Source organism: Papaver somniferum, unplaced genomic scaffold, assembly GCF_003573695.1.
Source record: "Papaver somniferum cultivar HN1 unplaced genomic scaffold, ASM357369v1 unplaced-scaffold_15, whole genome shotgun sequence".
Lineage (NCBI taxonomy): Eukaryota > Viridiplantae > Streptophyta > Magnoliopsida > Ranunculales > Papaveraceae > Papaver > Papaver somniferum.
The window spans coordinates 1,169,284-1,241,372 of NW_020624376.1; the positions used below are offsets into that span (position 1 = coordinate 1,169,284).

The 72,089-nt window shown below is 37.6% G+C and overlaps 1 protein-coding gene, 1 long non-coding RNA gene and 1 pseudogene across 2 annotated transcripts; all 3 read right to left on the minus strand.

Moving 5' to 3' along the window:
* Positions 1 to 11,812: 11,812 nt before the first annotated feature.
* Positions 11,813 to 16,902, minus strand: LOC113335675. Its single transcript, XR_003353446.1, has 3 exons — positions 16,892 to 16,902; positions 14,648 to 14,649; positions 11,813 to 11,873 (listed from the first exon to the last, which is right to left on the minus strand). It is a non-coding gene; the product is annotated as an uncharacterized LOC113335675 (long non-coding RNA).
* A 15,732-nt stretch (positions 16,903 to 32,634) lies between these two features.
* LOC113335746 (cytokinin dehydrogenase 7-like) lies at positions 32,635 to 36,104 on the minus strand. The gene is made up of 5 exons (XM_026581760.1): positions 35,412 to 36,104; positions 35,054 to 35,303; positions 34,670 to 34,945; positions 33,952 to 34,214; positions 32,635 to 33,175 (listed from the first exon to the last, which is right to left on the minus strand). The coding sequence occupies exons 1-5, from the start codon at positions 35,972 to 35,974 to the stop codon at positions 32,860 to 32,862; spliced, it is 1,668 nt and encodes a 555-aa protein (XP_026437545.1). The 5' UTR covers positions 35,975 to 36,104; the 3' UTR covers positions 32,635 to 32,859.
* Positions 36,105 to 53,612: 17,508 nt separating this feature from the next.
* Positions 53,613 to 53,712, minus strand: LOC113335831 (annotated as a pseudogene).
* Between the last annotated feature and the right edge of the window lie 18,377 nt (positions 53,713 to 72,089).

Below are 72,089 nucleotides of genomic sequence, written 5' to 3' on the forward strand. Positions count from 1 at the left end.
TTCGCCAGATTATGTTTATATGCAAAAAAACGATTATAACATGTTTGTTCCTTGGTATAACATGGTGTAGGATTTACACTTGTGTTGCGCTTTCTTCCTCTTGCCACCATTGTTCCTTTCGGAGGCTTTGGTGTTGCTTTTTGTCTTCTTTCAGAGCGCTAGGTTTATGTTTTGTTTTTTTCTTTTTTGTTATGTATGGTTGTTTTTTCTTTTCTTTTTAAAAAACTAGTGACAAAACCCCTAGGTGAACAAACTAGTGATAAGAAAAAACCGGTCATATTATTTCTATCAAATAAAAACCGTTTGAAATAAATCTGGGACAAAAACCCCAAGCCAAATAATAATGTGTAAATTTAGTTTTTGTTACTTTAAAAAAGACAAACATCCCCTTGGCCTTTTCTTCTTCTTCTTCTCTGATTTCTTTTTTATTCTTTCTTCCGTCTCCTTCTCCCACCACCATCATCACCAGCAGCAACAATGGATCTCCACGAAGACCAAAAATAATTTTATTCTCCCCCGACACACCACTACACGTCCGTATCTCACCACTACCACCACCCTCCTCCGCCTCCTTCAATTCTTTCACCACCAACATCATTTCCACCACCGTAAATATCACCTCCCCCAACTCCTCGCCAAGAATAGAATAGAAAAATTCCATCATCGAACCCACGAACACCAGTATATCACCACTACTTAACCCACGATAGGGTTTTTCATACCTTTTATTCTGTATATATATACTGATGTGAATCTTCATCGTTTCTACATGAAATCTGTACAAGGTATACTTCTTTTCTAATCTATTGTAACACATAATAATTTCTATGATTCAATTTGTTATCAAGCAAATCTGATTTGGGTTTTTTACAATTTCTATGAATATATTTGTTATCAAGCAAATCTGATTTGGGTTTTTTTACAATTTCTATGATTCAATTTGTTATCAAGCAAATCTGATTGGGATTTTTTTTTTTTTTACAGAGGGTTTGATACGAATCAATTGCAAGTTGCTGGTACCATCTTCATCCTCTTTCTTTTCCTTATCATCTTTGTTTATGCATGAACATTTATCATTCTTCTTATTATTGTGTATGTTGTCTTTTGATTTTTTTCAATTGCATGTTACTGATATCATCTTCATAGTTTGATGATTTAGGTTGTCTTTTGATAGTGATTGTTAAATTTGTAATGAACATCTGTTGATAGTGGTTGTTAATTCTATAACGAACATCTAATAGATCCAAGTTAGAATAATATACCCAATTTGGGAAAGAAACTTTTATATTTGATTGAATAAGTAAGTGAGCAAGACTAGCTTGTGTTTTTGTTTTCATTAATTCATTATTCTCATGAAAAGCTTTGTTTGAGTAATTATTAGCTCTCTGCCCAAGTTTTCAAGGTTATAGAATCCAGTAATGAGACCATATTGTGTTGCGTGGCCATTATTAACTTTCATGAAGAGTTTGTTTAGCAATAGCTTACATAGTCGGTTAATTATAGAGTATGGGGAGTGATCAATCATCCAACCCCCAAACTGGAAGGACAACTTGGACTCCTCCCATGGATCGAATGTTCATGGGTCTAATGGCAGACCAAGTACATGAAGGACAACTACTTGATGGTCAGTTCAGCAAACATGCTTGGACGCACATTGTCGATAATTTCATGCAGAGTTTTGGTTCTTCTTTTACCAAGGATTTGTTGAAAAACCGTATGAAAACTTTGAAGAAAAACTATGTTGTTGTAAGTACTCTTAGAGGTCAAATTGGATTTGGATGGGACCAGTCGCGAGAAGTTGTGGTTGCTGATGATGTTGTATGGGATGAATATATCAAGGTGTGTTATGTTATTCTGTAACAATTGAATGAATTTGGATTTTTCGTTTTGTATTGATGAGATGTGGTGTATTTCTTTCAACTGAGGAGTCTAGTATGCTAATAAGACAATTCAATAATTTCAATTGCAGAAGCATCCTGATGTCAAATGCTGGAGGACAAAGTCGCTTCCACACTTTGATGATTTAGCTGATATATTTGGGGATAATCGGGCCAATGGAAGGTATAGGCGCTGTTGGAATGACAACACTGTGCACGATGATGATGACCAGCATGACAGGGATCATGAAAATTTAGAAAACACGCAATCTCCAGACCGTTTTACAAACGGTACTCAAGAACAAAGTGAGAATTCATATGCATATAAAGATAAGGTTGAGGACTTGCATACATCTGATACTCAAAAAAGGGCTCGAGCTTCAATAGGTCCAAATTCACGTTCTTTTTGAAAGACCAAAAAGAGTACTGGATAATGGTAGATGCAATTCATGTAACGGCAGCGGCTGTGAACAATGTTGCAACCAAGAAATAAGAAAACAAAAATTCATCATCTTTAGAGGGAAGTTTAGTGTCTGCACTCGAGGATGTACCAAATTTGGATGATGATACTTCCGTGCAGGCGCTAGATTTATTGGAAGATGAAAATAAAGATTATATATGTCCTGTCATATAATTTTGAGGTGGTTCTTATTCAGTAATCATCAATTTACCGCTATTCTCATGGAAACTTGGTGTTTATTTCTTCAATTTCTGCAGATATGTCGGCAAAATTCTCACAAACTTTACAAATCAGTGATCTCAATGATTATATCGCACCATCACAAGCTTGCATAGTCTCTCTAAATGGGACTACGACTGCTAAGAAGCAGGAGACATCCAAGGTGGTGGTGACTTTAGTTTCAATAAGAATTTTATTGATTTCTAATTGTTATATCAAATGATTTTTTTGACTAATTCTTGTTTTTTTTTTACAGAACCAAGTGGTGATTGCACCTTCTGTCAAACAATTGGACATGAAACCAGTTAAAATTTCATTGAAGGACTGCTTGGAGTGCAAGTACGATGTCTATTTTATCCGTATAGCTTGTTTTTTTTTTGTTTTAGTCATTTGTGTATAGTCAGTAACATATGAATTGGTATGAAGTAAAGCAAATAGGCTAAGCATCATGGGCATGGGTACACAATTTACACTCACGATGGAGTGATGGGAAATAGCTAGTTACTTACTTAGAGTAATCCCGAAATAAAGAAAAATATAGAAAGATAATCTTATTATGTTAACCTAGGAGAGAGTGGTTCCACGAAGAAAGAGTTGTGTTTATGTCTCCTTTAGTTATAATTAGCTCGTTAATTGCTAGACTTTGGTCGTAAAGAAGGAACATTTTTATTTTTGAAAGACATGGTGGAAGGTTGGTTGTTCTTGTTGGTGAATGAGTATGTTGCACCAGTCTAAGGAACAAAGTCATGTTCATGTTTAATATTTAATTATGATGATTTAGGAGCTAAATATGTAACATATTGATTTTTGATGTAGCATAGAGCATGGATCTGTGTTGCTGTGTTGTTGCTGTCTTGGCTAGGGCTACAAGGATGTGAAGAAGATGGTCAATGAAGCAGATGGTGCTGCTGTGGATAGACGGAGGATGAAAGTAGAGCTGAGTTATAGCAGATGATGCTGTAAACTAGAGAAGAAATGAAGCTTAAATGAAGTGCAGCTACTGATGAATTCTGATGAAACCAATTATGGTTTCATCTTATTTACGATGAAACCATAATCGGTTTCATCGTATTTATGCTGGAACCAAAATAGGTTTCATCATTTTTTGTTGGAACCCTTTTTGGTTTCATCATTTTTTACTGTTGTTTATTTGGTTTCGTTTGCCATATGAACATTATACTTGTACCTTACTTTCTTACATACAGTTATTGGTAGTTGCACTTACCATCAAGATGTTTCTTTTATGGATGAACTAGCACAGACTTACAGTTGAAACTTCATTTAAACATGGTTCCTATATCACACATGAGTTTAAATCTCTTTTAAGTTTGGTTTGAAATCGAACACACAACTAAATCAATTCGACAAGAAAAAATGAATTCAATGGTTGAAACCATTCATAAGCAATTGAAATCTCTTAGAAAATATTATAAGCATTTTGACAGGAAATATATAATGTTGCAAAATGCTATCACAACTTTCTAACAAGTATTACAACTAGTTGATAGTTACACCAATGTTTTCATTGATCAGCTTTTTCCATCAGGATTTTGAATGCCAACTTTGCTCTCATGTTTCCCATCTTTTATGATATCCCCTCTTCAGAAACTTCATTTTCCATTGAACAGGCTCTTCATGCAATAGCTGAAATGAACTCCAAAATTTCACCTGAAATTACAAACAAATATTTCAAGCACTCGAAAAAGAAATTGATTCACAAATTACAAACACACATAGTTGATTTTAGCATTTCAAAATCAACATAATTGGATTTTAACTTATCTTTTTTGCTCACAACATGTATAGATTTTAGAATTTGTATGTTTCTGGTTGATTAATTGTGTCATCGATCTCTTAAACGTGGTACTCAAACCGAATCTGGAAATGGTGAAACCAAATCTGGTTACATCACATAAACTTTAAGTAAAAAAATCAACATAAATTGATTCCAAGCATATATAAACCATAATTAAAAATGATGAAACCAAATTTGATGCATCAAAGAAACCAATTAGTAAAAACATCAACAAATTTGGTTCCAACTATAAGTAAACCATAAATGAAAATGATGAAACCATAATTGGTTCCATCAAAGACACTGAAATAAATAAATAAATAACGCCAACAGATTTAGTTCCAACCATAAGTGAAAATGATGAAACCAAATTTATTTACATCAAACAACCATTAAGTAAACACACCATCATAATTGGTTTCAAGCATATGTAAACCATAAACAGAAACGGTGAAACCAAATCCGGTTACATCAAACAAGCATTAAGTAAACACACCAATAAAAAATTGGTTTCAAGCATATGTAAACCATAAACAGAAATGGTAAAACCAAATCTGGTTACATTAAACAAAAGTTAAGTAAACACACCAACAAAAAATTGGTTTCAAGTATATGTAAACCAAGGTAGAAATGGTGAAACAAAATATGGTTTCATCATACAAACATCAAATAAACACACCAATAGAAATTTTAAAATTGAACCGTGAATAATAAAATGAAAACAAATGAAACCTAAACCTAATTAATAGCTACAAACACATGAAAACATATAAAAATTCACTGATGAAACCAAACCTAAACCTAATTGCAAAAATTATTGATGAAACCAAACCTAAACCTAATTATCAAAATCACTGATGAAACCAAACCAAAAATCATTGATTCATGTTGATTTCACCAAAAAAAAGAATAACACCATCAACACAGTTTTGAATTGACAAATGACAAATACGACGAAATTTACTTCACAAAAAAATAGTGCATACAAAATTAGTTGATATGGTTCTTACCTTTTGGAATATTTTCTTCGATTTACTGTTTGGATTTGTTCCACTGCTTTGTTTAATTTTTCATCTTTCTTTTTCTTTTGTTGAGTTTGTTTCTTCACCATCTTGTGTTTTGAGACGATTTAGGTCAGAAATTAGGTTTAGAAATGATTCGATTCATAATTATGTTTCACTAGTTGAAGTAAACAAGAATTGAAAAAGAGAAAATCAAAAATCGGTGATGATTTTCACAGATCTGAGAGTTTTTGTATTTTTAGGGAAGGGAGTTTAATGGGGTTTTTTTTGTTGGTCGTTTTCGGGTTTACGAATGAAGATACAGTGGGTGGTTTATTCTTTAGTTATTTTGGGCTGAATTAGGGGAAGGGCAGTTTAGACTGTTTAGATTATGTCGGGTTTTTGTATTACTTTTATTTGGATGGGTTTTATGTGGATGGAGAGTGACACCTTTGGGGTTATAACTCGCGGACCGTTCTTTTTATGTATGGAAGGAAAACTTATTACGTATGGAAGGAGAACATGTTTAGTATAGAAATATTTGAAGACAGGAGGCATCGATGTATTATTGGTCCCTAATATTTGTAGCATTTTTTCATTGGCGGAAACTTAGTCTTTTGGGGACAAAACTTTTTCATATATCTTTGTATTTTGTCCGGCGACTTGTGATTGGTCGAAATAGGCTTAAAGTGGGGCAAGAAGCTACGAGAATCGAGAGAATTCTACACTTTTAACCACAGCCAGGGAAAAACTGTTGAAATTATAGAGATAATATGAAAATTTCGGTGGACTAAATGTTGAAATTTGGTGGGCTAAACATAAAAAACAGAATGACAAAAAGAAAGGTGTTACATGGCCTACGGCCCATAGATGTGAGGCCCATCTAGAAAGCTAGGGTTTTCCCTATGGTTGTATATAAAGCCTCACTATGCTATGTAATATTGATGTATTTATCAATAAGATCTCTCTTCCTTTTTCTTCTATTCATTGTCTTCTCCTGATTTCCCCTTAAACACGATATCAGCAGGACTCGATCGACTGTGCAAATTATTTTTAATCGTTCGAGAAATGTGATGGATTACCTCTTGAAGATTAGCGTGGTTCTTATCTTATTGTTATAATATTATGGATGCGTTACCAGGTATTTCTTTTTAAACATAGAGATTTCACGAATATATGATTGTCAAGCATAGTGATTTCACCGTTAGATTTTCACGAAATTTGAATATGTTCAACCCAATTAGGTATTACATACTTGGTACAAATTTCAATTAAATCGGAATATGATGCAATCTCCAACCTTTTAATGAAACTGTCTATGTTTAGAAAAACCTTAGTTATAACAACATAATAAAAGTTAATTATTAAGAATTCCAACCATTGGATTATGCTGTATTTTTGGTACATGTTATATATGTTTCTTTATGATAGACTGTATAAATTTCATAAACATCCAACCATGGGAAGTACTCAAAAGTACGTGATATGTCCATATGTGTCCACATAAATGTGAATTGGAACAGTCATACATCGTCATGTATATATTTTTGTCTAGTCGTTGGATTACCTTGAAATTTTGTTATGGTTAGCGAAACATTTTGATGAATCCTCTGTAGAAATTTCATCATCGTCGGATATGTTTGAAATTGGTTTTTGATCACCAAAGTTGGGTCATGAAATTTTCAATTTTAGGGTTAAGAATATATGTGGGCCTCTATTATCAATGGGCCTGAGTACTTCATATATAATGGACCATATATGTGCACTTTTGTTAACCATGAGTCCATGACCTAGTAAACCCTATGGACCGCGCCTTGACCAAACCATTTACCGTATTTTGACGAAACCAACTCTACTAAAATTTGACCTTTTGGACTCATAAGTACTTGAGCGCCATTTAGGAGCCTCTGATACAGAAGTCATTTGTGTCTACATCGGCTTTACAAAAGGTGATATGAGTCATAATTTTTTTTCCATTATTATCTTTTCAACTTCATTCATTATGCTAAAGTAACAGTAGATGCTAAAGTATGTTAACAAGAGATTCACGGTTTCCGATGTAAGTGGTTGAGAGGCATGTGCTCTTAAACAACAATGTTTACATTGGGATAAAGAAATTTTCTCAACATGAGGTTACTGTGCCAAGGATAAATATGGAAAGAACCTCGAAGAACAGAGGGTTAGACGTGTTAAATCTTACCAATATTGGTATACTAGAAGATGTGAAATAGTTGGAGGAAGGTCATACTGTAGACATCAAATTTAATGGAAAGAACAACTTTTCTGTACCAATAGACTTACTCAAATTTGATTATCCCATTCAATTGAACTAGATCCACTGTCTTTACTTATGGAATGAAAAGTATATCATTACCACGAGACAAAAATACTCTAAAACACTTGAGGTATAAGGATCATCATGTGCATTTCATCCACATGAATCGTAACACTCTAGAATAATTGAGATAAATACCCTTTTGTTACGTAATATCGTAACACTCTAATGTAATGGAGATAAATACCCTTTTGTTACGTAATATCGTAACACTCTAAAGAAATTGAGATAAATACCCTTTTGTTACGTAATAAGGCCACAACGCTTATTAAATCTCTCTGGAAAATATTTGGTGGCTAACTGATAGTGGTTTTTCCTTCCAATAACTTAAGGAATATACACTAGTTATTTAATTAATTCATTATAATTTAGTGTGACTACGATGATTGGATCATCGAGCGAAGCACTTCTCAAACTTTGTTTCCAAGAGGAAATAAAGATTAAAAGTCACAAAAGCTCTATATATACCGAGAGCTAATCACACCTTGTTAAATTCCAAAGAAACCCATGCAAGTGGATATCATATGGAAACTTACATTGATTAGATTGTAATTGATTGCATCTTTTGTTGTCTTTAATGAATATGGAAGGAAGCATATTCCTAGAGAAATTTATGAGTCAATTTGGTGAAATGTAAATCACTAATATTTAAATTATTGAATCCATATTGACCCCGACAATGAGATATTGTGTATTAACTCATACAGGCTTTGGCATAACCATAAAGCCATTTTGGTTGTGACATGATGATCGTTTTGAAATGACTCATACGTACATCACTTTATTGGAGTGAATAAGACAACGTGAAAAAGATTGGCAGAACGCAAAGTGACGGCATATCTCTCAATAAGTGTTTTCTAAATAACTAGATGCAAAACCCCCCTTCCCGTTATGCTTTTAAGTAAGAAAGCAATTCACTAATTTTACAAAGTCTTCAGTAAAACAGGATCGATACCAACCTAAGATGCAAATGTTAAACAATCCATATTACAAAGAAAACAAGGTGATATATTTAGAAAAATATCCATGCAGAATGCGGACCATTAAAGTGACTTATGGCTCTCGTGGATGTTTTGATATTTTGAACTAGTTATAGTTCCCAAGAAGTTTTGCATTTGAAAAACTACTAGCACATATTATACATGAAAGAGATCACCACCCCTTGTAAATGCTAGCTAATGCGCATAAAAAGGACTTGATGGTTATTCCATATTTAATAAGATATATGGAGAGTATCCTATACTTCATGGTCTCGCAAAGGATATCATCAAAGGTTACATATGATGTCTAAGGCATGGTTATGCGTACAAAACTACCTTTAACTGATTGGGGGATATGCAATATTAAACGCACCTTTACTTAAATTCGTTTTATAACCCAATATTAGTCAATATTTTTGCGTACCAGTTGGTAACTGGATATAAGCCTGACATTCGTGTTCTTTCGCATTTTTGGTTGCACTATATATGTGACATTACGAGTCTACATCGTACTATGATAGGTCACGAAAATGATTAAGTAGTTATGTTAGATATTTACTCCCAACAATTATCCGCGTGTCAAAACCTTTGGCGGGAGATCTCTTACCACTAGATTTATGGGTTGTTATTTTAATGAGATAGTCTTCCCGTCGTTAGCGGAGATAAGAAAAAAGTATTTTCTAAGGGAACAACAGGAATTGTCGTGGTTTGTTCCCACCGTGTCTCATATTGATTCTTGTACTCCACGAATGTAAATGTGAAGTGACATAGAATAATCGATTTCAGAAAGTGCACTGATATCGACAACGTGACAAGATCACACATACAAGCTGCAAATTGTTCTTGCAAGGTTAGAAATCCCCAGTATGGGGTAGACCATAGACTAAGGTGTTGCAACTACAGTTGGTGGAAGTGTAGTTAAGGTCGTGGCTCCACAAAGGAAGATGGAGAGACCACCAGGTTCGATCAATACTCAACTAGAAAGGAAGTAGATGAGTAAGGCACAACCTAATTTGTATCATTAATGAAATCATCTCCTTTTATTGACTCTGACTATGTCCATGAATCAATATTGGAGGATTCTCCGAAGTTTAATGGTTCCATAGAACAATTAAATCCTAAAGGATTATGAGAACACACACGAGTCGATGGAAAGATCGTGCGAGCATATTGATGATTATTTTTATATATATTTTCTGAAGGAAATAGAGCACGATGAGATAGAACCATGCTTATTATTGCTTAATGTCAACAAGAGTATACTTGGCCTACACAATCCAGGTAGAACTTGGTTCTTTGACAAATATACATGTATTTGGTGCGGTAATGCTAACCAACCAAGTGTAAAGCCTATGGGACATACATGATTATTTGTCATAAAACGCAGTGGGAAGAATGAAGTATCAAAGTATCAAGACTCGCCTTGTGGCGTGAGGTTTCTCACAAAACCCTGAAATTGTCCTCTTGTAATGAATGTTATCGCGTTCCGCTACTTAGTTAGCTTAGTAATTTCAAACGGACATGAAATGCACCATATGTATGTGGTTGTTAGGTATCTCTGAAAGAATCAAGAGATAAAAGACATTTACAAAAAGGCTTGATAACCTTTTGTTACCCAAATCAAGTGACTTTAGACCACAAAGTGTGTTTACAATTAGACTGGACGTTCACTTACGGATTGAAACAATCATGTGAATGTGGTATAACCGTTTAAGTCGTTATTTTATTTGGAGGGGATAGACAAGTAAGGTATTTTTCCTTGCGTATTCACAAGCAAGTTCCTGATTTGGAATTATAGATATCCATGTCGATGGTACATACATGATGGGAGCTCTTAATGTAATAAGAGATCCTAGAAGCTACTCTAAATCCAAATTTGATTTGAGAAACCTGGGGAAAACTCGATCGAAAATTGAGCTTGTGGTATATTATTCCACCAGTTTGGATAGGTCTAAAGTTGTCAGGAAATTTAACAAGGACATGCATCCTGCTAGCACTCCCATGGTTAGTCAAGGTTCAAAAGTAAGTAAATGACCAATTCGTATAAAGGAAGATGACGAAGATGTGTCGGGAGATTAATTTCCCTTATCTAAGTACAATAGACGCATTATTTTACTTATCATAGTGTACTCGACCAAATGTTACATTGTCAGTGAACTTGTTAGCTAGACATAGCTCAGCGCCAACACAACGTTATTGGAATGGTATAATGAATGTAATCATATACTTAAAAGTAACCATTGATATTAGTTTGCTTTATCCTTGTAAATACATAAGAAAAAAGGGAATGCTAAAAGAACTGCAATCTAAAGGTTGTTGATTATGAAGGAAAAATAATCTCTTCTCCAACGAAAGTAATCAGGGGGATTTATGGAAGACTATTTTCTAAGTCATTACCGATATTCAGTTTCGAAAAGTACATGACTAAAGGAATTGTCTTGAACAACTCTGAAAGTAATCATGGGGAGATGCCGAAATCATAGGGAGGATCCAGCACTACGGGAAAAATCATCATTGACGACACTGTATTAGCGTTGTAGTACCCCTACGACAACGCTATTTTATGCATTGTGCAGGTGGGGTATTGTAGAAAGTCCAAGCTTTTCTAAAATACTTGACTAAGAGTTGTAAAGGGTGATATGATTCATGATTCGACAATATTTTGGCTAAGTTGTGATTCTCTTTCGATTTTTTTTTGAAAGCCTAACACAACTCTTGATTGCGTTGTAGGACTATTTTACACAACAAAGGATGCGTATCGTAAAAATATGTAACACAACACTTGAATAAGTTGAAGGTCTATCTTAGACAACCTAGGATGTGTATAGTAGAAATATTTAACACAACACTTGTATAAGTTGAAGGAATATCTTAGACAACCTAGGATGTGTATTGTAGAAATATATAACAACTCTTATTACTATTATGAATAAGATTTGCACGGCGCTTGTTAGAGTTGTAGAACTATGTTGGACAACACCTAATTATGTCGTACAGACATTCTTTCACAACCATTGGTTTGTGTAGTTGAAATACGGAACACAACTCTTATTAGGAGTTGTGTGCATAAAACTATTTTGAAAAAAAGAATTTATAGCTGAAACCGAATTGCCGAAAGTATTTCACATTTATATTTTTATATTAACCTGCTAGTGTAACACATTTACATTCATTCAAGACCTGCCACTCCAATTGCATTACCTAGCCTCCACTATAAATGTGGCAGTAGCATACCCGTTCCAGTATGGTAGTCTGGGTTACACATCACCTTCAGTTGAGCTGCAAACATCAGCTTGTAATCACCGCAGTTACCTTGTAATCATCTTTAACAGCTTCATTCTCCCAATCCCTGCATCTTGAACTCAAACTCGAGCAACTAAGCACAAGCCATTTGCCACCAGCATCCTTTGTAGCTGCGAACAATTGAAGTATGCGTAGACGATAACAACATCATCCTTTATAGAAGAACCAAGATAAGCTTCCGCAATCTCGCACATTTTGATAAGAACCATAGATGATATTTCTTTAGCTGGAAATTTCTTCTCTTCCCCTTTGTATGTGATGATAATCATGGGTTTTTCACCTAGTCCAGCTACAACCTTGAAAGCCCATAGCTTCATATCATCTTGAACTGATGGATCTGAAACCCTTCTCCCAATCGAACGTTTCATATCTACAAATGTCAGGAACAAGAAAAAACTTGGTAAGAACGAAGAATCCATCCATTTACAGGTAAGAATCCTTCGGAATATTCTACGAAACCTTAAACAAACCCTATTCTGCATATTGTATGCAAACCATGCTCCGAGATCGAAACCTGGCCGCGAGTTGACTACTCTAAGTCGGAAACTTGGTAAGAACGATGAATCCATCCATTTACAGGAAAGATTCCTTCGGAATATTCTACGAAACCTTAAACAAACCATATTTCTGCATATTGTATGCAAACCGGGATCCGAGATCAAAACCCGGACGCGAGTTGACTACTCTAAGTCAGAAACTTGGTAATAACGATGAATCCATCCATTTACAGGTAAGATTCCTTCGGAATATTCTACGAAACCTTAAACAAACCCTATTTCTGCATATTGTATGCAAACCAGGCTCCGAGATCGAAACCTGGCCGCGAGTTGACCACTCTAAGTCAGAAACTTGGTAGGAACGATGAATCCATCCATTTACAGGTAAGATTCCTTCGGAATATTCTACGAAACCTTAAACAAATCTTATTTCTGCATATTGTATGCAATCCATGCTATGAGATCGAAACATGGCTGCGAGTTGACTACTCCAAGTCAGAAACTTGGTAAGAATGATGAATCAAATCCATTTACAGGTAAGATTCCTTCGGAATATTATACAAAACCTTAAACAAACTTTATTTCTGCATATTGTATGCAAACCAGGCTCTGAGATCGAAACCTGGCTGCGAGTTGACTACTCCAAGTCAGAAACTTGGTAAGAACGATGAATCCAATCCATTTACAGGTAAGATTCCTTCGGAATATTATACAAAACCTTAAACAAACCCTATTTATGCATATTGTATGCAAACCAGGCCCCGAGATCAAAACCTGGCCGCGATTTGACTACTCTTAATCAGAAACTTGGTAAGAACGATGAATCCATCCATTTACAGGTAAGATTCATTTGGAGTATTCCCCGAAACCGTAAAAAAACACTATTCTTGCATATTATATGCATACCCTGGTCCCGAGATCGTAACCTGGCCGTGAGTGGACTACTATAAGTCGGAAACTTCGTAAGAACGATGCATCCATCCATTTATAGGTAATATTTATTTGGAGTATTCCCTGAAACCGTAAACAAACCCTATTATGGCTCTGAGATCGTAACCCTATTACAGGCATATTGTACACATACCATGGCTCTGAGATCGTAACCTGGCCGTAAGTTGACTATTATAAGTCGGAAACTTCGTAAGAACGATGAATCCATCCATTTACAGGTAAGATTCCTCCGGAATATTTCCCGAAACCTTAAACAAGCCCTATTTCTGCATATTGTATGCAAACTAGGCTCCGAGATCAAAACCTGGCCGCGAGTTGATTACTCTAAATCAGAAACTTGGTAAGAACGATGAATCCATCCATTTACAGGTAAGATTCCTTCGGAATATTCTATGAAACCTTAAAGAAACCTTATTTCTGCATATTTTATGCAAACCAGGCTCCGAGATCGAAACCTGGCCGCGAGTTGACTACCCTAAGTCAGAAACTTGGTAAGAACGATGAATCCATCCATTTACAGGTAAGATTCCTTCGGAATATTCTACGAAACCTTAGACAAGCCTTATTTCTGCATATTTTATGCAAACCAGGCTTTGAGATCAAAACCTGGCTGCGATGTGACTACTCTAAGTCAGAAACTTGGTAAGAACGATAAATCCAATCCATTTACAGGTAAGATTCCTTCGGAATATTATACAAAACCTTAAACAAACCCTATTTCTGCATATTGTATGCAAACCAGGCCCCGAGATCGAAACCTGGCCGCGATTTGACTACTCTTAGTCAGAAAATTGGTAAGAACGATGAATCCATCCATTTACAGGTAAGATTCATTTGGAGTATTCCCCGTAACCGTATACAAGCCCTATTCTGGCATATTATATGCATACCCTAAACCCGAGATCGTAACCTGGCCGTGAGTGGACTACTATAAGTCGGAAACTTCGTAAGAATGATGCATCCATCCATTTACAGGTAAGATTCATTTGGAGTATTCCCCGAAACCGTAAACAAACCCTATTATGGCATATTGTACGCATACCATGGCTCTGAGATCGTAACCTGCCTGTGAGTGGACCATTATAAGTCGGAAACTTCATAAGAACGATGAATCCATCCATTTACAGGTAATATTCCTCCGGAATATTTCCCGAAACCTTAAACAAACCTATTCTGGCATATTTTATGCATACCCTGGCTCCGAGATTGAAGCCTGGCCAGGAGCGGACTACTATATAAGTATGACAGTTCGCAAAAACGATGAATCCAACCATTCACGGGTAAGATTCCATAGGTATATTCTCAGAAACCTTAAACACAGACAAATTCATCAACTTCGAGAAAGAAAATGCCTCCGAGATCGAAACCTAGTCAGGAGCGGACTAGTATATAAGTCTGAAAGTTCGCAAAAATGATGAATCCAACCATTTACTGGTAAGATTCCATGAGAATATTCTCGATAACTTCGAACTTCCGGGTTCATGATTTCGGTCCTGGAAAAGTTTTCGGATATTTATACCCAATCTCAATAACCCTTAGTTAGTGATTTAACCCAATTCTTTTTTTTTTTTGCAGAAGTGAGAAATTTTTTGCATAACCGGGTAAAATTTTTTTTTTTCTGAAGTGAGAATTTTTTTTGCAAAACCTCATTTCTTCCAACGTTCTATATTCTTACTTCAGCAACACTTATAAATGTTGTTATACATTTTTATTAAAAAAAAAGCCAAAACTTGTGAACGATAAGGATGGTTGATGAGCTAGACTTCCGTTCAGTAGATTCATGTTCGAATCTCCCCTCTAACCTCATTTTTTCCAACATTCTATATTTTTACTTCAACAACACTTATAAGTGTTGTTATACGTTTTTATTAAAAAAAACAAAACTTGTGAACTGTAAGGATGGTTGATGAGCTAGACTTCCATGCATTAGGTTCATGTTCGAATCTTCCCTCTAACACTATTTTTCATCATCATATTCTGGCGTTCTTCAACAACTCTAGTGAAAATTATGATAGCCTTAGTCACTACCTTTATGGAACAGAGTTGTTATAGCTAAATGTCGTCACAACTCTTTTGCTTAAGGAGTTGTCGTCGGTTTTCTTAGCGCAACCCCTTGTTTCCTAAGGATTGGCAGTGATGATATACGACAACTCTTCCTTTGAAACCAGTTGTAAAACATAGGAATTTCTATGATGTTTAGCGAAGAGTTGTAAATCTCCAGTTGTAGATGTATATTTTTCCTGTAGTGCAGGTATATGTTGTCGACATATTTTACTTCGAAATGTGTTGTACTCTTTTCCTTCATCGAGGTTATTGTTTCTCACAGGGTTTTGTTACTCGACAAGGTTTTTAATGAGACAACAACAAACACCGGGAAGTAATTTCCCAACAAAGGTTATTGTTTCTCACGAGGATTTTATACCTTAGGAGTTGTGAGGCCACTAGTCAACTTCAACGGACCAAAGTGATCATCTGCAACAGATCACCTTTACTTGCATCTGTCACATTGTACTCTTTTCCCTTCGTCAAGGTTTTGTCCCACTGGGTTTTCCTTGTCAAGGTTTTAATGAGGCAACATATTCGAGTCCAGCTATGTTCTAAGTTTGCTTAATATTGTTCTCTTTCTATTAGTTCATGTTTAGTCCCTCTGGGTTTTTTCTGACGAAGTTTTAACGAGGCAATTAACTTAGGCTAGTCGGTCCTTGAAGATAGTATTGCATGTGATGAACTACATGTAAAGTACGAGATCACATGTGAAAAGTTGTACCAAGGTTTTTTCCCACTGGGTTTTTCCTTCTCAAAGTTTTAATGAAGCAATTGACTTTGAAGATCTATACACTAGTCATCAAGGAGAGAAGTACATTTGAATATCTACATTCGAAGTATTATATGTGAAGCACTACATACGAAGTTCTATTGGATTGCATAAGAGGGAGTGTTACAGGGCCTACGGACCATAGATATGCGACTCATCTAGATAGTTAAGGTTTACCTATGGTTGTATATACATCCTCACTATGGTATATAATACTGATGTATCTATCAATAAGATCTCTCTTCCCTTTTCTTTTATTCTTTGTCTTCTCCTAATTTCCCCTTAAACAAAAAGGCTTCTATGCAGTTTTTTAGATTTTAGGGGGCGGTCCGCCCTTCCGGGCTCAAGGGTTAGATTCACATCATGAGAAGGTTAATTAGTACTTACATCCTTCGAAACCCGTAACGGGAAAGCTAGGACCTAGTTAGGCAAGAATGCAGTTGGACTAGGTATGGACAGGCCCAAGCCCGTATCATAAAACCTAAAAGAAGAGAAAAATGATCATCGAGCATAATTACCTTTCCAATACTTGTCGCATTTGTCTAGATTTTTTTCAATAACATAGAAAACAAAATGATCGTCGTTTTTGGTATGCCACCACAAGGATGGAAGTGTCCCGTTCTTTTTTTTTTCCTTCCTTTTTTTTGGTGGAAATCACATTTCAATTCATTCAAACCAAAATGATGATTACATGATTGCTTACAAGATTATGAAAAACACAAAAATACAAGTTAATCAAAACCCAAATACAAATAACGACAACAATTGCAAGTACATTGCAAAGAGAAAGAGCCATGAACCGCAAAGACATCCAATTTTTGTAGATGTAGTAGTGATGAATGATGGTGTGAACCGGAATCAACTCGGAACATTTAAAATTATTATCATCTTCAATAAGAGATGGTCCAAAGTAAATAGAGTATCTTTCCCAAAATCTTGTAAATCCAAACGAATCTGTGTGCCCTAAATCCCTCTTGTTGAAGATGAATCCAAATCGACACAATGGATGTATGTTGGGGATAAAGAGGCATCTCTAATGTGTGTGATGGTTCACATAAGACATAACCGTTTCCATTGGACACCATGGATGTCTATTGGAAATGAAGAGGTACCTCTAATAGGTTTGAGTTCTTTATAAGTAGTAATGATTGATTCTCATTCGTGTATGAGAAAGAAAAATGTCTTCTTTTTTGTCTTTCTTTTAAGAATCATCAGAATCCTATAATTGTGCGTTCTTGATCGGGTTAAGGGATACAAACCTTGAATCCAATTACGTTGGCATGGTGCTTCATTGTATCATGACGACAATATTTCGTATTTTAGAAAGAAACACTTCCATTTTAGGCCTGCTTTTAAAAGCTGCTCAACACTAGCTTTTAAAAGCTGGAAAGCAGAAGCTTTGGACCCACATAATTTTATTTATTAATTATTTATTTGAATCTTGTTATTTTATTACAAAGAAAAGTTTTACCCCAGAATATTGTACGCTTATCATTATATCTCTAAATTCTATTTTGTTCCTATGTTTCTCATTTTTTTCTTTTAAAATAATAAATAATAATTACAATAATAGTCTTTATTTATTTATTATTTTACATTAATTAATCATAATTATTATAATAATAATTTGTTTGAAGCAAATCATAACCATAAAATTATTTATTAAATGATAAAAATAATTTACTAATTAGTATTATTACTAAAAATACTAATAAATAATGGAATACAGCAGTAATAAATCATACAAAGCTTTTGGTTGGTAACCTAGCGACAAGATGGGCTCCAACACCCCTCTGAATAGCAACGCCTAATTTATAAAAAATGAAACTACCTACACCACTACTAGCGTCATTGCTAAATAAACAATTCTTTAAAAACGCTTAAAAAAAAACCATAGTATCCTCACCAAGTTCCCCTAAGGTAGAGAAAGCTAAAACACCCAAACCATATCCATGTGCAGCACACTTGTCGGAGTATTTGGCAAGTTTACGTAAAACCGCACCAGAAATTTCCTTGCGAGAGACAAAAGAACGAACACCATCACCAGTGAATGGAGAGACACCTGTAACATCCATACACACATCTTTGATTCTTTCCCACTTTCTCAGTTAAGAACAAGGATATCAGCGGGCTTAAGGTCTCTACCATTATCCGTCCGAAGACCAAGAGAAACCTCCTTGGGTGCAGGCACATTGGCTTTGTAACAAATGTCAAAGACAACATCACGGACAACATCATGACGAAACTTATAGCCAATATCGTTGGCACAGTGAAGCGCATGATCTCCAAAAACGTCCATAGATTTGTTGCAACTTGGGCATAAGCTATCTTAAACAAACAGAGGAATACCAAGGCGATAACAAAGCAAAACTCTAAATTGTCTAGGTCTGAGGCATTGATTAAGCCCACTAATGGGTACCGCAAAAATATAATCTTGTGCATGTTTGATACGGTTACATTTCCAAAGGACGGAGTCTCTTACATACATGTGAAATTGGTATGGGATTTGCTTCTTAACTGCATCAAAATAAACCACTGCCATAAAAAATAATTATAAAATAATAAAATAAAGTATTACTTATAAATACCAATTTACCAAACATTATTTATGGTTTGTTAATGACGTCACAACGTTTTTTAAATTATAGTTTACCAAACATCATGCCGCTTTATTTTTACAATACAACACAATAACGTACGACACAACACAGTAAAAAAGCACTTTTCTTAAACTCACAACAATACCAAACTCGCCTATAGTAGGGTTCATACAACTTAGGCGGAAATACATTTCTATTTTTCAGTCGATATCATATCTTGTATTGATGAGTAAAGGTTTTTTTTTTTTTTTTTGATTCCAAACAACGATTTTATATTCATAACTTAAAGTTGAGTACATAACTTAAAATGACAGACTTGTTGATCATCCATGATTGCAGCCTGAAATTTGTCTGGGATGTTATCAAAATAAACAAAAGATTGTCTGTCAGGTCTAGAGATATTAGCTATTACATGAGCTGCATTATTTGTAGTTCTCTTAACATGGTTCAGTGATAGATAAGTAGCAGAAGATAACATATGCCTTATTTCATCTACAAGTCATTCGTTCATCCACTGAACAGAAGGATTGGCCATCTTGATAAAGTTAACTACATTTTGACAGTCACTTTCTAAGATCCCTTTGCTGATGCCACAATCTTTGGCCCACATGATAGCTTCTTTCATGGCCAGACATTCAGATTGCTCCGGATTTATTCCTCCATTGAAATATTTGCCTCTGATGCCTCTGCAGTGCCCTGTTGAATCACGTAAAATCAAACCAATTCCAAAAGAATGAGTATTATGATCAAAAGAAGCATCCAAATTAATTTTTAATTGATTGAGCGGTGGTGGTGACCAAGTTTTTTGAGGGTTTTGTATCGGGTTCTGAATTACTGAAACACATTGCTTTACCATATTATTAATTGAATACACTGTGTAAAGAAAATTATGGTTTTTATTCTCAAAGACTTTTGCACATCTATTTTTCCAAAGTGCACATGCAGTAGCCATTAGTGTTAGGATCCAGGTTTCTCTTTTTTGTTGATTTAGTGAAGGACTAGAGTCACTCTGAAACCAACTATCTATCTAATCATAAACTTGTATTTGTAGCCTTTGAATGCTTTCTACATTTATGTTCATGGCTAAACAAACCGATCTTGAGTGATCACAATCAATTAGGAGATGTTGTAAAGTTTTTGCACCTTGAAAACATCTAGGACATATCGTGTCTATAGTTGGGTTATAAGAATTTAATTTTTCCTTTGTAGGGACTATTCCTCTTAGGCATTTCCAGATGAACAATTTGACTTTATAAGGTGCATTTGTTTTCCAAATCTTCTTCCAATTAATTGAAGCTAGAGGTATGTTATTTTGGTAACCCTGAGTTAAAGCTTTCTATGTAGTTTTTACTGAGAATTCACCCGTTCTTCTTGGTACACATATGAGCTTATCTGTTCCTTGTTCTACCAGTTGCACACTCAGAATTAGCTATGTTATCCCATCTGGAAACAAGGCCCAAATTAATTGCTCATTCCATCTTCTAGGATTTTCTAGTATTAGGTCAGAGACATATACTATCCTAGAAGGTTCCTGAAATGAATCTCTTGGTGTTGGAGGTGAGTTTAATCCTATCACCCATTTATCAAACCACGCTAGTATTTTTTGACCATTTCTGATATCCCATCTGTGAAACTTCTTTACAAACTGCAGACCTACTTCAATGCCCTTCCAAATCCAGGAATAGTTATTCGTAGAATCTTGAAGATGCAGAAAACTACAGTATGGGGAATACTTAGATTTCATAATCTTCACCTAGTCATTGTCTTCCTCAGTACATAATCTCCAGGCTAGTTTAATGATTAGGGCTAAGTTGGATTTCTCTAAGTTCCTAAAAGCTAATCCTCCTTCCTTTAGAAACACATAAAGAGTTCCATGCCGCTACATTGAGTCCTCTATTTGATTTATGTCCCCACCAGAATCTCCTTTCTGCTGAGTCTAGTTGCTTAATGAGATTTTTCGGTAGTTTAATAAAGTTGCTCATGTAGTGAGAAGGAATAGAGTTCAGTACTGACTTAACCAAAGTTGATCATGCAGCTTGGTTTAAAGTTTTAGAGCACCAACCCTGAAACCTATTTTCATAAGCATCTTTAATTGAGCTTAAAGATTGACATTTAGACTTTCCTAGAAGAATGGGTATACCTAAGTATTTATCTGAAGCACGGAGTTGTTTAACACCTAGTTGATCCCGAATATATAGCTTTGCTTCCTGAGATAGGTCGCCTGTGATGTAAGCTGATGACTTTGAGAAGTTAATCATCTGACCCGAGAGATTGCTGAAATTTTGGAGGCAAGTTTTAACTTGATTAATACTTCCTTGGTCATCTTAGAAAAACAATATACAATCATCTACAAAAAGAAGGTGATTTATTGATGTTGAGTTCTTTGCCACTCTAATTTCACATAGTTTATTCTTATCTTCTGCGTCTAAAAGTGATCTAGTAAGATACTCCATAGAGATAATAAATGGATAAGGGGACAGGGGGTCCCCTTGTCTAAGTCCTCTAGTTGGTGTATAAGGCTTACAAATTCCTACATTTAGACGTATTGACATAGTTGTTGTGGAAATACATTAATGGATAATAGATCGCCAATCTTGACAGAAACCCAAAGACAGAACTATATTATCAACAAATGACCATTTATTCTATCGAATGCCTTCGACATATCCAATTTGAGAGATACTAGTCCTCTGTTTTTCCTTGATTTCTTCATGGAATGTATCAACTCATGAGTCAATACAATATTATCATTTATGTATTTTTTTAAAACAAAAGCTTCCTGTGTTGGAGATATTATTTTATCCATGAGAGGCTTCATTCTTGTAACTATAAGCTTGGATATTATCTTATAAGTGATATTACACAAGCCAATAGGTCTATAATCATTTGGTGTCGAAGGATATCTAGTTTTAGAAATAAGACAGGTCATTGTGTGGTTAATAGAAGAGGGAATTATCTTGGTGTTGAATAATTGTTGTACTAACTGAGTTACATCTTTCCCAACAGCATCCCATTGTGTTAAGAAGAATCCATCCTGAAAGCCATCTGACCCTGGAGAGTTCCAACTAGGCATTGATTTAAGGACCCTTAAAATTTATTTTTCACCATGAGGAGATAGTAAGACCACATTGTCAGCTGGAGTGATAATTGGGGAAATAATATCGAACGAATCAGCTGTTGAAATAAGGTTAGTAGACTTGGCAATATAAGAAAAATATTAGTTAGAATAAATTCCAGCTCTTTCGGAGAACTATACCAGTAGCCATGTTCATCTCTTAAAGCTGAAATATGGTTTCTAGATTTCCTTCTATTTGCCAGAGTATGAAAATATGTTGTATTATTATTTGAGTCCTTCAACCAATTATCTCCAGATTTCTGATGCCAGAAGTCTGCTTCCACTTTCTTCCAATGATTTAACCTTTGTATAGTGAGATTAATCTTATAAGAGTTCTCATCACTGTATGGTTGAGATTGGAGGGTGGACAGTTGCTCTCTTAGGTGCCTTAAATGAAAATCTATGCGACCAAACTTCTCCATGTTCCATTTCGAGAGATTACGTCTAGCAGCACTAAGTTTCTGAGATATATTCCCATCAATTTTTGAGAAGTTCCCAAGCGTCTGCTATAACAACTGAACAATTTGGATCTTTCAACCAACACTTATAGAATTTCCACGCATTTCTAGGTCTAACCAATTCTTGCTCAGTACAAAGAAGTATTGGGAAATAATCTGAACCTAAAAAAGACAAATGTTTGACTCTGGAATCAGGAAAATCTCTAATCCAATTTGAGTTATGCAGTGCCAAATCTAGTCTTTCTCTCTTAGGACCTTGACCATTAATGCGACTAGTCCATGTATGATGAGAACCGGAATATTTCAAGTCCATTAGCCCAACACTATTGACTATATTACAAACCCAATTGTCCATAGAATTAACACTAGTAGAAGCATCTGAACTTGAGAGATGAATATTAAGATCACCTACAATAACCCACGCCTGAAAAACATTTTCACTCAGATCTTTAAGAAATTCCCATTGTTGTTTTTTGAGATAAAGATGTGCTGATCCATAAACACAAGAAAGAAGCCATTCTTGTTTTGATGAGTTTGAAGTGATAATAAGATGAATCATATTATCCTTACTACACACCATATCACAGGGAAAACCATCTTTCCAGAGCAATAATAAACCACCAGATAATCCTATAGAGCTAACAATGTGAGAATTAGGGTAATTAAACTTCTGAGAGTAAGCCTTTGCTTTGTCTAGACCCATTTTAGTTTGCATCAAAAAAATGATATCTGGGTTATGAGAATGAATAATATCTTGCAAGTGATCTCTAGTAGCTTTACCAGCTAGTCCTTGGACATTCCAGGACAAAATTTTAATTGTTATAATAGGGTTATTTATGAAAGAAGGAAGCTCAGGAATATAGAAATAAAATACCAAATAACTGAAAAGGAAACTAGAAACTTTGATGCAGGGTAGAAAACTAAATACAGGTAATTTAAGGTAGTAAAATGATGTAAAATAGGAATTTACCTGGCCATCAGTGCTTGAGGTGGTTGTTTTACATATTTTAGAGTGATTTTGCTCTGAAACTGTTCCATGAAATGAAGAGTATGAGTTATGCGATGGAGAATGATCATCCAGACTAACATGTTCATTACCAGATAAATCTACATTATGATTAGTAGAGTTATAACTGGAAAGATTATCCTCAATCTGGTTAACCAATTCCTGTAAAGGCCCCTTGAAAGCATTCTCTGTAGGAAATGAGTCTGGATCTATATTACTAGCGTTGAATTCATCGAAAGAGACATAAAACTCTCCTAAAGCCATATAGCATTTAAGTAATTCCATATTCGACCCGAACCCATTTTCCTGACCCATTGAAGCATTCAAAATCTGCAACTGTTGCTTCACGTTTTCATCAGACATATTCTCTAAAATATTATATCTTCCTAGATTCTGGTTCAAACTCTGATTGATGTTGTTAAAATTACTAGGACCACCATCTTCAAATCTGATTCTCTTTCCTTGTCTGTGGATCACTCTATCTTCCTAGATTCTGGTTCATACCTTGAGAGTTGCAGCCAACGACGGTAACTGGAGAAGAAGACGCCAAAGGAATATTTATAATATTGTTGTCTTTATCTTGTTCATTTAAACAGACTAAATCCTTAGAGACTTCTACATTAAATTGCACCAAGTTAAGATTTGTATTTTCTGCATGCATGCAAGCAGGATCAACTATAATCATTCTTCCTTCATCTCCTTGTGCAGCTTCAATCTGATTGTCTTCCTCCTTGTTTTGATCCACTTGCTCAACTGTTGCATGATGAGTACCAGCTCTAACTCTTGTATCAGGAAAAGTACAAGAAGGTGGATCCAGAATAGAGTTAGAGGATAGATATCCCCTCTGTTTTTGTAGAAGGTATGTAGGAATGATCTCGCAGTCACACTCCTTGTGATCTATGGTGTAGCAAAATCCACAAAGGTTGAAAGGCTGTTTTTCGTAGAACAACCTTATCCAGACCTCCTCCCCAGCTACGTTCTTCACCCAGAATCCTCTTCTAATTGGATTTCTAACATCTAAAAGAACTAAAGATTTTTGTACCTTTCCTTTTGGTACAATGCAGTCCGGAGGGTCAAGCTCTCTAACTTCTCCCATTGCTGATGCAACACTATCAACAATTTTAGGAATTACAAAACCAGGTTGCATGTCGTACAGACGTAACCACAAAAGCTTCTTAGGTAAATCAACCGAACTTTTTGGAATTTGAGGGTTACATGGTTCTAAAGCAAGCAAATCTCCTTCTAGAAACCAAGGTCTGAACTTGAGAACGATATCATATTCATCTTGCGTTTGAAACTTTGTGAGATAGCAATCATTCTCTTCCTTTTTGATAAAGATATCTTTGGATTTAGGCCATAGATTTTTGAGTTCTTTATCCAAATCACTGACTGAATACACTTTTGTATAATAGACTTTACCCAAGAAACTAAATTTGAATTGCATTGCTCTCTGTATCAGATCTTCTGTTGAGATTTATGGTTCCCTTAAAGCTCTCAACCTATCAGTTATCGATGTGCCTTCCATCTTTTGTTGGACTTGTGTCAACTCAGTGTCCATCTCAGAGCAACAAAAGAAAAAAGATAAATGTTGGGAGAAGAGAACGAGGAAGAAAAACCATATTAATAATTTGTTGCCGCTTCTTCTCTGGTTGAATGTCTTACACCTGGTGCTAAAGTTCTTACAAAACATTAACTTAAAAGGGTTAAATAAATGTCCGCTGCTTTGTCTTGAAATCCTAAAAAGAAGACATGAGTAGAGTAAATCCATTACATTAATTGCTGCATAGAGAGTATCAGATACAAATGTGATAATTGTATTAGGGCGTGCCATACAAACATCAAAAGTGGAGCCATCGAACCGATGAATATGCAGATTACTTGAGAGATTAGGCAAAACCACTCTAACTTCAAGCAACCTTCAAGCATCGAAGCCTGCACCTAGTGAACAAAGATGAGAAGATTCATTATAATCAGATAAAGAAGCATTAGTAAGATTAGGGAATTAGGTAAGATGACATGAAAACACAGATTTATTGGAACGAAGAAAGCAAAATCAATCTGTAAATTTAGTGAGTCATGCTGATTCTATCGCCGAGTCTATCGCCCAATCCGCAGAGCAACCTGTAACATTGTTTTATATGATGAGTAAAGGTATGATATTGGGAAAACTTGCCAACAAATGATTATCGGCCAAAACAATTTTTTTCCTTCCATTAACTAATGGTCCATCCATATTGAGCACACAAATTGTAAAAGTAGTAGCCATAAATCTGTTTGAGCACATAAGATTTTATGTTAAAAGGTCCTTACAAGATTTTATGTTGCTTGAACAGTAGTAGCCATAAATCTGTTTGAGCACACAAATTGTTTAGCAAAAGAAAGAAAAAATACACGTGCTTTTATTTTATGCCCTATAACCGAAACTATTCTTCGTCTCTATAGTTCCCCTAGTATAAGTATGTGGTATTGTTTTCAAATTTGCCACCACTACTTGTTACAAAGAGTCACACGATGGATCGATCCTAAGAATGGTCTCCATTTTCCCCCTAATTAACTACATCAGTTCCATGCTAGCTTTGCATTTCACGCATTCTTGAGATAATGCTTCATTAATGACCGCAGCATTTGAACTCGATGCAAGTTGCTTGATGTCTTGCATGCATGGTTCGTCTCCCGTCTTCGACTCCTATGGAGTTATAGGGTTTATTTTTCCCTTTTCGGTAGAGCTGATTTCGTGACTCACTCCGAGACTTGCCAACTTTTGGTATTATTGGTAACGATGGTCTATGATTTACTAAGAGGGAAGTTGAGGCTTCAACTCCCCTTAGAAGAGCTCGGCCTAATAAGGCAAGAATGAAAATTGGTCTAGTTTTGCTAAAGTCAGGCCCAAGCTAGTGTCTCTCAACTCCAGAAGGATTATTAACTAGCCTGATTAGTTTTTCGAATAACCGGATGCAAAATATTTTCACAAAATTGGTTAAAATGACCAAAATCAACAATTTCTGGGTGAAATGGACAGTTAGATTTTGATACTGTTTAAATGGACAAAAATATAAAAATAGACGTGCGCATTTTCAAATATTTTTTCTTATTTTTAATTTACACAGGATGTATCCAGTTTCATCCTTGCTATTTTTTTAAATTTAAGCTAGGATGAAACCAGTTTCATCCTTACTATTTTTATTTTTTTTTGGCCTTTTCACCCAGACTATTTTTACTCGTCCATTTGAACCGTGATTTAAAAATATTTGGACAAATAACCCATTTTCCGAAATATTTTATTTCAAACGAAACGGATTGACTTTTACTTTTGGAGAAGCAGAAAACTTTCTCCTTTCGGTATCCAAACACAGAATTATAATATGCTTTCATTGCTGATAATGCATTTGCACTGCTCTTGTAGAGATGGTATCCATAAATGATACATTCTACATAAGTGCACAAGTTGTTCTTGCATGGCCGTTAACCCAGAGCTTTTTTCTTCTCGAATGTAAAGAACAAGGGAGACTGAACAACCAATTGGTTATCAAAACCGTAACAGACACTGCCAATTAAGTTAGTTTACCCTAATACTGTTATAGAAAAAACATAAATCATTCCATCTAAAAGACACAGAATATGCCAAATACTGTTTTCTCTTTTCTCTATTTGACTTTGTAATTATCATTCATATGCACCCCCACTAGAATTATGCAGTCCTGTTTTCAACATTTGCCACCACTAATTGCTACAAAGACATGATGGATCAATGCCTCTACGAGTGGTCACCATTTGCCCTAACTACATCAGTTCACTGCCACGTAAAGAAGATGCAAGAATTAGAATGTTTTGTAGTGATGACAGCTTATGCACACAATCACAACTATTGAGAAAATTTCCCCATCACCATTATTTACAAGAACTCATTGTTAGATCTCATTCTCATCTCTTTTCTTTTTATGACCCAAACCTAAAAAGTTCAAAGAAAAAATGGAAAAGGATGAAAACATGGTGGGGGGGTTCACTCTTTTAGAGTCCCTTTGGACTTTTGTGTTGGTCTTTCAAATCTTTCTTTTTCGAAGCTTTCATTTCCATGGCCGTTCCTACTAATATAACTATTCTTCTAAACAGTACTTTTGATAAAGAATAAAGTGGAGATTTTCTTATATGTATAAAGTCTGTTTGTCAGAAAATCAGAATATCTCTTAAGCTTAATACAACAAATTCTATAATCTAAAATACTTTAAAAAAGATTGTTTTCAAAAAGAGAAGCTTTAAAGGGATAGGCAGTAGGGATATAGGTATGGGAAGGGAGTTATATTTTTGCTACCTTTTGATACTACCACTAGGCTTAGTGGATAGATTTTGTTGGCTTTGTATGTCTTTGAAAGGATAGTGTCCCATAAACTATTTTTGGAGTTTTTAAAATTTATTTCAAATATTTCCACTCATCACACATATTTACAATTTTCTGATAGTATTAAAATTTTACAGTTCCATTTGACAATTTGAGAATGTTGCATATTTGAGTGAGTATCACAAAGTAAACAACAATATGATAAAGTATTCGACAAATTTCGAACAGTCAAGCCAGTCCGTGTACTGTAGTTTATAGTATGTTTGGATGTGCTTCTACTTTTCCAGAAGCAAAAATTAGAAGTAAAATATTTTTATTTCGTAAAAAGTCAACTTTTTCATTTATAAAAATTGTTTTAAAACCAGATTGGCGGCTAACTTTTCTGCTTGCAGAAATCAAAAAGCCAATTTTTGGAATAGTATCCAAACAGACTATAAAAAATCGGAATTAAACTCAATATTGGCTATTTTGGGTTTCTAATGCTGGAGTGGTCACTTTGGTAGGACTCAGAAACTAAATAACTCACGCCATGACCAACATCACAAAAGCTACCTAATTTGAATATTAATATCTTTAAATTGTAATAAAAAAAGCCACCTAATATGAATATTAATATCTTTAAATTGTAATAAAGTTGCAATTTCCACAAGAATGTATGTCTAAATTCTCAACGAGCCTTCATAAGGGAGACATCCCAGGAATTTGGTAATCCTTTACTTTCAGTCGAGTCTCTAAGGACCCTCTTACTTAAGTCGAGTCTCCAAAGAAACTATTTGAGCCATGTAAGATTACATCATAATAAGAATCCGTGAGAAAGTTTTGACTTTGAATTGCCTCGTCCCCAATGACTGTCCGAACAAGGTACGGCATGCTCGAGTCTGGATGTAATTGCCTATCGGCTCTTACCACCAACTCCGCATATGAATCACAGAATTGATCAAATATCCGTGAATAGAAGACCCCTCTTTTTGAGGCCAGGAGGGACTTGACCGAAAGGAAAAGAACTGCAATGATCGTAGACACACTATCATAGACATCTTTGGAATTTGATAACTCATGGTAGCAGTCATCTTAGGGCAAGATGTTTTATAATATGCACCATGGTCCCTTTATCTGTGTACACATCCTCATTGAGTTTCGTGTAAATTTAAAGATTATACTATGAAATTTTTACTTTACAGCTTTCGAGTGAAAATGAAAAGAGGATTCTTCGGATAACTGCTACGCTAGCATTGTTCATTATCAACATCGGGTTCTACATCTTCTTCAAGATTTTCTTCTGAACCATGCAAAAAGATTAAACAAAGATCTGATTCAAGAAATGCAACAACAATATCTTTAGCTAATTATACCTATAGAATGGAACTCCCTAAATCCACACAAAATCCCATCGATAAAGATGAAAAAAACGAATCTAGAGAATCAATTAGCACTTTTGCTTTTACTTAGATATGTGTGCTCATGCAACGTGATTGCATGGGATAAATTCAAAAACTTTAACCACTTATTCAACTACTCATTGGTCAGTTGGTTTGTACGAGAAATAAAAATGTTTGCATACATACTAATAATGACTATATTATTGATAAGTTTAGAAAGTCATGCTGGTCCTTGGCCGCCAGTTGGCCTTGGCATTGCCGCAGCATTACTTTCTTATTTGCTTTGCTTTGCAGCTGTTTGATTTGTCGCTACTTTTCAGATATAGATAGATTGGTTCTGAGTTTGTGTTGCATGACAACGTGAGCATAAAAGACTTAGGACACAGAGAAGAAGGAAGAAAAAAGTAGAATTGATTTTGCATAATACTGAAAAGGAATCTATACATGTTCAGTGTTCTTCATATAGAGTACTACCAGAAGAAAAAGCAAAATAACTAAAGAGGTCTTCCTATAGCACAAAAAGAAGATCAAAGTATATGGTCTTCTAATTAGAGAAGTTCTTGTCAAGAAGATTTTCTTCTGAACCATGCAAAAAAGATTAAACAAAGATCTGAATTCTAGAAATGCAACAATATCTTTAGCTAATACTTATATCTATCTATAAAGAAACCCTAAATCCACACAACATCCCATCGATAAAGATGAAAAGAAATGTAACTTAGGGAATCCACTAACTAACTCTTTTGCTTTTACTAAGATATATGTGCCCATGCAACGTGATTTCATGCGATAAACATTGAACTTTTGTTTCCCTCCCTTAACACATTTTATGACGTACTGATTGGTCGTCACTTGCTTCCTACCAGCAAATGTTTGCTTAATATAATGACCATTTAGGGTCCTTGGCCAGGTTGTCTAGGGTCCTGGCATTGGCAGCATTACTTTCTTCTTTGCTTTGTATATAGTTTTAACTTTCAATCACTACTTTTTAGATAGAGAGATTGATTCTACGTTTGTGTTGCACGACAACGTGAACTGAGAAGACTAACAAGAAAAAATAAATTTGATTTTAATTGCATGTATGGAAGAGAAGAAGAAAAAAGAAGAAGAATCTCTGTTGTGCATAGAGACTTAAGAGAAGAAAAAGATACAAGCATTACAAGTATCTGTCATGAAGATTTTACTAGTCAATGCAACTTGGACCACAATCTAGCTAATTTGTCGATGCCCCAAGGGCATCCTTTATCTCACCATTCTAGATGGAAATAATCCAGTAGCCCCGAAAATAAAATTCATCCCACTTGGAAGTGTTAAAGGGTTTTGGCCAAAGTTACACGTTCCACCATTATCGAATAAATTCGAATTGCGATCATATAAATCCTGAATCTTTTATGAGAAGAAAACCTTAATTCGTCATTTTTTATTTTTTTTTGATAAGAAGAGAAGATTTTATTCAAGAAAAGAGTATATAGATGACATCTACCAAAAGTAGAAAAACAGAAAACCAAAAATACAAACTAGCTAAACAAAAAAGTGTTTCCCAGTTGTAAGAATTCATCGTCAAAATGTTCTAGTTAATTACCTTAATTCCATCAAAAAAAATATCACCTTAATAAATAAATAAAAAGAAGAGAGATTGAATTTGTTTGTCTTCGGGTCGAATGTGGAATTTCGATCGAAATCCTTAGATAAAGACAAATTGGTATGCTCATACGATGGGTATGAATCCTCAAATCTTCTCTGTTTTCGCTTTTGAAGTTCAGAGGGTGCAGTCTTCGGGTTGTCTATCATGTTAGAATAGTCTCACATCGTCTGAATAATTAATAATACTAAATTTTGAACGATATAAAAACATTGGAAATTGGTTTTCTCAGGATTTGTCCAGCATGATACCATAGCCTATACGTAAGCTTAGCTGTGTAAACTCTAAAGCATCATGCATCCTACACACACGGTTTTCGTGCAAAATCAGGATCATGAGTCAGTTATGTTCGGGTTCTTTATTTGTCCTCCAAACTAATTTTTCCTAGCGGCTAACAAGAAATTGAAAAAATGCCGAAATCAAAATCTTACGACACTAAATAATAATATGCATGCATCTGCATAAACCAAAGAAGCATACTTGTATTGGTTGATGATTTGTCTTATGTTGAGCTTATCAATTTAAGTGCATAAGATATGATTCATGATGCACGTAATTATTCCCTAAGAGTACTAAGTACTATTAGTATAAATTAACCAAAATAAGGTAAATTAATGAATAATCTGACAAAATAATGATTTGGAATGACAAACGATGACGATGAAGTGATATCTAAGTGTATGGCATGGCACGCAGTATCGGTTTAACCTATTCTTAGTTATGATCTTAACTAATTATTAGACTTATATAAAATATTATTAGTGTCTTGATTAGTGTTGATCCATTGTGGATTTATGGATGATTACATTCAAGAACATGATTATTGGACCCTAAACCCATAACGAGACATAGTTTTATTCTTCTCTTTTTTGTCTGTTTGGTTGGTGATGGAGAAAAGAAAAACATTTAGAAGTGCTAGATTGGATTATGTGACCTGATTTCATGATTTTGTTCTGTCTTGTTTTTGGATTTGATTAATATTATTGTTTACTTCTCAATGATCATCTATACTAATTTGTTAATTAGAAATCTAATTGAGTTGGGTTTTAGGTGAAGTGTCTGAATTGCTTACCACATTGGATTTGTCTATTCATCATTAACTAAGATAACACTTTATTAATTATGTTTAATGATCAACTTTTTTTATGATACTTTAAGATAAGTAGTTCCTTTGAAGCTAACAACATTCGACCAAAAAAACATTGAACCAAAAAAAATCTAAGACAACAATCGATAATCCCTATCAAATACAGTTAGTTACAAGGCCAAATACCGTGGGACTGTAATTTTCAGAAATCAAGAGTCTATTTAGAAGTAATTTTCAGAAATCAAGAGTAAAAAAATATTTGAAGGACAATTTTATTTTATTTTTACTTTTACAAGTCACTCTGGAAGCATTTATAAAATTAGTCATCGACTTAAATTAAATCGAAAAGTTATTTCATAATATCTAAAATATCAATTATAATATCCAAAGTATCGATCAATAGAAAAATTAACCAAAAATGAGTTTTTTTTTTTTTTCGAAAAAAAATCAGAAACAGTTAGAGACGGACTCTCATGGTTGGAGATTGGCTTTCATACTTGAAGCCATTAACTCAAAGGCCTGAAGAGAATACTATGATAGGTAGAATTTTACATGATTATTAAAGGGGGTATCGAGATTAACAGGAATACCGTTTCAGTGATCCAAAGGTCAGGATCGGTTTTCTATCTTTTGGTCTTATATAGAATGGAATCACCCTGAAAAAATTGGCATCAGCCTTCGGCAATTATGGAACCTTAGAGCCTCACTAATAGAGTTTATAATCCCATAATGTTCAAGAGTGAACTGTGGACTTGGAGATTAGAAATGTGAACAAAGCTAATGCAACTACTAAAAAAATTGGTTTCCACTAAAAATATTCATTTACATTGTCCCACATTGTTTATAGATCAATGTCCATGAAATATGCAAAAAAAAGAAAAATAATCAAAAAGCAACAAAAATAATATTCTTCTGATCTTCTTTCAATCATTCATCATCATCTTCAAACCGAGCCTGTCCGGTCATCATCGATCAGTCGTGCCGGTCCTATAACAAAAGCCCGTTACAAAAGCGGATTACTATTCCTTGAGAAAATCTTCTGCCCCGGAGCAAGAATAGCCATCGGATCAAACCTAGCTTTCCTTTCAACAAACCTTGACCATTGATTACCAAAATGCGATCTCCACTGATCATCAGAACGGTAGTGAGGTAGATAGAGCTTGAAATCAAATCCTTGTTTAGTACAACACTGGAGTATCTCTTGATTCTGTGTGATCATATCTTGTACTGATGGGCCCATTGGCAGGTGAAATCTCAATAATGCCACTAGATAAAATATTTCTCCTTCTGGTAATACAACTGATGTCCTTGCATCCCACCTGATGACGAAAAACAAAAATAATGTTAGTGGAGTGGAGGGGATGTCTTGGTATACGTAAACTAGATGTACTTCAAATACATTGAAAAAAAATTAAAAAAAATCCATATAATTACGAAAATGCCCCTGGAGCCTGCCTAACTTGTGATGTCTTCGTTTTAGCTACACACTCAATCTCGACCGTTATTTTGTTCTAACCTATTTCGATCACGTGATATTCACTTGCGTGACGCAACTGTGCACCCAACCGTATCTCTGATAGCGTACGGCGGGGACTAACTAGTGAATACGTACGACAGCCAATATCTTACGCACACGTAAGTGTGATGTGAAAGTGGGACCGGAGATCTTGACGAATCTTTACCCAACAGTTGACAAAAGATCATCAAAAACGGGACCAAAAGAGATCTTGTTTGGTGGGTCCCACTCTCATCTTTCAGCTGTCAATGAATAGCGGACACGTCGTCACATATACCTATCAATCAACCGCCGTACACGTGGATGAACAAGGACCCACAATCTACATCATACACGTGGCGGACAAATCTAAATGTTGACTTGTGGGGCCTACCAAGAAATCAACTGGGGGTTAACAAGACTAGACAGAAAGGATAAAAAAGTTTGAGAGCCAGGCGCATCAATCAAGATCGATGTCCCACCCCATAGTACAAATATTCCCATCAATCAAAAACCAAAAATAGATTTAAATTTAATCGCAGCCGTTGGTTTCATTTTCAATGGACAAAAGAAAAAGTTAAATTTTTTTTTGTTACTTACTTGGTTTTCAAGAGGGGATAAATCAACATGGGCCCACCAATACCATCTTTCAGTATCTTCTTAAACACCGTTTGATTAAAACCAGATATGTCTTTCTTTGATATCAATAGATTCAACCAAGGGTGAGGATTATCCCAGATACCATTAGCTTTAGCTTCTTCTTCTTGCTGCTTAACACGTAATAAAAACTCAACATAGCTTAAATCCAATTCAAATTGTAGATTCTTTATAAATCTCAGCCGTCCAGTCATCTTACTTGCAACCTGGAAAGAAAAAAACAGCAATAAAGACGAAGTGTTAGGGACTGTTTTGTCATTTTGCGCCTTTCATGATTTAGTGTATCTTGATAATGATGGGATCATCTGTAAATTTCTGCATATGTGGGCCTAAAAGATGGGTAAGTTTGCGCCATTTTTACCATTTCACCCTTTCTTTCTGAAAATAATCACTACATTGACACTATCGGGGATTTCGAAGAATCCGAAGCAAATCTTTTCTGACGGCGGAAAGGAGATAATGAATGGCAAAGTTGGTAAATTGAACAAAAAGCAATGGCAAACAGAGAAACACTTCAGGTCAGAAAATCTAGCGAAAAGATACACAGAGATTGTGCAGTCGGCATCAAAAATTTAATGCAGCAGCACAATCACTCAAAATCAACAATCAACGGTCACATTATTAATGGGAGTAATTAAACATTTAATAGATCGTTAAGTACCTTATCAATAGTGTCGACATTATCTCCGTTTCTGTAATGCAGAGCCACTTCAAGACAGTAAAGGACCGGACCGGCGGTTTTGGGTATCCGATTCTTGTCAAACAATTTGTTTGGACTTAATGGGACTGAAGACCAACCGTTGACCGGGTCATCACTGTTGACAAACACAAACCCTTCAATGTAATCGAACGAGTCACACTCAGCCCGAGTTGTTAATAACTCAGCATCATTTGTGAAATCGTCGAACTCGCTGTACACCATTCTTATCCATCTTACCTGTTTGGAATGGGAAAAAAAAACCGGTAATATTACATTCCCCATGCATGTAACGTAACAATTGATTGAAAATAAACGCGAAATTTGGTCAAGAAAATGTGTATGTACCATGTGTGGTGCTGGTTGGAGTAGAATTCTGGCTCTTGTGATGATACCAAACTGGCCTAAACCACCCAACACACTGAAAAACAGCTCGGAATTCTGGTTTTCTGAACATGTTACGATTTCTCCTTTCCCCGTTACGACTTCTAATTCCGTTACGTTTGATGTTTGTGGCCCGTATCGGAACGCTTGTCCGCTTATACCAGCATTGGATAATGTCCCTCCCACTGTTAACCCTAAATAATCTGTCCATGACCTATCAATCACAGAAAATCAATCATCATCATATGATGATCAGAAATTGCATTAATGATGGTAAAAAAGTAAAAACAAGAAAAAGAATTCTTTATTTTTTTGTTTTTACCTTGGAGCAAGGCCAGCAGAGTAATAGCAATGTAACAAAACATCTTCCCATAATACCCCGCCACCAACATCAACAAAAACATCACCACCACCACTACCACAACCACCATTACTCCAACTGTTATGATGATTTCTTGTGACAATTTGAATCTGAGGATTGATTTCTCTCATCAAAATAACCAAACCGTTAGAATCAGTCATGGCTTGACCATTAATGGAATGACCATTACCTCTAACAGCAACAGTCAAATTATTATTACTTGAAGAGGATGATGATGATGATGAAGATGATATAACACTTCTGATAACTCTAACTAAATCATCTGTACCAACTGGTTTAATAACACCTAACGGTCTACTCTGATTCAAACCACCGAAATCTTTACAAGCTTCAGAAAAATTACTGCTAGCACTGTTGTTACAATCAAAATCAATACTTCCTTGCAACTCCATTTCTCTGCATAATACAATCTTCTTGTTGTTGTTGTTTCCATCTTCTTCAGCTTCTTGTAACTTTGTGTTGCTTTCTGATTCTGATACAAACTGCTCCAGATATGCTATCATTTTTTTTCCCTTCAATTCTATATTTTTTGGTGAGGATTGGAAGATTGGGTTCTGGGTGAGATTCTTTTTTAATTTTCTCTGCAAATTCTTTGTTTCTGAGTGTTTGTGAGAAGTTTATATAGAGAAGAGAGATAGGAAATGAAAAGTGATATTGGGGTGGATTTAATAAGAAAGATTTGTTTAAGAGGGGTGGATTTATGACGTCATTAGTGGTACTTTTCAATATCTTGTTTGACGTCTTCATCAGATGGACATCCTTCTGTCTGCCACTTCATTTTTTATTTTTAGCAAAATTAAATTTTAACTTTTTCTTTTTCTTTTAAGTTAAACTAAATTTTATCAAAAATGATTACCATAATTACAATTAGTAAAATGAACTAATTAGGATGTAATTTATACAAAATTACCATACTCAGATTAGCATAATAAATTTATTAACTAGTAGCCCATTCTTCTAGTTTTGAGGTCATAACTTGGAGTCCCCAAGTTTTAGATGCTTTAGATAGTAGGTATAATCTTAGTTGTTTTTATCTTTCACAATCACAAGTTTTAACACCAGGTAGCTAGTGTCGTATAATAAAAATGAAGAAAATCTTATTAATATTCTTGATAGGATAAACTTATTGATTTGGAGCAGCGACGGACCTACAGCTGGGCTAACATGGCTTTAGTCCATGTAGCCATCATAGTCCAACAGCTTAAAAAAGTAAAATGTTTTGGTCTACCAAGGCTATTAGTCCGGACTGGGAAAAGAATGAAGATTTTTTGGGTCCGTCCCTGATTTGGAGCAAGTTCATAAATCCTTTCAACCATTCAAGTTGTAGTTTTAGATGCTCTAAAAAGTATACGGTTTTAATCATTTTTAGCGATGGACAGTTATGCAATTGTAGTTTTGATTTATTCATTTAATTGATATGTACTTTAAAAAAAAAAATCTTTTTTGAAGCATATTTGCATTTGTAAGGGGAGAATTATATTTGGAAGATAAATTATTATTATTTTTGGTTAGAGATGAAATGAAATTGGTTGAAAGGAAAAAAAAGAAAGAAATGGAACGGGTCCAAAATTTTGAATAGGTTAGAGTTGGTGTGATAAGTACACGTGGACAAATCATTAATAGCAAAAGTTTAGACGGGACCATTTTCTTATAAAGAAATAAATACTACTAATAATAGTAGTAAGTATAGGGAGGTTTGTTTAAGTCCCATACACCTTTTATTACGTCCTCCTTCTGCTCGTCGTGTACTTTGGCTTTTTCTTTCGCTCGCATCGACTTTGGGGGGTTATATCGAGTATCGGATTTTATGTTTTTTTTTTCTTTTTTTTTTTGGTACTAAGAAGAAAATTCATTACTGGTGAAATTGAGATCCATTTGTATTATTTTTGAGAATTGCATTTGCCAAATCTGGTGGATGTGAAGACCAGACTCTCAGTACTATAAATATGTGAGGATGTCTAGTCGATTTGTCAGCTGGCTTATTACGTTCCTATTTATACATTTGCAATATCATAGAGGATTATTGTTGAACATATTTTTGATATCCAAAATCAAAGACTGATTTTTCCGAGCTACTTTTATGATGATGTCCGTTAACTGTATTCAGCTGTTGTTTGTACATCTAGTTCAAAACACGCGTAAGGTACTCTAATCTCCTTTTCCCATTCCAGAACCAACAGTAGTCCGCCACATTCAGCCTGCTCCGAGCTTATGTATCTGTTTGCATATATATATTCCTTTTTCATAAGTGCCAGCAAAATTTCGAATAATTGGTTCGATGCTAGTATGATGTAAATTGTTAGGTTCTTTATATGATGCATCACAACAAAAAGAGAAAAATGGAAGTTTCTGATGGTTTCCAATGGGTCATGTTCCCTAAGTTTTTCTAAATAGACACTGCATGCACTATTTCTTTTTTGATCGGAGAGGAGAAGATATATTAGATTGAGAGAATTTACAGAAGACTACCAGAGAAGGTAGATGAAAACAAAAGAAAATAAGTTACATTACAAGAACAGGTTTTCCCAGTCGTTAATCATAGAACTAGTGAAGTTCAAGTGAACCCTACTTCCTGCTGCTGCTGCCCAAAGGAGGATTGAAGTCTTTACTTCATTAACCAGATCGTCATCTGTCTTAAACACATGGTTTGCATCAAAAGTACGGTAGTTGCGCTCTTTTCATAAAGACCAGAAGACTGCATGCACTATTTCTTTTCAGCTTCATTGCAGGTGAATACAGCTTATAACTCTAACTGGATTTGGTCGTATTTCTTGAAAAACAAAACTACAGCGAGTTTTCCTTATGTCCCAAGTTTGTTTGTCGTTTTCACTATTCAGTCATCTTCCAATGTAATCATTGTATTAGTGAACTAGCTTTTTATCCACTCTGCTACATTATCTCTATTTTGATGTATACTCTGGCTTGCTCCTGGTACTGTCAGCCATACTGCTCTTAAGAAAGTGCACTCCATCAAAATATGGTTAGTTGTTTCTGCTCCATGATTACATATATATTTTGCAAGTTCTCCTACAAAACTCATGACTCCTGCCAATCTTTCACTAGAAGGTACTATATCTGGAACAAATTTCCAAATGAAGTGCTTTCTTTAAGTAGAGTATTTAAACTCCATAATGCTTTGCAGAATCTAGCAGTTACTTCATCATACTGATTCACATTGTTGTGCTTAATATCCATTAACTTCTGATAAGCTGATTTGACTGAGAACTGTGTTCACTTCTTGGTAGAGTCTAAATCAACGTGTCTTCATTTGAATACGAATCTGAAGTATAATCTCTGCATCAACTTGAGTAAATAATTACTGCACCAAATGAATTTTCCATGCCCTAGTGTCTTGATCAATTAAGTCTAACTAGGGGTGGGACTTGGGTTGGGTTAACCCACCCAACCCGTGCCCAACCCAAACGTTGGGTGGACATGGGCAACGTCTTTCAAGATTTTGGGATAGTTCGGGCATAAATTTTATAAATCCGAGTAAAATTTGGGCAAGCATGGGCACAAATATTTCTAACCCAAACAACCCGTCCAACCCGAAGAACTGTATATAATTATATAAAATTATTTTTTTAATTGGTATTATTATCTATTTAGAGTTCTTTTAGATATTATCTTCAAATCTTATAATGATAATATAAATTATATTTATCTTACTAATCATTCAATATGAATTATTTTTTTTATTATTGTAAATAATCTTCAGTTATTTGGAACTTTGAGATGAATGGAGCAATTAATATATGAACAAACTCGTATGTCCAGCGAAATTTGGCCCAACTCGAGGAACCCGGGAAACCCGAGGAACATAATTTGGGCGGATTTGGGCAATACGTCCATGGGTTCCACAGGTTCGACGACCAATATGGGCAAATGATTCCTAGCTCGGATCTGCTTCGGCCAAACCTTCTAACCCGCCCAACCAATCCAAGTCCCGCCCCTAAGTCTAACACCAAAATATAATAAATTGCTTCTTCAGTTGAGACTGTAGGTACTGGTGGAGAAGATTTACTAGGTAACCATTTATCCTTCCAAATCTGGATCTTACTGCCGTCACCTACTACCCAGAAATGAAAATGGATACAAACACCATAATGTTATAAAACACTAGCACGGTTGGTATGCTCCTAAGAACATGCCAATTTAGACAACATAGCAAGGTTGGTATGCTCAGTTTTTTTTTTTACATTCATCCCTCTAAGGGCTATAGGCAAAGTTCTATTATCCTAATTTTTAAGATAGATTCTTTAGCATTCCCTTGTGCCAAAAGAACTTCCCCTGAAAAGCATTAATCATGTCAGTCAAAAGCTTAGGCATTCTAAAGATATAAGAATGATAAGATGCTAAGGATCCTAATACAGACTAACTCGTTGCAGTTCTATCCGGCTGGTTCAAGTACTTACTCTTCCAAGTTGTTAATTTGCCATCAAACCTGTCCAGAAGATGGTTGAAACTCCCTATTTCATTTCGTTCGGGTAAGAGAAGTACTCCAAGATACATATCACTCAGATCAATTTTTCTAATGTTTAAAACACTAACTATTTGAGTTTTCCTACTTACTACACTCGGTCTTTGGACAAAGTACCTGACTACACATTCAAAATTTATAACTGTTTTAGGATTTATTCTCTTTGTCAAGTGTTTTTATCAACAAAGAATAAGTTGCTAACCTAATGGTATGTTTTTAGTCACTTTGATACCCTGAATCTGACCATTTTCTTGGGCGTGCATTAACATTCTTGACAGCACATTCATAGGAATAATGAAAATATAAAGAGACAACTAAGACCCCTTGTAGGATAAAAGACCGAGAACCGAGAAGCGAAGCTCGTTTTCCAGTAACAAGTACCAGGTCGAGCGAAGATAAACTACGTAACGATCTTATCTCCAGAGATGCGGCTAAAGTTTTTACACCGGCTGTCTGCGGGCATAGACGCAACCCACCCATTGGTAGGAGTAATCCTTAACACATTCTGTGTCGTGTTGTGATGAACAGGGAGTGAGCACACCGCTCTAGTTGGGTTTACGTATTCACGACCGTTAGAATAGCGTATTCACTTTATCCCTGCCCAGAAAGCAGAGCAAGTCTGCCAACTGGTGATTTTACAAGTTCGCATGCTGAAAGTATGACCATCGTCTAAGTTGACCCTGATGACTGGCCCGTACACATGAACAAGAATCCATGTATACGGCTTACCACCCAGATGGGCATGTCACCAGATGCTGATGCAACGACGGTTTTAACGCTCAACATTGTTGTAGGGTCCCGTAGTCTGGTCGTTCCTACAACTAAGACCCCTTGTAGGATAAAAGACATCACTTAAAAAATCGTTCCGCAGATTGGAGTCGAAACAGTTGTTACACATTATTCAATGATTTGGTACTAATGGTCATGAAAGCCTAGTTGTTTCAAAATAAGAAGCAAAAACTTAGAATCAATTTCGTCCAAAGCTTCGGACATATTAAGCTTGGTAGCCATTTAACCAGATCTACACTTATTCTTTTTCATGCTATTAATAATTTCATGTGATACCCCGATGTTATCGATATCAATCTTATCCTTTTACAAATATATTATGAGACATTTTTCTTCTCCATTCGAGTTTTTTTTTAATGGAAACATTTTGATTATTCTATCGGCTAAATCTCTAATCGATTGAATAGAAGAGTGTGCACAAAATTAAATTACCTCGTCTTCGTAGTAAAAATTTCATGTAGAGAACCACATAGCAATAATATTCATGACCTGAATTTAAAATTTTTGAGGTCTATATAAGTTTGAATAAACGTTTAAAATATGAAAACTATTTAAGATAAGTCCTAAACACAAATATCTAGAATGAATTATCTGATTAGATATTGTCAATTTGCCATGAATGTGTCATGTGTAACAACGTACCAATATGGTTGGTTGATACTAAATACCAAGATAACATGAAATTACATGTCAACCATGATGGCCCTAATTTTCATACAAAATTCAAGGTACAAGTATCATGTCGAATCGATATTGTTTGGTCATGTTATGAAATTATTGAGGTTTATATAATTAAGATAGACAAAAAGAGGTATTAGGTATTGTCAATTAATAACAAACTCTTCTGTAGCTAAGGTTCTATGTCGAATTCACATGGGGAAGTAGATATTCATCATATCTCTGTATACTTGGATGAATTTCGTTTGATACAGCTTGGTCGCAGCCTTTATCGAAAATGAAACCTTCAAAAAAGTTAATGACGACCTCACACAGATCATTATCACTCCAATCCCCATAGTGTCGTTAGCTTTTAGAAAACTAGCATCAAAGCGTATCTTCATAAAACGTATTTCTGGCAGTTTCCACTGCTTTGATTAAGGTTGTCAGTGGGTCTAGATCATCCCGGTATCACTATACTCGGATCCGTCCTAAATTTGTGGATCCAGAACCGGATCCGTTAAAAATTCTGGGTACCCATCAATTCCGGGTATTAATTGGGTATCAAGAAAATTAGAAAAAAAATTAGAAAAAAATATATTTTTTTTGACTAAAAATTATTACATTAACTAGTTAGAAGCCTAACAAGCTAAGCTCCAACAACATACTACTACATTAATTGAACAGGTTGTTGTGTTAGCCTACCAGCGAGCCTCATGGGTAACCTAGCTAGCCAAGGGAGCCGAAGCGGATGGGAGAACTGAGATTGTGTCACAAGGGGGGGCAAACTAACTCTACCTTCCATGTTAATTTCTGCAATATTACGCTATTGGGGGCTCGAACCTGGGACCTCCTGAAACGCATAAAATTATTTTTGTTAAAAGTTATTATTATTTCTTCATTAATGTACTAAATAAAGATGAAATATAAGAAAAAAATGAAAAAATATCTAAGTCGAAACTAGAAAAATACTTACTCCCTCCGTCCCACTATTAAGTGACCTAGTTCAAGTTTGCACAATTTTTAAGACAAGCAAGGGGAAAAGTATTTTTAAGCACTTTTTACAATTATACCCTTATGGATAATAAATAGTGAAATTTTGAAATGATTTATCTCTCAAACTACACCACGGATGTTCGCAAAATTCGTATCATTGAAAAGCATTTTAAAACACCTACGTAACGAATATAAACATGACTATCAAATTATGCATATTTCTTATAATCAATTAAAAGGATAATTTTAGAAATATCTCCTTGTTTAGTGATATAAGTCACTTAATGGTGGGACAAAATCTAAAAGTAACTAGGTCACTTATTAGTGGGACGGATGGAGTATAATTTTGTTGGAAAGATGAATAAAAGATAGAATAATCGGGTACCCATCACCTGCGGATACCCGACGGGTATTACCCATTTTGACCCGTTAATATTCGGGTCCCATCGGTAATTATCCGTCGGTTCCTAAGTTGTTAATAGGTCCAACTTTAGGACACGGAACCAGACCCAATTCTATCGGGTCCCCGAATAATGGATACCATTGACAGACCTAGTTGTGATAGTGTTGTTATACCACCAGATTGAGCAGTAATATTATCAAGACGGACGAATTTCTATTTATTGATAGATATATTTACTTGATTAACTAAAAAATCAATCTTAAGATGCACATTGTCAAAATAATAGGCGCCTTACCTTCTAAATCTACCAAAGAGAAAATCCTACGAATATCATAAATCACTTTAATTAAGCTTTTTTATAGTATTTTCTTCTACCAAAAGAACTTCCTCCGAAAAGCTTTAATCCTGGTCTATCAGTCAAAAACTTAAGGCATTCTAAAGACACATGAATGATAAGATGCTAATTTGTGGTTCATAGCTCTTTCTCTTCGCTATGTACTTGCAATTGGTGTCGTCATTTGTATTTGGATTTTGATTATCTTGTATTTTGGTGTTTTTGATAATCTTGTAAGCAACCATGTAATCATCATTTTGGTTACCTATCACTCATATCAATTCTTTTGATGTTTAATTCATTAGCTATTTGAGTTTTCCTACTACACTCGTTTTAGGACAAAATGCCAAACTAGACTTTCAAAATTTGTAACTGTTTTAGGATTTATTCTCTTAATTTCCTAGCATTAGTGACAGATGGATGCTTTAGCGAAAATAAGACAGTCATTAGCAAAGAGTAAGTTGCTAACCAATGGTCTGTCTTTAGTCACTTTGGTACTCTGAATCTGACAATTTTCTTCAGCATGCATTGACATTTTTGACAGCGCATCCATACAAATAATGAAAAGATAAAAGGACAAGGGATCTCCTTGTTACCTAAGACCTCTTGTAGGATAAAAGATATCACTTAAAGTGACGTTCAACTGGATTGGAGTCGAAACACTTGAGACACATTGTTCAATAATTTGGTACTAACGGTCATGAAAGCCTAGTTGTTTCAAAATAAAAATCAAAAACTTTGAACAAATTTCGTCGAAAACTTTGGACATAGTAAGCTTGATAGCTAGTTAACCAGATTTACACTTATTCTTTCTCATGCTATTAACAATATCATGGGCTACCACAATGTTATCGATATCAATTTCATCCTTTAATTTTATCCTTTTACAAATATATTATGAGACATTTCTTCTTTTCCGCACGAGTTTTTTCTTTTTTTTTTCTAAATGGAAATTGCATTTTGTTATAATATACATTAATTCTCTAATCTATATAATAGAAGAGTGTAGTGGCATAAAACCACACACTACATCCAACGAAGTAAAAGTAAGCAAACATAGACACAAGGATATACGTGGTTCGGTATGATTACCTACGTCCACGGGATGAAAGGATGAATGTTATTATTTCTTTTCTTTGATTACAAGTTGTTCTCTCCCTTTCAAATGATGAAGCTCAAAAACTCGAGTATGATGCCTTATTTTTCTCTCTCCCAACCTGCCTCTCTCTCTCGACCAGCCCTTGTATTTATAGGTCAAGGTCGACATACAACAGAATTACAATGTTGGTCACATTACATCAATTTTAGCTGTTCCCTATCGGACCTGCACTACTCGCCCGACTTTCGGGTTTGACGAATAGAGTCTTGGTTTTTGATAGTGCTTCACCCGAGGCCGAGTCTTGATCGTCTGGTTAACACGATGTCGCCCTTCTTTCTTCTTATTCCTTTGTTTGACCATCTTCCTTCGTATGCCCGAGTGCTTTCTGATTGTTCGCTCGACCTGTCAGGAGATAAAGGTCACGTCACATCCGACAACTGTTGGGCCATCACGTCCGTCCCACGTGATACCTCCCTCTTTGCGACGTTCGGTTCTATCATGTGCTTCGCCGCTCTTTTTTCTTTGGTGTATCATAGCTTAGGATCTTGCCACCTAGCCCTGTATATTATATACACCTACATTTATGCCCCTTCTTTCGCTCGTGTGCTTGGCACGAGGGAAAGAAAATCCTTCCACCTTCCCACGTCCTCGAGCATGCCGAGAATTCCATCATGCAGTCTCCCACTAATTCTCCCTTTATGACTTGTAACCGTTGTTGTCGGTCGAGGCGTTGCATCCTATAAATATGTCCCTTTATGTCCTCTTTCCTTCGTTCGCCATTTTCAGAGAAACCAAGCGTTGTTCTTCCTTCTTCTTTTCCTTCCTTCTTTGCCGACACCATTAATTCCAGTGACCATTTATCTTCTCAGTCTTCATCTTCACTGTTTCTGTTGGTGAGGTTTGCGACAATAGTGGTTGGTTCTTCTTTTTACTTTTCTCTCCATCAAAGTTCATATCTCTCCGCTCGCTTTCTGCCATGGATACTTCTTCTCCGTCAATGACTGAAAAAGGTGCGTGAGTGATACCTTCTCCAAGGGCGATGTTGTTTCTCTTGATTCCTTGTTTTGTCTTGAGAGTCCTTCTCATCACGATTATCGTGCTGTAAATTCCATTTTCCCTGATGATTCTCCTTCTTTTTCATGTAGGGATGATAAGAGGATCTCCAAAGAATTGTCTGATGATGAGTTCATTGAACAGTTGAAGGAAGAATTTGGTCTTCAAAACTATGAAGTTACCCTAGTCTCGGGCCAAACAGGTGTGTTGAAGAAGTCTAATGTCGATAGGTATGAGCAGTCATCCGAGGAAGTCATCGTTACTCGTGGGAAAATAGAACTTGGTCTTCGCTTTTCTTTATACAACCCTGCTAGCCCTTTCTACTACGAGGTGTTGTCACAACTTTGTACGCTTCGGGCCTTGACCCAGTGGAATGGCAACACCTTCCGCCTGATGTATGAGTGGAGGGACCGAGGCGAGGGTCATGGATCTACGGCCGATTGGTCGACCTATAAGCCTGAAGATGCTCCTAATTATACTTCTGCCAACTTCGTCGTGAACTATCGGAGCAGGACAACTACCAATAGAGACCTTGTTGGTTTTGCTGCTAGCCCTCATCGTCTGAAGTCTATGCCTGAGGGTGTTGAACGATTGATGCTAGATGCTGATCCCCTTGGTAAAGGCTCCAACAAGCGTGCTCGCCACACCAATGAACCATACTGGGACTGGGTTCCACTACTTGTTCGCGGCCAAATTTTGCATGGTAGCTTCCCTCCTCCTCAATTTCCTACGGAGCCTTATCCATTCTGGGTGATTAACGATGATAAGCTATGTTGCTTTATTTCAACTTTCTTTGATTCCTGCTGTATCGTCTTGGAGTACTAATTACTTTCTTGTCATGGGTTAAGCCTCAGGGCGAGTCTACCAAATCGGCTTCTATTTCCAAGAAGAGGAGTGCTGGCACAAGGGTCGAGGAGGATCAGGGGAAGGTAACAAACATATAGCTTTTATTCTAAGTACATGTACTTGCCCCTGTTTTTTTCCTTCACGTGTTATGACGCTGAACCTTGTGCAGAAATTCCCTAGGCGCGAGGATGAAGATGTTGGAGGGTCCGATACTCGTGGTAGTGAAAGTTTGGTTCCAAGGCGTAATCCTCCTCGGGGGAAGGTGGCGTCAAAGGGCGTGGCATTGAAAATCTCGGACGCTGTGATCGATATCCCCGATCAAGATGATGAAGACGATATATTCGGGAACGATCAGCTGTTTAATGAGGATGCTGGTGGACAGAAGGAAGCGGAGGTTTATGTGGAGACTGTTGTTGTGACTCATGTCGTGCAGTCTGGTGATCAGGGGCCGACCCAAACATCACTCCAAAAGTTTCCCCAAAAGGATGTTGGGTCTCCCTCGGGTGTTAAAGACGTCATTTGCCATATCGATCCCTATTTGTGATTCACTTGGCGCATTGCACTCTGAGGTAGAGCTGGCAAACAAGCCAAAACCCGCGGGTTAACTCGTGCCCGGTCCGTGAAAACCCGAACCCGGCTCGTCTTGTTTCAAAACAAGTCGGGTTCGGGTTGGAGAAATGTCGGCTTGTGAGTAAACGGGTTAACCCGTCCCGTCCCGTGAACCCGCGGGCACAACCCATAACCCGTGAAGAAATTATCTCTCAATTAATGTAAATTCTAACTTCACAGAGCATAAAAAGATAAAATAGAGAGAGTATGAGATCCATTTATTTTTCTGCGTTTCTGTCGTCGCCATTAAACCTGTAACACAAAAAATTCTAAAGTTAAACCAAAGCTTGCGAACCATCCGGCTTTATGGTTACGGAAAACCAAAATTGCAGAAATCTTCATGTTATAAATCTAAAGCTCCCGTTTTTTTATTCAATAATTCCAATGGTGTGGTTTTCAATTGTACACTTGAATCAAGTGTTGCTGATTTGAGATTGATTAATCAATCAATTTGAGTTAAGTGTTGTTATCATACTAGAGATTGAATGGAATTGGAGACTTCTAAAAGAGAACTTGGTATGCATAGGCAACACCGGTGAAATGCATACCAACTGGTTGAGAAAAATCCTCAATCAATACGAGCTTCATCTACCAATAGAATTAATTTTCTCGTTTCTCTCATGGTCACAACCCAATGACATAAAATTAAAAGTGATGAATTTCCGAATTTGGATGAATCAATTCTCATGTACAAGGTTTTTTCGTTGTTGGTTTCTTATCACATGATCGTCTTCCACAAGTGCTAGTCGAGGAAGAGAATTTTCAGGTTTGAGAAACGGAATGCACCACCGATCTTATGGCAATGCGGAACTCAACTTTCATCACATCGATCAACGGGATATAACCAATCAGGGCAACTGTTTACTACTGGTAATATCTAGTTTCTGAAACGGGCGGGCTAACCGGTGAACCCGCGGGTTAAACCCGTTACGGGCACGGGTTGAAGAAATGACAACCCGTGAAGAATTTCAACCCGCGGGTTTCAACCCGTATTAACCCGAACCCGTGGAACCCGCAACGGGCAAGCCCCGGTCCGCCCGTTTGCCAGCTCTACTCTGAGGAGTTCGGCTCCTATACTGATGAGCAGAGGATTGCTTCCGTGCCCTTGTATCGTGATATCCCGCCGGTCTTTGATAATTTGGTAAGTTATTTGTTTGCACTTTTCCTTTGGATGTTATCGGGCCCCACCAATCTCATCTTGGTATGGAATTTGTAGGCGTTGAATCAGTCGAGGTTGGAGGCTGCTCTCCCTCGACAGGAGATTAGGAAGTTGGAGGCTGCTCTTCAGCAGGAGAAGGAACGATCTCGTGATCTGAAGATAAAACTCGCCGATGCGCAAGGTATATTGTTTGCAATAGTTGTGTTGATTGAGTTCTTCGTACCAATGTCCTGAGTCAATTATTATTCTTCTAGCCGAAATATCTAGTATAGATCTAGACGCTTCTTCGGAGTATAGGCTTATGAAGAGAAAGTGGGATATCGAGAAAGATCTTGTAGAGAATCTTCGAAAACGAATTTCCAATAAGGATGGGAAGATAGACCGACAGGAGGCCGAGATCTAGCAACTTCAAGAGCAATTGGACAGATATCGCCTGTTTGAGTATGTCCCCGAAGAGATAGATAACTTACAGGCCCGCTCAGGCATCTTTCAAAGACTTGCTGGTGATAAAACGTTACTAGCCGATAATCTTGAGAGTCAAAATGGTTCCCTTAGGCTTCAAAATCGAGATCTTCATGAAGATCAGCGACGAATTTTGAGGGAAAAAGTTGTGGCCGAGCAGTCCAACCGAGATCTTCTTGAAAGAACCAAGGGTTTCGATAAGCTGTACAGTGATCTAGAGTGGACCCAAGCCCAGTTATCGATGCTACAAGTGTCCTATAACCGTAAGAGGGCCGAGTGGAGTGATCATAAGAAATATTGCCCTTCGAATGAGTTCAATGAACGATACTATAATGAGTTAACCTTGAAGCTTTCTAAGGCCGATGACGAGTTGGCCAAGTCCGTGGAGTCGTTAGAATTTGTATTTTGCCAATTCTGTCAGGTCTCTGGAGTGCATGTTGGGGCGACCTTAACCTAGTTAGTTTGTTGTTTTTACTCCGTATTCTGCTGTGTTCCGTGTTTAATATGCTTATAATGTTTTGTTGCAGCCGAGCAGGGTCGTGTCAAGGATCTGGAGCGAGATGTGCAAAATATCGGGCAGGAGGTGGAGCAGTGGAAGAAGGTCGGAGGTGAGGTGAAGGCTAAGCTCCATGCCGTCGAGGAGAGTTCCGAGCAGCTTTCTCAGCAGATTGTGGACGAGAGAAATGCTCATCAGAGCGAGCTTGCTGAGGCGATCAAGGCCGGCGTGAACGAGTACATCGCGCAAAAGCGCCGCAAAGTTGCTCAGAGAAAGGGGGGAGCCGGTGTTGTTCCACCCAGAAGTTGATCATGTCTTTTGTAGTGCTGCGCCACTAATTTGCCCTTTGTCGCGGGTTGTAATTCGTTTGAACACTTGACTCATGCTTCTTTGAACAACTTCTTTGAATGGGGTGCTGCGTTTCCAAGCTTGTTTTTCTTTTTTCTTTTCCTTGACAATTTCCGCCTTTATCATTGTGTTGACACTGTTTAATTTTATGGTTGCTATCTTGTTGTTTGTGCTCCGTATCTGCATTTGATGTCACATGTATTAGTATTAGTGCCTTTTCTGTTGAACACACTCAACAAGGAGGGTCATCGGGACCGATGCCATGTCCCAGCCGAGGTATCTCATCACTATCTTTTAGATTCAGTGGAAGGGTTTTAGTCGTCCTAGTTTTAGGCCCGATAATCCCGAGTGGTTATCGACCAACCAACTCGGGAAAGTGGTCACGGCCACCTGCAATGGGGGTAACCTTTCAGATGTAAGTAGGTTACCTAGCTGAGAAGAAATCGTATCTTTAAAACCTTTGGTATCTGGCTTCCAACCACCAGTACCCTTAGGATACCTCGGCACTTGCACACTGCCACTGCCCCGAGTATCGAATAGCCAGTCGACTGTAAGTCACCTCGGCACTTCCACACTGGCTTTGCCCCGAGTACAAATGACCATTCGAGTGTAAGTCACCTCGGCACTTCCTCACTAGATTTTCCCCGAGTACGAATGATCATTTGAGTGTAAGTCACCTCAGCACTTCCTCACTGGCTTTGCCCCGAGTACGAATGACCATTGGTCACTCATGTCATATTTCCTACCCCTCGCGGTTTTAAATAAATGAATGACAAATATGTTTACCTGTTTCCCTCGAACCCCTCATGGGTAATAGAGTTTCAGATGTTAGGTGTTCCACGGTTTTAACTCGGGTTTGCCGTCTAGTTTGAGTAATCGATAAGCTCCCTCGCCAGCTTTAGACACGATTGTGTATGGTCCTACCCACCTTGCCGCTAGTTTACCGCCATTTTTTTCACGTTCCTAATCGGCCAGATATTTCAACACTGAATGCCCTAGTTGAAACTCTCTTGGTCGAACTCGTTTGTTGTATTCTCGTTGTAGTCTCCTTTGGTAATTCTCCATTTTTTGCAACGTCATCTTCCTTGTTTCCTCCAAGTCATCGAGCTTGGAAAATATTAGATCTGCCGATATGTTTTGCCTCCATGCTTCAGTTCCTGTGGTGGGTATCATTGCTTCAGTTGGTAGTATCGCTTCGGTTCCATAGGTCAGCATGAAAGGTGATAGTCATGTTGCTTCCATTCGAGTGGTTTGATATGCCCATAAAACATTATAGAGTTCTTCGCACCAATCACCGTATTCTCCATCTAATTTTTTCTTCATATTGTCGGCGATAGTTTTGTTTGTAATCTCGGCCTGCCCATTACTTTGAGGGTATATGGGTGTAGCCTTGATTTTTCTGATATTGTAGGTGTTAAATAGTAGGTCGATGTTTTCTCTCTGGAGTTGTTTTCCATTATCCGAGACGATGGCCGCCAGTACTCCGAAACGACATATGATGTGCTTCCAAATGAACCTGAAGACGTCCTTGTCACGGATATGTCTCAGTGGTGCCGCCTCCACCCATTTAGTGAAGTAATCTGTCGCTACTATTAAGTATTTTCTCTACCGTGATCCCACATGTAATGGTCCCACAATATCGATCCCCCACTTTGCGAAGGGCCAGGGGCTTACTACCGAGTTTAGAGTTACTGATGGTGCATGTATCTTCTTACCAAACCTCTGGCATTCTTCGCAAGCTTGTGATAGACACATTTTTGTGTCTAATTTTTCTCGATTCTGTATATTGATAGTGCTCATTTTTGTACTTATTATGGTGTTTTATGTGTGTGTGGGTATTTTTGTCCAATAAACATTTTTGGAAAAATCGGCTCAAAAAGTTATCGAAAAGCGCACCCGGAGGACACTTGTTATTCAGACTCTCACTATGGATAAGGGGTACCCGAATTACTAAGGGGCACCCTCGGGGCACCCCCTGGACAGCTGCTAAAGGCACCTCTACTCTGGATAGGGGGCAACCAGCTTCTTCCCCAAGATTCAAATTCATTTTGGCGGTAATATTTGGCAGAAGTAAACAGATTTAAGGTTTGAGATTCAAGCGAGTTTTAGAGAGATTCAAGCGCTAATTTTCATGGGGCTGGACTTCCTAGAGCGTAACAGGCTTGGAATGTTCGTTTTGATCGATCGAATTTGGCTAGATAAGCCGGAAAAAGGAAACATAGGTGTGGAGTTTCACGGGTATCCTGATTCGGTAGTTGGAAGAGATTTGGTCGGGTTTTTCTCGCGTTATGGATTAGTATAACCCTGTTTCGTCTAAATATGGAATGTATGGCGGCCAGATTCGAGAACGAAGGAGTTTCCATCGTGTTAGACCAAAAAAAAGTCATGGAGAAATATTATCGGAATTTTAGAGTCCATGAAGATTTAGGAATGAATTTAACGCCCAGGATTGAGTTAACAGGGTCCTGCTGGAATATTGTAGAGGTGGGATTGACCCAGTTGACGCGTACAGAAGAGAAGAAATAGAAAAATCCGTGACTTGTTGTGAAAGAAGAATGAAGATAAACTCGAGTTGTTTAGGGTTTACTTGGGGGTTGTTGGCTATATATAGGTTGGTTGCAAGTCAGAGAAAAAAAAACAGTTTGGGGTAGTTTAGAGAACCAGAGGAGACAAAAATCACGAGTTGCAGGAATGATGTTCTGCTGGTGCTGCTGAAGAACATGAAGAACATCAACCCACGCCCAACTGTCGCAGAACATTGTCGTTGTTCTACAGCACTTCGCTTCTATCGTTACTGTAGCAGTCTTATTCCTTCTGTTTCTCTTGTAACAGTCGATCTGCAACACATATAAACGTTGCGATTGAACTATTTTACTCCCTTTGAGTCTCTTCACCTTTGAAAACACCTTTTGAGCAATGGAAAAATATTTTGAACCTGTTTTTGATATGAGGAGCTAAACCCCATTGCTGAGGAGATAGAGGAAGCTATTTTTCCAATAAAGAGTGGTATTTTCTATTTATCTTATTTATTACAATTATTTATATGATTATTTACCTTGTTTGAGAATTGTTTTAATGATTTTTATTCAACAATTGTGATTTCCATTGATGGTATATGCTTGGACTTAGGTTTTTGATATCCCGTGCTTTTGATTTACACTTGTTATTTTAAAAATCTACTTGTTGCAACATCTTAGAATCAAATTAAACGAAAAAATTGAATAAATATAAATATTGGATTTAAATCACTTTGAACTTGGAAAATAGTGGAATCTTAGCCTCAGTGTTCTTTTAATATTGATAACAACATCATCTTTGTTTGAGTTTTCTATTTTTGTTTTAGAATTTAAGTCTATATTTTATCCTTCGCGAGTCTGAGATTCGAACCACTTTTATCACTATCTATAATCACATCAATTTTTGGCGCCGCTGCCCGGGAGACAAAAAGCATGATGGTTGAATCGAGGCGAGGGAAGCTTAGTGGAGCTTTGATATGAGCAAACCCCTCTGGAATCAATCCGATTCAAAGTAAGTTGAATCGAGGCGAGGGAAGCTTAGTGGAGCTTTGATACCCAAGGCCTCACCGGTTACAAGGCGGCGCAGTCACGCATTCAACTCACAGAAATTATCATGAACTTCGAAGTATGCTCAAAAGAGTAACCAATATTTTTCGAACGACTTTCCTATTAAGCTCGTTACCCTATAGGTCTCGTTCTAGTCAAAATTTTAGGCTTAGGTTCGCGTTTGGTTTCGTTTTCCTAAGGAGGGCAAGAAGAGAACGGCGATGAAATCCGAACCCTTATCTTGTATGGCCAGTCCTTGCCCTTTACTAGGAAATTAAAGCAGCCGTTTTCAAGTCCTCAGCATATATGCAAACGAAGGAATACAGTAAACCCTATGACAAGGGATTCGCGGTTGTTTCGAAAAACTTACCTCCCGTACCAGACGGGCGAAGAACCGCTGAAGTCGACTCGGGCCACGACTCCTATGTCATGTATGAACCTGAGGGGCCGAGGCGATATCGTAATCACCGTCCTTCTCTGCACACATTTTTTATTTAAACCAACCCTTCCGTAGAGTTTAAAAATAATAATGTCCCAGTCCAAAAATAAAGTCCAAAAAGTATACAAAAATAAAAAGAAAAATTACAAAAAATAAAACCCTATTTAGAGTTTCTAAAAATAAAAGAAAATAACTATATACAAAATCTTCTTCTTTACTCCTTTTGGATTCCTCTCTTCTTTCCTTCTTTGGCGATGCTTTCCTTTTATAGTACTTTTTTCTTTCCTTGTAGCTTCGCTCCAATCTGAAAAGAATCGAAAAATACCAAAGGCGTAAAAGAGAACAAAAATTCTAAAAGAAATAAAAAAAATCTAAAACCTAAAACCTAATACAAATCCTCGTCTATTAGGACGCAAATATGCACGTTTACACAAAAGGAGGGAGAATCTTTGTATAAGTATTTGGAAAGGTTCAATGATTTATTAGCCCAATGTCCTCATCATGGTTTATAAAAGGTTAGGTTAGTTCAGATCCTTTATGAGGGTTTAGATTATCCCACCACAACTACAGTAGAGTCCATGTATACAGGTGGGTTTGAAAACCAAACAGTTGATGATGCGATGACATATTTGCATGAAATCGCCGAAAAGACCCAATAGTGGGAAAGCAATAGGGTACCCCATAAAAAATTCTTCTAGGCAGAGGAAACGTTAATAGGGTAGAAGGAAGCTTTGAATCAGATGCCAAAATTGCTGCTATAGCGAAAAGGTTAGAAGCTTTAGAAGTGGGTCACACTAGTGGTAGATTGGAGCCTTTTTGGGAAGGCCAGAATAATGAAGAGCAAGCCAATTCTCTCTATAATAACACTAGGTATGATAACCGTCAGAAGTTTGACCCATATTCAGAAAACTATAATCCTGGTTGGAGAAACCATCCGAACCTTTCATGGTCTAAGGGCCAGAGTCAAGGTCAGTTTAGTAATTCTAATGCTCCCCCAGGTTTTGGTTACACTAAGAATTCATCAGGCCCAGAAAACAAAACGACTAGCTTAGAGGAATCTATTAAGATGTTAGCAAAAACTCAGGATATGTTAGCACAAAGCCAAATTAGTTTTCAACAGGAAACCAAGCAGAACTTTCAAACTAATGCTCAGAGCCTTGCTAAGCTAGAACTTCAAGTCGGCCAAATAGCTAGGACCTTAAGTGAGAGAGATAACGGAAGGCTCCCTAGTCAAACTACCCCTAACCCTAGAGGAGTTCATGAAGTAGGTGCAAAACCATCGAATCAATTGAATGCTATTAGAACCCTTAGGAGTGGTAGACAATCAGGTAACCATGCCCGATAGTGAACATACTGTAGTTCACCCCTCAGGATCTCATCCCTCAGGACCACTAACTGAGGGGACTGCTAAAATTTCCGATGATGCCAATTCGGTTCCTGAGAGGTCTGATTTTGTGCCTAGAGCCCCATTTCCCCAACTATTAGCATCAACAAAGAAGGAATCGAACTTTAACGACATATTGGAGGTTTTTAAGCAAGTTACCATAAACCTTCCTTTATTAGATGCAATTAGGAAAATTCCTGCTTATGCCAAGTTCCTTAAGGATATGTGTACGCGAAAGCGAAAACTTAGCGTCCATAAGAAAGCCTTTTTAGCTAGTCATGTAAGTTCAATCATTCAGAACACTACCACTCCAAAGTACAAAGAACCAGGTTCCCCAACCATTGCTTGTACAATAGGTAAACACCGGGTAGAAAAAGCTTTACTTGACTTAGGAGCCAGTGTGAACTTACTGCCGTACCATGTGTACTTACAGCTAGGACTTGGTGAAATGAAACCTACTCAGATAACACTGCAGTTAGCTGATAGGTCTGTCAAAATTCCTCGAGGTGTTATCGAGGATGTTCTTATTGAGGTCGACAAGTTTATTTATCCAGTGGATTTCGTGGTCCTAGATACCCAACCTGTCCCTGACCCAGAGAACCAGATACCTGTGATTTTAGGTCGCCCATTCTTAGCTACGTCTAATGCGATCATAAACTGTCGAAATGGTGTGATGAATTTATCCTTTGGTAATATGACTATCGAAATGAACATTTTTAATGTCAGTAAGCTACCTTATGAGCTAGATGACACGTGTTAAAGAGGTGAATATGATAGAATCCTTAGTTCAGGAGTCATTACCAAACATCTTGTCTGAAGACCCATTAGAGAGTTGTCTATCCATTTTGGTTTAGATTTTGACGATGATAGTACCATTGAACAAGTGAATGCTCTATTAGATTCTACCCCTGTGTTAGACACTGATAGATGGAAAGCTAGGTTCGAACCATTACCAGCTTCTGAGACTACCTCAGTTCCTTCCTTAGAAGAGCCCCCTAAGTTGGACCTCAAACCACTACCAGATAACCTGAAGTATGTGTTCTTAGGCCCATCTGAGACTTTACCTGTGATTATTGCTGCCGACTTGGATAGTGATCAGGAAAGTAGGCTAGTAAAAGTACTTCAAGATAATAAGGAAGCTTTAGGGTGGTCTATAGCAGACATTAAGGGTATTAGTCCTACCGTTTGTATGCATCAGATTCATTTAGAGGAAGACTCCAAACCGTCTAGGGAGATGCAACGTCGACTGAACCCTTAACATGAAAGAAGTAGTTCGAAAAGAGGTGCTTAAGTTGTTAGATGCGGGTATTATCTACCCAATTTCAGACAGTAAGTGGGTCAGCCCCGTTCAGGTTGTTCCCAAGAAATCAGGTATCACTGTAGTCCAGAATGAGGATAATGAGTTAATCCCAACCCGAGTGACCACGGGATGGCGTGTCTGTATTGACTATAGGAAATTGAACAAGGTCACAAGGAAGGATCACTTTCCCCTTACTTTTATCGACCAAATGCTAGAGAGATTAGCTGGATATAGTTTCTATTGCTTTTTAGATGGCTTTTCCGGATATAATCAGATCGTTATTGCCCCAGAAGACCAAGAGAAAACCACTTTTACCTGTCCCTTTGGTACATTCGCGTATAAACGCATGCCTTTAGGGCTGTGTAATGCCCCTGCGACTTTTCAGCGTTGTATGATGAGCATATTTTCTGATATGGTTGAAGGGTTTTTAGAGGTCTTATGGATGATTTTTCAGTGTTTGGTTCATCTTTTGATGAGTTCTTGCATCATTTGACATTAGTGTTGACTAGGTGTAAGGAAAAGAATTTAGTGCTTAATTGGGAAAAATGCCATTTCATGGTTAAATCAGGAATTGTTTTAGGGCACATCATTTCTTCAAAGGGTATAGAGGTAGACAAAGCCAAAGTTGACCTTATTAAGACTTTACAGGTCCCAAAAACCGTAAAAGACATTAGGTCATTCCTAGGGCATGCAGGTTTTTACCGTCGATTCATTAAGGATTTTAACTTGATTTCTAGACCTCTTTGCAGTGTGCTTGAAAAAGATGTTAAGTTTGTCTTTGATGATGCTTGTTTAGAGGCTTTTGAGAAGATTAAAGATTTACTCACTACCGCTCCCATAGTCCAGGCACCCAATTGGAACCTACCCTTTGAGATTATGTGTGATGCTTCAGATTATGCTATAGGCGTTGTGTTAGGTCAACGAGTAGACAAATTACTTCATGTGATTTACTATGCTAGCAAAACTCTGAATGATGCCCAATTGAACTATACAACTACCGAGAAGGAACTGCTAGCCATCGTGTTTGCCTTGGATAAGTTTAGATCCTACCTATTAGGTTCTAAGATCGTAATCTATACCGATCATGCTGCTTTGAAATACCTTTTGTCTAAGAAGGACACCAAACCTAGATTGATTAGGTGGATCCTATTGTTACAAGAATTTTCTCCAGACATTAGAGACAAAAAGGGTGCTGAAAATGTAGTAGCATACCACTTATCCATGTTAGTTGTTAGTTCCCCTAGTGATGCCCTTCCTATAAGGGATGGCTTTCCTGACGAACAATTGTTCTCTGTTTCCAAATCACCTTGGTATGCAAATATAGTGAATTATCTTGTTACTGGCCGTACCCCTCAACATTGGGGTAAACAAGATCGTTCTAGGTTTTTAGCCGAGGTTAAGCATTTCTTTTGGGATGATCTTTATTTGTTTAAGTTTTTTCCCGACCAGATTATTAGGAGATGTGTACCTGAGAGTGACCAGTCCAGTATTCTCTCCTTTTGTCATGAACATGCTTGTGGGGGTCATTTTAGTGCTAAGAAGACTGCTGCTAAGATATTGCAGTGTGGATTTTACTGGCCTTCACTGTTTAAAGACTCCCATAGTCTCTATGTTTCTTGTGATCGTTGCCAGAGGTTAGGAACCATTTCCCATAGAAATATGATGCCTTTGAACCCTATTTTAGTGATTGAGGTCTTTGATGTGTGGGGCATTAATTTTATGGGTCCATTTCCTAATTCTTTAGGTTATGTTTACATACTTGTCGCTGTAGACTATGTGTCTAAGTGGGTTGAGGCGGTTTCGTGTAAAACAAATGACCATAGGGTCGTAATTAAGTTTTTGAAAGAGAATATACTTACACGTTCTGGTACATCGCAAGCTATAATTAGTGATGGGGATTCACACTTTTGTAATAGACCGTTTTCTCTATTAATGAATCAATATGGTATTACCCACAAAGTAGTTACCCCGTATCACCCACAGACTAGTGGTCAGGTAGAGGTTTCCAATAGGGAAATTAAGCGTATTTTAGAGAAAACAGTTAATCCTAATAGGAAAGATTGGTCGTCGAGGCTTACTGATGCCTTATGGGCTTACCGTACCGCGTTTAAGACACCCATTGGAATGTCACCCTACCGTTTAGTATTTGGAAAGGCATGTCACTTGCCTGTTGAGTTAGATCATAGAGCCTATTTGGCTATTAAGCAGTTAAACTTTTCACTTGACAAGGCAGGAGCTCACAGAAAGCTCCAGCTCAATGAATTGGACGAGATTCGTAGAGATGCATACGATAGTGCTAAGGAGTATAAGAACAAAATAAAACTTGTGCATGATAAGAATATTTTACGTAATTCATTTTCTCCAGGTCAAAAAGTTCTTCTGTATGACACTCGTTTGCATCTATTCCCCGGGAAACTGCACTCTCGGTGGACCGGTCCTTTTGTGCTCCTATCTGTTTTTCCTCATGGCGCTATTGAGATTGAGACATCAGATGGTACTAGTTCTTCAAAGGTTAACGGTCAGAGATTGAAGCCCTTTTTAGAGCCTTTTCATACAGGTGATGTTGAGGAGGTCCCTCTGGAGGACCCTGTTTACCATTGATTGACCATCAAGGCGATTTGTATGTTGTATAACATTTTTGTCAGTTTTTGGTTTCACTTCACCCAGGTACTATCTTTCTGAACTCTCTCTTTACTATTTCCTCATGTTACTTATATTTTTGGTACTGTTCTTTCATTCGAAACATTGAGGACAATGTTAGATTTAAGTTTGGGGGTGGGGTAGAAACTTTTTGTTTTAAATAAACTCCAGAGCCTAGAAATTTATGCATATTAAGGATAACACTAACAAACCTAAGTGGATGGAAGCATTTTGGTTGTAGGAGTTGAAGAACCAATATGATTAGATGGAAACATCTAGAAGAGTCTATTCATAAAAGCACAGAGCTCAGGTGTTAGAAATAACATGATAGTTTCACCATATCTCGTTGAGTACTTTTCACTTCCATTTTTATTTTATTTTGTTTTTAAACTATGTTACTCTAAGTGATTAGGTGGGGATCATGATTCAAGTTGTTACCAATGCTAGGGTGAATTAGAGTGATTGAGATACCATGAAAAAAACAAAATTTGAGACCAGACCATTTGACCAAAAGGAATAAATTCAATAAAGTCGACCACTGGTTACCTTGTATATGCCAGTTGTGTTGATATTAGTCAGACTAGTATCTCAGTCCATTAGGATAGGTTCATTTTAGCGGAGGCCTTCAGACAGATATGAGAAACACCGTTCACTTAGTAAACATCAAAACCATCTATGTTTTTCTCTATTTCCATCTTCTTGATCTATCCATGTGATTAGTTTTGACTCCGGATATTGATGTCCATAGTGCGACTATCTGAGTAGAGCTCTGTCACTTTATATGAATTTTAGTATGCTTGAGTGCAAACTCGTGTACAACAATTGGAATTTCGCATCAGGGTACTTCCTCCTGTAGTCAATAAGTATGCCAACCAAGGAGATTCTTTAGTGCTTTCCAAGGTTCTGCGTAGATAGTTAGGGTCTGGAGTATAAAGGTTTTGTGGGTATACCTCTGGTAAGCCCTCCCGAGACTATAAATCGGCCACTAGGGCCACCTAGGGGTTTAAAGGCTTATTGCATACGCTAAATGCAATCGACGATGCCTGCGTCAGTGAGTTAGGATTTTATTTTTCTATTTTATCTTTGCTCGAGGACTAGCAAATAAAAGGTTTGGGGGTATTTGATAGACACATTTTTGTGTCTAATTTGTCTCGATTCTATATATTGATAGTGCTCATTTTTGTACTTATTATGGTGTTTTATGTGTGTGTAGGTATTTTTGCCCAATAAACATTTTTGGAAAAATCGGCTCGAAAAGTTGTCGAAAAGCGCACCCAAATGACACTTGCTATTCGGACTCTCACTATGGATAAGGGGTACCCGAATTAGTAAGGGGAACCTCAGGGCACCCCATAGACAGCTGCTAAAGGCACCTCTACTATGGATAGGGGGCAACCAGCTTCTTCCCCAAGATTCAAATTCATTTTGGCGGTAATATTTGGCAGAAGTGAACAGATTTAGGGTTTGAGATTCAAGCGAGTTTTAGAGAGATTCAAGCGCTGATTTTCATGGGGCTGGACTTCCTAGAGCGTAACAGGCTTGGAATGTTCGTTTTGATCGATCGAATTTGGCTAGATAAGCCTGAAAAAGGAAACAGAGGTGTGGAGTTTCACGGGTATCCTGATTCGGTAGTTGGAAGAGATTTGGTCGGGTTTTTCTCGCGTTATGGATTAGTATAACCCTGTTTCGTCTAAACAGGGAATGTATGGCGGCCAGATTCGAGAAATAAGGAGTTTCCATCGTGTTAGACTAAAACAGAGTCATGGAGAAATATTATCGGGATTTTAGAGTCCATGAAGATTTAGGAAAGAATTTAACGCCCAGGATTGAGTTAACAGGGTCCTGCTGGAATATTATAGAGGTGGGATTGACCCAGTTGACGCGTATAAAAGAGAAGAAATAGAAAAATCCGTGACTTGCCGTGAAAGAAGAATGAAGATAAACTCGAGTTGTTTAGGGTTTACTTGGGGGTTGTTGGCTATATATAGGTTGGTTGCAAGTCAGAGAAAAAAAAAGTTTGGGGTAGTTTAGAGAACCAGAGAAGACAAAAATCACGAGTTGCAGGAAAGCTGTTCTGCTGGTGTTGCTGAAGAATACGAAGAACATAAACCCACGCCCAACTGTCGCAGAACACTGTCGTTGTTCTACAACACTTCGCTTCTATCGTTACTGTAGCAGTCTTATTCCTTCCGTTTCTCTTGTAACAATCGATCTGCAACACATATAAACGTTGTGATTGAACTGTTTTACTCCCTTTGAGTCTCTTCACCTTTGAAAACACCTTTTGAGCAATGGAAAATATTTTGAACTTGTTTTTGATATGAGGAGCTAAACCCCATTGCCGAGGCGATAGAGGAAGCTATTTTTCCAATAAAGAGTGGTATTTTCTATTTATCTTATTTATTACAATTATTTATATGATTATTTGCCTTGTTTGAGAATTGTTTTAATGATTTTTATTCAACAATTGTGATTTCCATTGATGGTATATGCTTGGACTTAGGTTTTTGATATCGCATGCTTTTGATTTACACTTGTTATTTTAAAAATCTAATTTTTGCAACATCTTAGAATCAAATTAAACGAAAAAATTGAATAAATATAAATATTGGATTTAAATCACTTTGAACTTGGAAAATAGTGGAATCTTAGCCTCAGTGTTCTTTTAATATTGATAACAACATCATCTTTGTTTGAGTTTTCTATTTTTGTTTTAGAATTTAAGTCTATATTTATCCTTCGCAAGTCTGAGAATCGAACCACTTTTATCACTATCTACAATCAGATCAGCTTGCGCCATTTTTTTTGCATCATCATTCATATACGGCCAGAAGTATCCCATCGTTTTCGCTCTCACTGACAGACTTCGTCCCGAGCTGTGATTTCCGGCTGTTCCATAGTGTAGTTCAATCAAGATTGTCTGGCCTTCTTTCTTACTTAAGCATCTTAAGAGTGGTCCCAGGTATGATTTCCTGTATAGGATTCCGTCTCTTAGTTCGTAAGCACTTTGTTGATCTCGGGTCGCCCCTTGGGTAACTCTCATGTCTCCAAGTACGAATGAATCGGCTTTCTCCAATCTCCGTCCGGATATCTGTCGGTCGTGTTGATAGCCACGTCTACGTGCACCTCGGGTGTTTCTGGTATAGATGGGGCGAGGAGTCTCAAGACACGAATACCCTCCGCACTTGGGTCTGTAAGCTGGGATGCAATATATTCCAATGCGTCCGAGTGTCGATTATCTTTTCTGCATATGTTGCGAAATTTGATGCTGGAGATCTGGTCGATATAGAATTGTTCGAGCTCCCAGTACTTCAGCAAAATCGGGTCGTGGATGGCGTATTTTCATGTGATTTGTCGGATCACCAACTGCGAGTCGCTATTTAGTCTTACATCTTGTAGGCCTATCTCGAAGATTAATCTCAGGGCGTGAGTCGCAGCTTCGTACTCGGTGACGTTGTTTATCGCCTTAAATTCCAATCTAAACGAATGGACCATTTTTCGTCCCTTTGGTGTGGTAAAGACTATCCCATGTCCCGATCCATCTTTGTACGACGCTCCATCGAAGAATACTTCCCAACGTGATGGGTTACTTGCTTCGAGTAAGTCGGCCGGGTCTTCTCGATCTTCTTCCATTCCGGGTATGTCCTCGACCTCATCTTCGTCGCTTAGTGGAAAATATGCCAAGAAATCTGCTACTACTTGTGCCTTCATTGCTGTCCTCATTTCGTAGAAAACGTTGAATTGTTTGATTTGTGCCCCTCATTTGGAAATCCTTCCTGATCGGCCGGCATTGTCTAGTACCGCCTCAATAAGCGATTTTGTGAGAACGCGGATCCGATGGGCTTGGAAATACATTCTTAATTTCAGAGTGGCGAAAGCTAGTGCTAAAATCATCTGTTCCATCCTTGTATAATTTTTCTCGGTGGGACTTAATGTTTTGCTTATGAAGTAAACATGCTTTTCTTCGCTCCCTTCATTTCAGACTAAGACTGCACTGATAGCATATGAGGTTGCGACGAGGTATAACGTGAGGACCTCCGATGGATCGGGTCTTTGTAATACGGGTAGGCTAGCGAGATGTAGTTTAATATTCTGAAACGCCTCCTCACAAGCGTCCGTCCATTTAAATTTCTCCCCCTTTTTGAGAGTGCTAAATAAGTTCTTGCATTTGTACGACGACCGAGATATAAATCTCCTCAACGCTGCTATACTTCCGTTTAGCTTTTGTACGTCTTTTATTGTATCCGGTGACGGCATCTCGAGTATAGCTCTAACTTCTCTGGATCTGCCTCTACTGCCTTTGGAGTGATGATATATCCCAAAAATTTGCTTGATGTGACCCAAAAATAGCATTTGGTCGGATTAACTTTCATTTTATATTCTTTCATCGTCCGGAAAACTTCTTGCAGGTCCCGAATGTGATTCTTGGCTAGGCGACTTTTTACTAGCATATCGTCTACAAAGACCTCTATGGTGTGGTGGATCTGGTCTTCGAACATGTGCCCATCAACCTTTGATATGTGGCGCCCGCATTCTTCATACCAAACGGCATCTTGGTGTAGCAGTATAGGCCCCTCGGCGCGAAGAAGGAGCTGTGTTCTTGATCCTCGGGGGCCAACGGGATATGGTTATACCCCGCGTATCCGTCCATCAATGTTACTGCCTCGTGCCCTACTATATATTCCACTAGTTGATCGATGCTTGGGAGAGGGAAACTGTCCTTCAGACAGGCTTTGTTCAGGTCGCTGAAGTCAATGCATATTCTGACTCCTCCGTTTTTCTTTGGTACCACGACCATGTTGGATATCCACTGTGGGTAGTGCGATTTCCTGATTATTCCCAATTCTTGTAACTTCTTTAACTCCTTCTCGACGGCTGTGTGTAATTCTGGTGCGACTCGCCTCATCTTTTGTCGGACTGGTTTGAAGCTTGAGTCGATCTTTAAATGGTGACAGCATACCTCCGGATATATGCCCTGCATATCGTGCACGTTCCATGCGAACGCGTCCATGTTTTCCTGTAGTACCACCACGAGCTGGTTTACTTGTTCGTCCGATAGTAAGGACTCGATCCTTATTATCCTTGGTTCTTCTACAGTTCTTAAATTAATCTCCCGAGTAGGTTCCACGGCCTAGAAGTTTGGTTTTGATTCCTTCATCGGCGCCGTGTCCTTTAATTGCTATGAAGGCTCATTTCCTTGTGTTTCGTATGTCATGACTGCCTGCGAAAAAATTCTTTCCAGTTCCTCTGCGGCTTTGGTTTCTTTAGCCTTGTTATTCTCTCCCCTTTGTCGTGCTCTCCGCTCCTCATTTATCTGGGCATCGACCTGCATGCACTTTCGGGTTGCCTGTGAATCTCCTACGACCTCAGCTATCCCCTTGTACGTTGGGAATCGTAGCCTCTGATGATAAGCCGATGCCACTCCTTTGATTCTTGTGATCCACGGTCTCCCGATAATAGCTTCATAGGGCGAGGCGACATCAACCACACAGAATGTAGTTAACGTATCTAGGTAACCACCTCCGTCCGATACCCTTAGGGTTACTTCGCCCTTTGGGATGGTCACGGTCCCATTAAAACCGTAGATACGATATGTCGATGGGAAGAGTATATCATCTGACAACTCCATCCTCTTGAACGTGTCGTAGAAGAGTACTTCGACTAAGCTCCCACTATCCACTAGTATCCTTCTTACCCCTCATTCCTCAATCAGCAGGGTGATAACCAAGGGATCACTGTGAGCTTGGACGTTCATCGGGACATCCTGAGCCGAGAAAAAGATGGGTCGCAGCATCCAGGGTTCCATCAGCAAAGATTTTGCTACACTGAAAATTTCCTTCCCATTATGATCCCTCTTGTGGATTCTAGACATGATTCTAGGATTCAGATTGTATGCTTGAGTGGCCGAATGCGAAATCGTGTTGACAAACTGCGTGGATCTTTCGATTCTGACCTGGTGGACGAGTGCATCGGGCGCTGCGGTCGTCTGGGCTGGGTGTCGGACGAACTGTCTCAGGTAACCGTCTCGAATAAGATGTTGCACGATGTCTTTTACTTCTCGGTAGTTATTTGTAGATTGGCCTCGATATTAATGATAATGGCAATACTCTGGGTAATTCTTGGTCTCCTCGAACTGTATCCCTCTTGAAACTGGGTATATGATGTCACTCCTTTTCTCGACCTCTTTGAAAATTTCTTCTAGCGGAGCATTCAAAGGGGTGTATGTTCTCGCCTCGTGCCTCGGCCTCTTTCCTTTATCTACCCATTTCTTCTTCCCATTTCCTCGCGTAGGTGGGCTCAGTCTCTTCTCAGGCCGACGTTGAACATCGTCCGATGTCGACTCGGGTGCCACACTAGCCTGTTGCACTCCCCTATCCCTTGATTCTTCCTGAATTTCTTCTAGGGCGATGAAATGTTCTTGCATTTTCCTCATTTCCTTCAATGTTTACGGCTTTTCAGTGAACATGGCTATCCAGATGGGATCCGACCTCCCTAGTGCGTTTTCGAACCCGGATATCTGCTGGTCGACTGGTACCTTCCCAATTTATGTACACAAATTTCTCCATCGATCGGTCAATGATATGAGAGGCTCTCTAAACCGTCGGGCCAAGGTGAATAACCTATTGACCCTGGGCCGAGGTCTGTTGTTGTGCATGTACGTTTCAAGGAAGGCTTCGACTAGAGTCTCGTAACTGTCAATTGTTCCTGGTGATAGGTTGTAGAACCATTTCCTTGCCTCGCCTTCCAGGATTGCCGGGAAGAAATTACACATTACCACCTCATGGTTTTTCCATTAGATTAGGGACATAGTGTACATCTTCAAATTCTCAAGTGCGTCTCCCGTGCCGTCGAACCTGGATGGGAAGGTGGGGAGCGTGCACTTAGGTGGGAAGGCCCTTAGTTCTAGCTCTTGGGTGAAAGGGGTCCTCTCGGCCTCGCTTATGACCTCATCCAGCTTATCTTCTTCGCCTGTTCCTGACAGCTTTCTTATCTTTTCTTCTAACTCTCTTAGCCTGGCTTCGGTTGCATTGTCGGACCTTGTGTTCCCCTGCTGATTATTCATCTCGTGCCTCTCGTCGTCTATCGATGAATCCTCGGGTAGACCGTATCCTCTGATAGGTGGTGTCGGGGGTGGTCTTGATCGACCGGAATTTCTCGGTCCTACCGCTGGTGGTACTTGCCCAATTCGGCCTTGGTGACCTGATGTCCCTCGGCTAGAAGATCCTCTCGACCTCGACCTTAAGTTCCGTAGTTGATAGTTCTTGAACTCTAGAGCTAGGTTCCTCTGCTGAAGATCCCTTAAAGCCGCCTCTTGCCTTCTTTGGCTTTCTAGAATTGCAAGTAGTGTTGGATCTGTACTCTCATGGCTATAGTGACCATTTGGATGACCTAAATGGGCAGGAGGTGGCGCCGTCATCACAGGTGGTGGAGGTGGTACAGTGGGGGGTATCTGAGTCGATGCCTCCGGATCGACCCTGATAGTTGTTTCTCGTCCTAGTTGTACTCGCCTGAGTCGTTCTTGCTCTCGCCCGAGGGCTTCTTGATACTCATCTTGTCGTCTGATGTTTCGTCTCTGGGCATGCATGATTAACGCTTCTTCATCATCTTCTGTGTCTGAAGCGGTAAGTCCATCTATTTGATCATCCCTCCTTAAGGGCGAGACGATTTGCTCCATAGGCGATGGGTCATCGTCTCGTCCCAGATCGATCTCCTCGTATACAGTTGGCATACCCCTTGCAGCAGCTCGTGATGTCTCTGGTGGTGGATGCCCGTCACTCCCTCGCCTCGGCCTAGTTACTCCTCCTTGCATGATACTGTCAGTGATTGTGAGGTTACTCAGAGTTCTTCCCATCCCTGACGTGCTAGCCATTGGAAACAGTGTGCCGTGAGTCCGAGAATCGTCCCTACGTCAGCGAAAACAGACAACACCTTACTTTGACCATTTTTTGAAAAGTTTCTATAGTACATACGGTTTTTTTTTTAAAAAGAAAAAGGTGACTGACATTAAAACTGAGTCTCAAAAGTACGATTCCCTCGATTCTACCACGCTGACCTCGCCAGTTTGCCCTGTTTAGACCCTAAGTGTTTCTTTTAGACGGGTATCATGCTACGTCGCTTTCAAGGTTGCACGACGTCGCTTTCAGTACCACGACTCTGCATTAACTACAATTTGTCCTACATTCCTTGGACTCCAAATCATTAACACCTAGTTCTTTGTGAGTAAAAGGTCCAAATTCGTACTTTTTATGAGGTCAGCTCGCCATGGAAAAAACTGGACCAAGACTTATGTACTCCCTTGGAACTACAAAGGGATGTCTTCCCTTGATTCCTTGGATTCTTTCACCGGCGACCGATAATCTCGCCGTGTTGTTGTTTTGGCACTTCCCCAAGCCAACATGGAACCTCAAGCAACTTCAACCACACATCAAAGATGTTATTTGGGAGTTTTATGGGAATTCCGTTGTTGAACTCGTAAGACAAAAACTAAGATCGAAATACGAAGACCAGTGCGAAAAATACTATGAAAACGAAGATTAAGACACGAAAATAGACTAGCCTACAAGCAAGACTAGTCGACTGTTCGGAATCGACCCAACTGAAAATATTTGCTAATGACACGACTTCAACAATGAAAACTCAACTATATCAACAAACTTCAAATCAAACAAACATAAACAGACTTCACCAAACAGAGTTCATCCCATAGCATCAACTAACACGCAAAGTGTTTTTAGGAGCTTTTGGATCGTCTCTGTTAGCACATGCAGCAGTCAAGGTATCCGGAGAACTTAGACGTCCCCTTAGTCGGCGCCAGAATGTAGCGGCATAAAACCACACACTACATCCAACAAAATAGAAAATGGTTTAATACGAAGTAAAGGTACACAAGCAAACATAGACACAAGGATATACGTGGTTCGGTATGATTACCTACGTCCACGGGATGAAAGGATGAATGTTATTATTTCTTTTCTTTGATTACAAGTTGTTCTCTCCCTTTCAAATGATGAAGCTCAAAAACTCGAGTATGATACCTTCTTTTTCTCTCTCCCATCCTTCCTATCTCTCTCGACCAGCCCTTGTATTTATAGGCCAAGGTCGGCATACAACAGAATTACAATGTTAGTCACATTACATCAATTCTAGTTGTTCCCTATCGGACGTGCACTGCTCGCCAGACTTTCTGGTTTGACCGATGGAGTCTTGGTTTTTGATAGTTCTTCACCCGAGGCCGAGTTTGATCGTCTGGTTAACACGATGTCGCCCTTCTTTCTTCTTGTTCCTTTGTTTGCGCCCGACCTTTCAGGAGATAAAGGTCACGTCACATCCGACAACTGTTGGGCCATCACGTCCGTCCCACGTGATACCTCGCTCTTTGTGCCGTTCGGTTCTATCCTGTGCTTCACCGTTCTTTTTTCTTTGGTGTATCATAGCTTAGGATGTTTCCATCTAGCCCTGTGGATTATCTACACCTACAAAAAGTGTGCACAAAATTAAATTATCTCATCTTCGTAGTAAAAATTGCATGTACAGAACCATTAAGCAATCAAATGCATGACCTGAATTTAAAAATTTTGAGGTTTAAACAAGTTTGAATAAACGTTTAAAACATCAAAACTATTTAAGACGAGTGCAAAACATAAATATCTAGAATGAATTATTGATTAGATATTGTCAGTTTGTCATGAATGTCTCATGTGTAACAATGTACTAATATGGTTGGTTGATACTTGATACTAAATACGAAGATAACATGACATTACACGTCAACCATGATGACTCTAATTTTCGTACAAAATCAAAATTAAAAATAGGAAAATGTACAAAACAGTTCTAGTATTAGGATCCGATTCACAAAAGCATCCTACTGTTACAAACTATTAACAAAATGATCATATTTCCGTTAAAAAGAGAGTTAAGTGGTGACTCACAGTTAAATATGTTAATGAAATTATCTATGTGTCCTCATATTCATCCCTCCATATATAATTTTAGCTTTTGCTTTCATTATAATTTTTTTGACGGTGGTGCTATTTGTAGTTGGTGGTGGTGCCGCTTACGTATCGTTACACCGCATTCATGATCGTAAAACCGCATTCAGGTTTGTTACACCGCATTCAGGATCGTTACACCGCATTCACCCAAAGGGTTCATCGCTTTCACTTCGGGGTTTAGCAGAGATTCTTAAGCTTCTACCACCACCACCACCGCTTCATCACCACCACCCCAACCAATTAGTTAACTAGGAAGGGTATTTTGAGAGAGGATATTTTCGGAAAAGATAACATCGTTTCATTGAAAAGTGTTAAATCAGATGAAAAAAGACCATTTAGTAAATGAATTACAAAAATATGATCATTTTGTGACCGAGTTACAAAAAGTATGACCATTCTGTAATTGGCTCTTAAAAATATCACGTGGAATTGATATTGTTTGATCATGTTATGAAATTATTGAGGTTTATACAATTAAGGATTAAGGTAGACAAAGACAGGTATTAGGTATTGTCAACTAATGACAAACTCTTCTGTAGCTAAGGTTCTATGTCGAATTCACATGGGGAAGTAGATATTCATCATATCTCTGTATACTAGGATGAATTTCGTTTGATACAGCTTGGTCGCAGCCTTTTTTCGAAACATTCATTCTTAACAGACCGCTCCAAAAACCGCCGAAACAACCGCCTTCTCACGTTAAGGTGGGCACCACTTTTTTGGGATTTGCAGGGGTCCACTTTTGATCCCATTAATTAGAAGATGTGAGGGGGGCGGTTTTTTCATGCGGTTTTTGGGTTGGTCAGTCAAGACTTTTTGTTATCTTAAAATGATTCAAAATGTTAATGAAGACCTCACACAAACAGCCGATATTTTGTACTTGCAAAACAAAATGATTTGTTCTAAAGAGAAAATGGTGTCGATGTCATTTTAATACAGTGGCAAAGTCAAGAGTTGTTTGCCGGAACATGACTTAAAAAAAGGTGATATTCAGGGCAAGGATATTATACATTTTTTACCCTCTACGATAGACTTTTCGTTGTGGTTTTTGTCAAATGAGGACTTCATCGTGGCATTGACCAGGGGTGCAAGAAACTTGAGTTCGGTTGACGCATCCAATTACGCGGGTGCACTCCTACTGGACCCTACCATACTCTCGGGAGTGCGAAACTTGAGTACCGTTGACTAGTGAACTTGAGTCCAGTTGACTGGACAATATTCGAATACACTATTAGTGCACTACAAAAATTGTTCTTGACTGGACAATATTCGAACACACTATTAGTGCACTCCAAAAATTGTTCTTACTGCATTGATCATGTAGTCGTGTGCGTCATCATTTCAGGGACATGGGAGACATTTATTTGGACATATTTTGCCATTTTGATCATGTCGGCCGGTTTTGGAATTTAGCAGTACGTTTGTCGTATACGCGAAATATGAGTCCCTTCGCGGAAAAATTCTCCAAAGTCGATGACAATATTAAGTGGGAATGTGGGAATGTTAATGGCCTAAGAATGACCTGATATAACCATAAATAGCTCTGGTTAGCTATTTTGAGTCAGAAAATCTTGCGAGACAACTTTGGTTATGTGAATATTTGAAAACCAAGTGCATGGTGGTCGCACCTGCTATGATGCAAATTTTCACGGCACCACAAATTTAAAGTTTCGCGAAACTTCGCACTCTAAGCTCCAAATACTTCACAGTTTGTTCGAAGGAAGACAAGCGGGCTAGGGTCATGTCTCGGTTAGCCCTCTGATAAATTGGATCAACATATTCAAGAGTTAACATTTTAAACACTTTTTGTGTTGTGCCTCAGGACTAAGATAACATGATCTTTAGTACACTTCTTCTACTTCAGATATGCTTTTTGAGCACAATAATACATGCATACACGATTGGTGTACATAAAGTTTGGCAGCTCTATAAAAGCTTCAAAAACCTAATTTGGGAACAACTTTCTTTAACCAGTAACATACTAATTGAGGGACAAGAATAACTTTAAAAATTAGGTTAAGAAAGTGATAATGGAACACATTTATTTATCCATGGTATATGCACATCATATACCAAAACCAACTTTTGTTTCTGCCAAACAAAATCCTTTGGAATGTCAATTAGTATAAAATCCATAGATTATTCAACAATCAGCTGTGTTTCCTTCTTGATTTTTCCGAATTTAATGGAACCACCAACACTTGGAATAAAATTATATTTAGGACGATTGGTCTTTCAATATAAGAATATATTGATTCTTGAAATCAAAATTTCTGTTGGAACTACCTATTCAATCTTTTTGAATAAAATTTTCCTCAATATTTTCCTTGGTGATATTTAAGGGGACAAATTTTTTAAGAGATCTTGATCATCGATAGGTATCTTTTTATTTGTAAGACAAATAGTAGGCTAATAGTACCAATGGGACCTTTTCCTTTCCTTTCGAGTAATGTTATAATTTTGACATATGAAAGTCTAAACGATGATGTATTTCAAGTTAATTATTTTTTACTATATTTCTAACATGTTCTTCGTGCAATGCTTTACAGTGACCATACTGTATCTTTTGATTATCTGTTCTTCATACAGTGCTCCACGTTAACCGTACTGTATTTTTGATTACATATTCTTTTTATAATGCTCTACACTACTGATATTGCCTTATGTAGAAATATATTCTAGCCATTATTGGACAAAAAGATCGGTAGATGATGAAATTTGATATTTTCATCCTCTTACATAGTTTTAGACAAAAACATCTGTAGATGATGGAGTTTGGTATTTTCACCGTCTTAAAAAGTCAAAAAACTGATAAATTTATTCTTCTTTTTTTTAATTTAAAATTTTAGTATGAGAAGAAACCGTACAATGTTACTACAAAGCAAATTCAATTTATTTTGTTTATACAAATCTGATTGTAGTTTACAAATTCAATCAAAGTTAAAAATCTTTCAACTTGATCGTTGTCATCATCACAACAACTTGAGAGGCAAAGTCGACACAAATGTACTATATTGCATCATATATATTCCAAACAGTTCTAGGTATATATGGATTTGTTTTTTCCATTGGTTTCTATTAACTTGCAATTAATTAAGATAGGGAAAAGAACACAACAGGGGACAAACTAGATCTCCACAATCAAATCTTCAAGTCAAGCTGTAAATTGCAAGTGGTTATGAAGTTCCAAAAAACAATATCAGCTTTGGGATTCTGTCATAAGATCTCCACCACCAATGGAGGACTAAGACTAAAAAAGTGTGATGAGAATGAGCTGCCATATACTTATATCCCTATCAAACTATGCATTGTACATATCTTGTAAAGTTAATGAGTTGAAATCAGAAAACCCATCGCAAGTTGCTAGCCACCATTCCTTTCTTTACAAAGTCACAAGTAAATCAACACAAGTTGCTTGCAGATAATTTAATCACGTTTTTCCCAGCCACCATTTCTCTACTTTCACCTAAAAGGTAGGTTAGATTTTCTCCCTTCCATTCCTTATTGTGAACCACTTGCGTTATTCACAGTGAGCTGCAGCATGGACCACTTCCACAGCTCCATCC

What these genes read in the sequence shown, in the direction of transcription:
- LOC113335746 (XM_026581760.1), bottom strand. Translation starts at nt 35,974, where the DNA reads ATGATAGCATATCTGGAGCAGTTTGTATCAGAATCAGAAAGCAACACA. An exon ending in TCTGCTGGCCTTGCTCCAAG is followed by an intron (nt 35,304 to 35,411) that starts GTAAAAACAAAA and finishes TGTGATTGATAG; the next exon opens with GTCATGGACAGATTATTTAG. An exon ending in TATCCCCTCTTGAAAACCAA is followed by an intron (nt 33,176 to 33,951) that starts GTAAGTAACAAA and finishes TTTCGTCATCAG; the next exon opens with GTGGGATGCAAGGACATCAG.